The following is a 53,592-nucleotide window of genomic DNA, read 5'->3' as shown; positions in this document are numbered from 1 at the left end:
AGCGGGCCAAGTTTGCCCTGGCAAGCCGTGGTTCCCACGAGACTGGGCTAGCTCGTAGGCCAAACCAGCCTGACCTCTAGCCTGGGTTTGCTGACGTCAACGACAAAAAAAAAATCTAAAAAAATACTAGAATTTTCAGAATTTTTTTAAAATAAATACTTAGTCATATTCTTCACTTCCCACACCAAAACTCTATACAAATTCCTCTCATAATATCTGATGTGAATAGTGATTGTCATGGCAATGGGTGGAAACACCACAACCTTTTGCAATGGCTGCCACTATTCACATGAATAGTAACAACCCTTGCCTTGCCTTTGCCCTTTGCCATGGAAAATGGCTAGAAGTGCTCTAAAGAAGAAGAAAAAGTTGGGCTTGAAAAGAAAATCAAATAGCATGCATGGGTTAGAAAACAAAAGTAAGAAAAAGTAAGGAAGTTAAAACATCAAATACAGTAGTTTAGTTAGAAATTAGAAGTGAGAAGGTGTTATCTGTCATATTAAGTCCTGCAAATCAGATATAGCATATACAACATACAAATGTTTCATATCCGCCTGGGCACCTTTGGGGTGAGGGGTGAAGGAAAAGGACAGGTTTTTTGAGGGTGAAGGAAACAGACAGCTTTTATTTTTTTTCTTCTTTTTTTGTGAATAAAAAGGGATAACCCAGACAACAAAAGCTAGACAACACAAATCATCCGGGGCTTAGCAGCCCCCAACAAATCACCAATAAGACAGGAACTAATCCACTCTGAAGCATCATCAAAAAACCAAACCCTTAGATCCATATTTTGGCTCTAATTTGCCAAACAGTCTGCAGCAACATTCCTTTTCCTGTAAATGTGAGAAAGCTCAACAGTTTCAACCTTGCTCATCAAATGAACACATGTACCAATTACTCCAGCTAAAGGGTGAAAACAATTGTGAGCATGTTGTTTCACAAGGTGAACAAGAGTCATAGAATCCATTTCAATGGAGAGTCTAGGAACCCCTTTCTCGACGACAAGGTGCAAGCCAAAGAATAAAGAGATATTTAGTCATATACCTGTTCTTATAAAATAAAATAAAATAAAATAAACCCTACACCGTTTAATTTCTATAAACAAACTCAAAAAATGACAGTTGGCCTTATTATAAATGGGCTTTGGGTGTATTTCTAAAGTCCATTTTATATGAGGTTTTAAAAATAAAAAAATAATAATAATAATTTGAGCCTCTATATTTGGTATAATAGTGAATACCTCAAGAATAAACTCCAAAGCTCAGCATCCAGAATTTGACCCATCCCCAAGTTGACAGCAAATTACCCTATCCATTCTCCAAGAGAATTTCGGATGACTCCATCAGCACCAATACAACCAGTACTACCCTTGGGAGAACCGTCAACATTTAACTTTAACATACCATTCACAAGGGGCTCCCAAGCTAACATAACCTTCACTTGATCCCTTTGGGGGGTCTTAGTAGGATAAGCCTTGAGCCATTCTGAGACTGCAGCAGAAATAATCTTTTGAGATATTTAGTTAATTATCATTCTTAGTACCAGTGATATAGATAAACCATACACCATTTAATTTCTATAAACAAACCCAAAAATGACAGTTGGCCCTATTGAATTTAATTTTGATCATTAAATTACTTTGATGCCTTTTTGAATGTTTTGGGGTTGGGCATGTTTTAAGAAATCGATGTCTGTTTGAAGCCTCTTTGTTATGTTGTAAATGGGCTTTGGATGTGTTCCTAAAGTCCACTTTCCAAGGTTGAAAACTCTACTATTTCGCCACTTCCAGATATACCAGCAAATAAACACAAAAAACCACTTTTCAAGGTTGATTATCATAAACAAAAGGGGAACATAAATTACTTAAGAACCAAGCTCGGAAGTCAGATTGAAAAAACCTCTCAAATGGGAACATACCTCCCTCGCCATGATACAATCCCTCAAAATGTATAGTGAGTGGTGAAGGAAAATGGACAGCTTGACCACTGCGGTACAACCCCAATGACCATTTTTAAGTCTTAACTTAACTTGTGTTAACAAATCAAAAGTTGAACCCCCAACTTGACCACCTGATCTTTTAAGTCTTAACTTAACTTGAGTTAACTAATCAACAGTAATTGCCAAAAAAAACCATTCTAGCCAAAAAGTAGTTGCCAAATCATCTTTAGGGCTAAGTTGACATTGTTGTGCTGTGAAAATCATTTATGTTGAATTTGTTGTATAAGAAATCAACTGTTAAAGAAAGTAGTGTGGTGTTTGGTAAACTTTTTGTTAAAAGTGATGCTAGTACGATAATCAGTTTCTAAGTGTTTGGTAATTTTTTTTTATAAAAGTGTTGTCAGCTGTGTATAATAACTCAAAAGCTGAAATTATTATTTTAGATTGCAATACCTAAAATCTTAATGTTGTAACCAAGTGGAACTCATAAATAGAACAACAACTCAAAAAAATCTGAATGTTATGACCAATTGGAATTCACAAATGGATATAATAACTCAAAATCTTTCCATCAAATAGGGATTTTAGTAGAAATGTCACATGAACTTATTCATTAGTTTCAATTTATCACTTTAAAGAAAAATTTAAGCAAAATGTCACCTTAAGTTTTCAAAATCCATGATTTGTCACCTGACTTTAACATCATCCAATTTTCCATCCATTTTAAAGGGTATTTTAGTCTTTCCAGTATGTAAACCCTCTTTTTTATATAATTTAAATATAAAGCTATGTAAACCATCTTGTTTGGAAAGACCCTTCAAAATAGATGAAAAATTGGATGATGTTAAAGTAAGGTGACAAATCATGCATTTTGAAAACTTTTGGTGACATTTCGCTTAAATTTTTCTTTAAGATGATAAATTGAAACTGATGTATAAATTCAGGTGACATTTCTATAATTATCCCCATCAAGTATTCAGTGCTCTCATTGCCTCTTCGTTAATAATTTCGTTCGTATTGTTTAAATCCATAGCTAGCACAACACAACAACCAATTGCCAATTAACTTCCAATTCACTTTGACACCTTATTATCACTTTCTAGATGCGTTATGTGGGCTCATAGTCATACTGCCTTGTTTTTGTTTTTGTCAATTAATATAGCATTTCATTGAAACCCAGAAAAAAAATATACAAAATACACCAGAGATCCACCCCCCCCAAAAAAAAAGGGGGGGGACACAATTAATATAGCATATATGCAGTCCTTTCCATATATTTTAAAGTAAATTTGGAAGTTAAAAAATTCTTGAGTGATGATTTTTTCAATTATCCCCTTTCCCCCTCAACATCACTTTTTTAGTATTATAATCAATTCACAGCATTCTATTGAAACCCAGAAAGAGAGTAAAGAAAATACACCAGTGATCCAACAAAACCAATAAATTCATAGCAACCCACCCTGAAGGTGATGTTGAGTAAAACCTTATTTGAGAATACAACCTAGAAACGAAGAGAGAAAATGAAAAAAAGATGAGAAACAAACCTTAGATCTAGGTAGCAGGAATTGTGGAGACAAATTAAAGAATAAATGTGTGAAGAGAAGACGACAAAAAATAAAAATTTAAGATGAAGAAGAAGAAGAACTGAGTACTAATCGTGAGGGAAGATGAGGGGTTCAACAAAAGTGGAGGACAATAGATGTCATTTGTAAAAGCCTAGAGGATAATTTGGGCAGTTAAGAAAAATTCATTAAAGAGCACGGGTTCCCCAATCCACTTTACGCATAACCGGAAGGGGAATGAAAGCACCCTCCTGGTAGCTTTGTCAAATCACTGTGGCTGAAATCAATAATTCTTAAAATATCATTTTTTCATTTACCAAACAAGTATGTGGAAGAAAACTTTTCAAAAAAAAGTGATTTTTGCTCCAAATAAGTAATGTCAAATGGGCACTTCATATTTACTCGAATTAAAAAAAAAAACCTATGTGGATGAGAATAAGAGTGTTAACATGAGTTAGTAGACCAAACAGTCTTAACCTCGAGTTAAGTAGGTCATATGAACTCTATATTATGTCCTCTCATGGATGGAATTAGTGAAAGCAAGCCAAATTCAATATGGCAGTCTCACTGCTCTCTCCCTGAGGAAATTCAATATCAGTACCCTTAATCTGCCCTGATCTTTTCCATTGAGCTCTCAAGCTAGCTAGATCAAGGTCACCGTCGTCAGTTTAACCTACATCCACAGCTAGCGCATGTAGAAAAAAATGCGCAATACTTGCACTATTTCTTCTTTTTATTATTACTGTCAGTTCCGAGTTTCTACATTTAGTTTGAAATTTTGTCAAAAAAGATTAGAAAATTAGGATCTCGAGCCTCTACATTTAGCTCTCATGCATTTACTCACATTTTGCACGATACCTAGACCATTTAAATAATCTAACCGTTTAAGTCATGACATATCACCAATGTAAGCGTTAGATTTTTTTTTTTAATTACAAAATTGTTTTAAATTAACAAATGTTTTATTGCTTAAATATAAAAAATAAAACATAAACTAAAAAACCACATGCTTCTCCACGAAAGTTGGGGGCCGCTGGGAAGAATTAGGGAGGGTAGGGAAAGTGGGTTGTTAAGAACACATACAAATTAAAAATAATCATCCACCAAAGTATGATTATAACCTAAAGTATTATATGAAAGATCAAAATGCATCGGCATATTATTCCAACAATCAACCTCTCCATTCACCGCCCTTCTTAGTCTACTCAATTGACGAAAAAAATATAACCTATGGTATTTTGATTTGTATTGACACCCTGCTTATATCATGGTTTGAGGGGGATAGATTTGTCGTTTCTCAGGGGTTAGGCTTGGCCAGAAAAACATACAGAGAAATGGCATCTTGTATTGGGTGGCATTGGCGTGGGTAGTGGTGGTGGGGAGGGGGAGTTGGTTTTCACTGAATTTTGTGATTTTATGTTCTTTTAATTTTAAATTGAACCTTAATTTTTTTAATTAATTTTTAAAAGTCTCACATGCCATGTGTCATGTCTTAAATAGTTAGAGTATATTGTGAAATACGGATAAATGCAAAAGAACTAAATGTAGAGACTCTAGATACCAAAAAAAACCTACTGAGAGAGATTTTTGTCTAGTTGGTAACTAAGTAAATTCAATAAGTAAGGAATTATAAAGAAAAAAAAGTTTGGCAAATAACATGACAACAGTAAGGAAAAGTAAGGAAGTTAAAACATCAAATGTTGAAGAATATAAAGTCTCACATCGGACACTTGATTAAATAAACTACAATTTATAATAAGTGGTTCTACTCCTAATAACACTAAGGCATTTTGTGATAAAACCTCACACATACTGGGCTTTATCTATCTATATATATAAAGCAAAAGGCAGAGAATGGTGAAACATTCAAAATACCAGAAAATGCCCTTGGTTAATACAAACATTAAGAATTCAAATTATTAATTAAATGAGGATAATATGGTAAATTCACACTTTTTCATATTTAAAAAAATTAAAAGAAAAGGAAAAGGCAGATAATGGATCTTATTTTTATGGAATATAACTATCCATTATCTTTTTTAATTTTAAAATAAATTTACTTATTTTTAAAAAAAAACTTCTCGCAAGCGCGGAAGCGCGTGCAGAGAGGCTAGTAGGTGATTAAGTTAGAGACAATATCGGTGCTGCTAAGAGTGGCCTTTGACCTGTCTATCTCAAATTTAACATTTTATGAGACAGGAGATTGGAGAAAGAATGAATTGACCCAATGAACAGGAGATTGGAGAAAGAATGAATCGACCCAATGAACAGGAGATTGGAGAAAGAATGAATCGACCCAATGAACAGGGAGAAAGAAAAAGCCAGAAAGAATGAACAGGAGATTGGAAAAAGAAAAAGCCAGAAAGAACTTAGGAAACCAAGCATGTTTCATATGAAACTCTATATATTGTGTACTCTCTCAACTCTCAACGAATTAGTGAAAGCAAAGCCAAATTCAATCTCGCAGTCTCACTACTCTCTCTGTAGGTCACCGTTGTCGGTTTCACCTACATCCACAGCTAGCGCGTGCAGAAAAAAATGAGGAATACTTGCACTGCTTCTTATCAGTCCCTAAAGGCCTCTTTCCATTTACTGCTCCAGAAAATAATATTCATTGTGAGCCGTCTTGATAATCTCGATGACCCAGAAGCTCCAGCTCCAGCAGCAAAACCACAACCATCTGCAACAACAACAGCAGCAGCAGCTAGGAACTTGGATTGGGCAAAGATTGTTGTGGTGTATTGCTTGTCAACAGGAGTTGCCATGGCTCTCATACACACCCAAGTTGACCCCAGCAAGCTCCCTCTAAGCTTTTTCTTTCTCGGACTGGCAGTCCTACTCGCCTTTGCGTGTATCATGGTAAGCAAATTTGTTCAGCACTCCAACTGTCCAAGAATAACAGTTCATCTCTTCCATTTCTTTGGGGTCTTTTTCGCAGTCACCGCCTTCTTCATTTCCATTACAATCCCTTTTCCTCTCTGGTTTAAATGTACTGCATCTGTCATCTATGTGGCCTCAGGCCTTGTAGTCATATTTTGCAATCACTTCTATAATTAATATTAATGTTGAGAGAGAGAGAGAGAGAGAGAGAGAGAAGAAGAGATATATTAGACTGCACTACTGTAATAACTTCACAGTGCCCTTTATGTTTGTAAAAGTTGAGTAGTAGCTTGATATATCTGCATGAAATTCCACAACGATTTGTCTTCCTGTTTGTATGATTTCCTATTAATAAATATTATTTTGTATAATTTCTTGATTAATATTTGCCATGCAACGAATTCCACATCATACATAGTGTAAAAAGTGAATAAAAATGGGGAAATGGAAAACTCTGGATTAAAAATTTAGGACATGGGTGTCTAAAGTATATCCTTGAGTGCAAATATAATTTCGTACAGTTTTATCCCTTGTGGTTTTGGTCCTCTACCGGCACACTAATGGTTGCAATCTATTTTGACCCAGTTGAAATTGTCAAAATATGACTTGCCCAAACCCAATGTTCCTTTCTCAGAAGGCAAATAAAAAGCCCAAGGTCTGTGTCTCACATAAAAATTTTTTTTAAAAAAAAAAGAAAGCCCAGGGCCAATTCTTTTAAGAGACTCTAAAATTCGTATAATAATTTTGAGTGAAACACATGGGATTGGAATATGCCTTATTTTCCGACGGATCGGATCAGAATCAGGGAGTCAAATTCCAATAATAAAAAAATGATTTAACGTCACTCCTACTTTTCTGTATACTCAATCTTGAATTCCATGCTGTGGAATGTTTTCGTCTTCTTTGTTTTTGCATAAGTCGGTAAAAGAAAACAACATTTTGTGTTTTTCTAATTTCAAATAAATGAATGTATTACAGAAAAATAAAAATATGTATTTTGAGTGTTCCAGACATTTTTAAACAGCTGCTGCACAAAGACACGAAAGACGATGCAGATAATAAGTTGGTTTTTGTCTGTCCATCCAGCTGAGTTTAGTTGAACGGCGGCCCATCTAGTTAGCTTTCTGTTTCTTGCACCAAGACAAAGCCGTGTGGGTTTTCATAGTAAATTATCCAAAAAAGCTCCCTGGGCTAGTTTCGCCCATGTGTGGCGGGCGTGCATTGAAAGAGGTTTGGACAAGGGTGGAACAAAGAATTTTTTGACAGGTGGTTAGTTAAAATTTTTAACTTCGAATTTAATGATTTTTTTTTTATATGTATTGCTTTTATAGCTTTTTTAAACAACTTTAATTCATAGTTTTATTGACTAATTTTCAATAAACTTATATATAAAATAAATACATATTAAATATAACCAAAAATTACATACTATCAAAATGAATATATATTCAATGACAAAATTGAAATTGTGTATTTTATGTTAATATATTTGGACAACGTATGTTTCCTTCCACAAAAAAAAATATATATAAAACAAGGCAAAAGATTTTCTATAAAAGAAAAGAAAATGAAGGAATGGATTGCATTTCCCATAGAGATAGACAGAGACAGAGAAAAGAAACGCAAGTAAAAAAAAACCAAATAACTAATGTATGATTTAGTCTTGAGTAAACTCTGATAATTCAGTCACATCCTCAGTTTGAAACAAGGCAGTTTACGTTAAATAAAATATTTATACAAGTCAAAGTTTGAAGTTGCCCGTCCCCTGAGCAATATTGTAAAAACCCACCTAATATTCCCCCTCCCCCTCCCAGCGTTTGACAAAAAAAGAGTTTGAAGTTGGCATCCGATCGACATAAAAAAGTGAAGCCATGTTATATTATAGGGCTATATTATGTACACCAATACCCTTTTAGGCTTTTACGGCAACCTACCGAAGTTACAAAAAGTGGTGATTATCTTGATATTATATACACACCAATACCCATTTCTGCATAATCAATCTCCAACTAAAGTTTTTGTGCGCTTGATCATATTCACTTTTGTACCTTTTCTACATCATGTGTTCTTATAGAGATAGGAGGAGTAGACTTTCTGAAACCCTCCTCTCTGAATTTCCAAACACTGTGTATGTCAAGTAAATTACCAAGAAGTTCCTAATTTTCAGAAACCTCCAACATATATATATATATATATATATACCTGCACTGCACTAACGGTTCTCTCAAAATCTACCTCAGTATCTGTCTCTCTATCTCTATATACATCTGTCTCTCTCTCTCTCTCTCTCTCTCTCTGAGTACGCTTAATAAAATGAAGCATGTTATTATTAATACTGTTTATGATCACTACTTAAAGCCTCTTCTCATTGCAATTACTACAAAGATCCTACAACTAGTCAAATCTCTTATAATTAGTCCGCTTGATCATGATGATTATGATCCTAATCTTGATGATCCCGAAGCCGCACTACAAGTAGCAGAAGCAGCAGCAGCTTATTCTTATAGAGATAGGAGGAGGAGGAGGAACAACAAGAACAAGTTAGATTGGGCAAAGATAATTGTGGTGTTTTGCTTCACAGCTGCAATTGGACTTGCCCTTCTGCCCCTCCAACTTCACGACTCTCATGAGCTCCCTCTGAACTTCTACTTTCTTGGACTCACAGTCTTACTTGCCTTCACTTGTATCTTGGTCAGCAAATTTGTTCACTTCAACTACTGTCCTGCAGGCATATCAATCTCCTACCTCTTCCACAATTTGGGCCTCTTTTTCGGATTCACTGCCTTCCTCATATCCATCACCATCCCTTTTCCTCTCTGGTTCAAATGCACTGCCTATTCCATCTATGTAGCCGCCTGCTTCTTCATAATTCTTTGTAATCTTCGCTTCAATAAATATTACAAACCTCATAATTTGAAGCACCCAAATCCACAAAATTTTGAAAACAACGTCGTCGTCAATGATCCTGCAGTACTGGAATCATCCTCGTCATCAAGCTAGGGACATTTTCCAAATATTAATAGTACTAGTACTTCTGATGATCAGGAATGCATCAATGCTGTCTGCAACTTTTAATTATTTAGTAATTATTGTTTCTCGTTTAATTTTTGGATTTTTGCACTACTTACCAGGCAGGAACAATTTCCTCTAGAGGCTTTAAGCTTTAGAGTTGGCCCAATAACCTTTCTTCTTGGGCTCCGAAGACGATATCAAGTGCAGCGGTGAGGGGGCTTGCAAAGACGATAAAAAAATTTATTCATAAAAATAAGTTGTACTTACATAATCAAATATTTATTAAATAACAAACAGTTACAATTTTCTATTATATATTATTTCAATTATTAAAACAATACAATAAGGTTAAATGGAATACATACGAAGAACAATAATGTTAAATGGAATACATAGGAGTAGAATGTACTTGACTTTATTCGAAGTCATCTTGAATGAAATTGATACGTATTCAATATTAAAGGTAGATTAATAATTTTTATTATTATTTATTTACAGTTGGAGGATAAATTAATTAAAAGAAAGTATGGAGAGGAAGCTCAAGGGTAAAGCCCAAAGCACCCTAGTTCAATTTATACTATGTAATTTATATTTATACAAGTGATGTTGAGGAAAATCGAATTTAAAACTTTCGGTGCAGGAGTAAATACTCTTAAGCACTTGAGAAACAAATTCTTTACACACTTGAGAGATACAAGCCTCTTGCACACCGGGTACTTTTAAGTCACACACTTTATCACATATGCATTGTATATTCATCATGATGCTTTTAATTTATTTTTAGACATATCCACACGCTTATTGATTCATTGAATCACAAATAAAAAAGAAAATAAAGTTAAAATGAAACCCGAAATCACCAAAAAGTCCTCCACGCAACCAAACATACCCAAAAGTCCCAACGTTCGGAACGTCACGTCAAAATTCAAATCCTCTTACGAAAATTTCCGCTTTCCCGCCCACGCCTCGCACTCCAAAATTTGCGCTTCAAAATTTCGCGGCCCACAATATAAATCCTAATCACTTACTCCCTAAACAAACCCTATTGCCCTCTTTCTCTCTCCACCAAACTATTTGTCTCCCTTCCATTTATATCTTCCTCGGCCATTCAATCTCTCTCTCCGCCGTACCGACAATGGCCGGCAAGCGCAAGAGCAAGTCTTCGCCCTCTGAAGCTCCTCCATCCAATTCCGCTTCAGCCAATAAGCTGAAGCGTACTGAGGAGCCGATAGCTAAAAAAGAGGTCGCAGAGAGTATGGAAAAAACTGCTTCTCCGCCGAGGAAGCTCAAGGGTAAAGCGGTCGCCGTCAAAGATGGAGAGGAGCCTGAAGCCAAGTTTCTTGGCAAACCGGTGAAAGATACAGAGGCTCGAAAGAGGTGGCCAAAACGGTACCTGGGAAAGGTGAAAGATTTTCTTACTAGTTTTTGGATTCTTGAGAGGTTTTATTATTTTTCTTGAAAATGACAAACATATTAGTTCAAATAATGTAAGTTTCTAGGAAACTGTGTTATAAGTCTTTGTAAGTTTAAACGTTAGTATAAGTTTACTTAAATTGATTAGTAATTTTTGTTAAAACTTCAATAAGAACAATATATTTAGGCTTAGTTCAGTAAAGACAGACAATTTGTGGTAAGTGACTCATGAGATGGTCGTAGTAAGAAATCGAATGCTCCAAGAAATGCCTTTTCTGAAACATTTCTGTACTCCAGAGCAACAATACGTTAGCTTGATTGATACCTATTGTTTGCCCATTTTCTGAACCCTTAGGCTGTATTTGGAGGAAAGGAGGAAAGGATTCCAAATCTATGGCTCATTAGAGTTTTGTAGAAACAAAAGCTGTTACAATCATTAATAGGAAGATCAGCTCCGAGACATTGAACAAATTCCCTGCATTTTTGGATTGAAGGTAGTCTGGATTGAAGAAATTAAAGGGGAAGGTTTAGGAGAGAGATCAAAGGTGTTTTCTTTATTTGCATTTTTGTGACTTATTGAATTTTAATTGGTATGTGTTTTTTTTCCACTGGGACGAATCGATTATTGCCGAAAAGCTCGAACAGTGGGTTTTATGTTTTTAATTAAGTGTTCGGCTGTCAGAAAATCAGTTTTAGCTCTATTTGGAGCTTGGCAGTGCTTCTAGTTGCAGATGCATGAATCATTGGGATTACTAATTTAATATTTTCGTTTTTAAGTGTGATGAACAAAATTGTTATTGGACACTTTTTAGGTTATGGGGTACTCAGTGCTTCAATGTGAATATGTATGATGCACTAGAGTTCGGTAAATTAGAATACCTTATAGGTGTTACCAAAGTATTATTAGGCCTGCTGGAGCTGACCTAGCCAAGTCCTAAATTCACTTTTGCACCCACCCATGCCACTTGGGCTAATCCCAAGGGCATTTGGGTTTTATGCTGTTATTTACTTTTAACAGTGTTCTTGGTATTGTTGTAGATGAAGCAGGTGTCTGGGCCAAACAACTCAAACCAGTAAGTTTTTTATTCTATTTCAAGTTTGTGTCTTTTTGTACATCATTATTTTTTTCATTTTTCTCAAAGATATTTCTTTTCACTTTTAAAAGCCCCTTGTCAGTATTTCATTGCTACCTATATGCTTTTCATTTTGTATCTTTGGTATTTCATATTTTGATATCTTTGAAACAGAGATGAAGATGCAATTCAGGCTCGTGGCCATTACATAAAGGCAGAGGTTGATGGACGAAACATATTTGATCTGTATGATGATGCTCATGTACAAGTGAGTTTGCATTATTATTATTATTATTTGCTTGTATTTGTACTTTTGTGAAATATTCCTGCCTCTGTTTTTCATTAATAATATGGACACATTCACTTTGTTGATTGTGCTCCATATTGTTGATTGTATAATCAAAGTAACAATTAGTTATCCATTTGGTTATTGTCATGACTGTTTTCTGTTTATCGGAAATATCATGTTTGGGTACTCGTTTGAAAACAATAAGATGACTGATGACAAAGGCTCAGATTTGGTTCTTTTTGTGCACTGATATGCTTGAACCTTTTTTTTTTTTTTTTGGGGTGCTTGCCTGTGTTTTCACCTAAGAAACTCAAAGTTTTTGTCAGGATGCCATTTGTTTGATGGGTGCGATTATTGCATGGCTAGGTAGCAATACCAACCTTTTACAAATTAATTCCAACAGTGCAAATGGTATATATATGTATGTGTGTGTGATAAGATTCATATGCACTATGATTGAAATTGACAAATTGTTAGATTTTGTACTAAGCTGCATTGTTCGAGAGTGAACTAGAAACATTTCCTGGGAAATTGGGCCTTAAATGCTTTTGTATACATGCCTATTCATGAATTGACGACTTTTTGTATTCATTTTTATGTTTAGGCAGGGGATGGAAACGAACCCTACGTTTGTAAGATCGTGGAAATGTTTGAGGCGATTGATGGGACATTATATTTTACTGCACAATGGTACTATAGATCACCAGACACTGTAAGATATTCCAAAAGAATCCTCTTCATGATTCTCTTTTCAAATACTTAAGAGTTTTTTATTTCTTTATGTTGAACAATAAGAAGCTATTTATTGCGTGCTAAATTATAACATTAATTTTTTTTTTTTTGGGCTTTCTTGTAGGTCATAAAAGAGTGTGCTACAATTGATAAGAGGCGTGTATTTTTATCAGAGATTCAAGATGTCAACCCTCTCGATTGTCTTGTTGAAAAACTTAATATTGTTAGATTGTCTTTAAATGTATGGTTTAAGTTTCCACAATCATCCATTTTTTGTTGTTGTTCATATTAGTCCAATAAGAATTAATCACTTTATTTTCCCAGGTTGATCAAAATGAAAAGAGCAAATTAATTTCGACATGCAAGTACTTTTGTGACACAACATATTTGTTACCTTATTCAACTTTCATGAACTTGCCAGAAGGTTATCATCCTCCTTTTGTTTGATGTCGATGAATTGGTCTCTATTTCATTTGCAAGGCATATCTGTGTTCACATGTTGTTTTCTGTTAAAATTTCAGAAAATATACAGACGGGAAGTGATGACTCAACAATTTCTAGTGAGGCTGATGTGGACCGAGCTTGTGAGGTTAACTCCGAAGGTGCTGATGTGGACAAAGCTTGTCAGGTTAATTCCAAAGTTGCCCAACTCTGCCCTGTTAGAGAGTGTGGCAAACCAGAAGTCACATTGCTTGACCTATATTCTGGTTGTGGAGCAATGTCAACTGGGTTGTGCCTTGGTGCACAATTGTCTAATGTAAATCTGGTTACAGTAAGTCCAATTTCCTTGATTAATGTCTTCTAAAATTTTCAACATTAGTTCACCAATAATCATGGAGATTCGATAGCTGAATATAACTCAACTTGTTAGATGAGGTTGACAAAGTTTAAGTTGCCACATTATTAGCAAATGAGAATCTACAAAATGTATGCAAAATATTAATTCCATCCATCCATTTATAATTTCTCGTTAATATCTTTAATTTCTTGTTTAAATCTTTTAGAGATGGGCTGTTGACGTAAATGAGTATGCTTGCCAAAGTCTCAAGCTTAACCACCCAGAGACAGAGGTATGTGTTTGTAGCTTACTTTTTCCCTCCTTTTGATGTGGTGCTTTGCACGCTTAACTTGTCTAATTCACATACCATAACAGGTTAGAAATGAATCCGCCGAAGATTTTCTCTCATTGCTGAAGGAGTGGAGAAAACTTTGCTTTTATTTTAACTTGGTTGAGACCAAGGACTCAGAGAATGATCAGTTTGACTCAGAGAATGATCAGTTTGACTTTTTTGAAACGGAAGACGAAGAGGAGGAAGAAGAAGATGGTGATAGTGGAAATGATGAGAATGATAGTGATGATCCTGAATTTGAAGTTGATTACGTACTAGAAGTATGTTATGGTGACCCCAACAAGACAAACAAGAGAGGATTGTACTTTAAGGTATGGAAATAATTTGTAGTCTTATGTTATTTTGTTTTTTTGCCATAGGAGCAGTTGTTTATAAGTGATTGAAGCTTTTCAGTTATGGTTTAATCCTCAAGTTCATAGTCTCTGCTTGGCCTTTATACAAACACGAGGCGTAAAGTGTGGGTTCAATTCTCTCTCTCTCTCTCTCTCTCATGAAAAAAAACTTATTGACACTGAAACGGCACGGGTTTCATTGTATGATATGGAAAATGGAAAGATAATCTAAAAGTACAAGCTGTTCACTGATAACAAAGATGCTCGAAATTTTCCATCGTAAGTATGTTAGAAGGTCTTCATTAATGGATATATCTTAAATGGGAATACAAAACTGTGTTTCATATGTTGCTACTGTGTGTACCCTTTAACAATGCAATCTCTGCTTCCGTGTGCCTTTCAGATTTATAAGAAAATTGCAGATAACCAAGCAATTAGTTTTTCACTAGATAATATTATTTGCTTTCTGATGTATTACACAGATCCGTTGGAAGGGGTATGGGGATGACGAAGACACCTGGGAGCCAATTGATGGACTGGGGTATGCAACTATCTTGAATTATGTTTGTGAGCATGTATGTGATACCTTCTGGCATGTTTAGCTGTGTCCTAAAGCATTGCAATGCATATCTTTCTGTCAAGCAGGCATTGTAGGAAGGCTATAGGAGACTTTGTTTCTCAACGTTATGCATCAAAAGCATTTCCTTTACCCGTAAGTTTTTAATTTTCCCCTAACCTTAAATTTAGAATTTGCAGAATTTAAATATAAATTATTGTCATTGACGCTTCATTTAATATTGTTCTGGACATTCTTCATGTAGGGTGATGTTGATGTGGTGTGTGGGGGGCCCCCTTGCCAAGGAATTAGTGGTTTCAACAGATTTAGGAACACACAACAACCGTTAGAAGATGAGAAAAATAAACAATTGATTGTTTTCATGGATTTCGTACAGTACCTTAACCCAAAATTCGTTTTGATGGAAAATGTGGTTGATATTGTAAAATTTTCTGAGGGACTCCTTGGACGTTATGCCTTGGGACGTCTTGTTGGTATGAACTATCAAGCTAGGATGGGAATGATGGCAGCAGGTGCATATGGGCTTCCCCAGTTTCGTATGCGTATGTTTATGTGGGGGGCCCGTCCTACTGAGGTATATTAGTTGAAGTATTAACTTTTACTAATAATGTGCTGGTTTTATCTCATGGCCTAATGAATTGCTTGATTTTTGCAGAGGTTGCCTCAGTACCCACTTCCTACACATGATGTTGTTGTAAGGGGTGTTATTCCCACGCAATTTGAGGTATGATAAGTGCTTAAGTTCTATGTTGTTTATAGTCGTTTTGTATTAAACAATGTGTAATAAATGCAGGGGAACACTGTTGCTTATGATGAAGGTGGCCCGGTTCAATTAGAAAGAAAGCTTTTGTTGGAGGATGCAATATCTGACCTTCCTGCTGTAAAGTCTTCTAATTGTTACTGTTGGGTGTGGTTTACTTTGTTTTTCTACCTTTCTCAATGTATATTTATCTACCCTGTTTGTATGTAGGTTGAGAATAGTGAAAACCGGGATGAGATGCCATATGCAGGGCCCCCCCAGACAGAATTTCAGAGGTTTATCAGACTAAGCAAAGAATGTAAGATGCTGCATCGGTTTTGAACATTTGATATGTCATTGATTTGAAACACACTTGTTGAGTTCAACTTCATGTACCTACTTCCCTGTTGTTTTCTTGCTTTGGTCGCATGATGTGTAGCTTATTGGAGTTATGACAATATGGGCCTCTGTGTTTTGTTTTCCTTTGGGTTTGCTGGCCTGTTCGAAGGATGCTGGACACTTTGATATTGTAACAATGTGAAAATGGAATGAGCTAATTGATATTGTATTGTTACTTTGATATTGAGTAATACAGAAACTGAACTCAGCCGATTACATCTGCGTGATTAAATACTGTATATAGAAGTTAATTAAATCAGGAAAATAAACAACTCAATATGTCTCATTCAGTTAAATATAAGCCTTGCATGTTTCAGCCATTGCTAAAATGGTTAATGGTCACACATATGCTTGTAATGAAGTAGCAGTAGATTCTTAAAAATATATTTGGTAAGAGTTATGCGTTTGTTGGGAAAACTATAATTTCTGTTTGATTGTTGCTCTTGATACAGATTTGCTGGGGTCTTCAAAGGATGAATCATTACACAAGACGCTTTACGATCACCGTCCCCTAGAGTTGAATGCAGATGATTATGCACGTGTTTGTGAAATCCCGAAGAGAAAGGTTCCTTTCTTTACAATTAAATGCATGTTGGCATGTATTCCTTTGTCATTGATAAAATCCTGCAATCTTGATGTCAGCTTATAAGTTTAATATTTTATGAACTAGGGTGCAAACTTCAGAGATCTACCCGGTGTTCGTGTGCGTGTTGATAACAAGGTTGAGTGGGATCCTGATGTAGAAAGAGTGTATTTGAAGTCCGGGAAACCTTTGGTAAAAACACATCTTTCTCCGCTGGTTCTTTTGTTTTCCTGCAACTTTACTATGTGAATCTCACTCATGACATTGTACTGATAGGTCCCTGATTACGCTATGAGTTTTGTGAAGGGGTCTTCATCAAAGTAAGTTTTAGTACCTATTTTTTTGGGTTTGGGTTGCATGGTTCAATCACTCAACATAAATTTTGAAATCTTCTATTGCAACTCTGTCAAATTATGCAGACCTTTTGCCCGTTTATGGTGGGATGAAACTGTACCAACAGTTGTTACTAGAGCTGAGCCCCATAACCAGGTATATGCATACTTACATACAAAAAGATAAATGTTTTCAGACAAAAATCAGAAAAGACAACGAGTTAAACACATTTTCCTTTACTTTTTTACAGGCAATTTTGCATCCTGTTCAAGACAGGGTATTGTCAATTCGTGAAAATGCAAGACTTCAAGGTTTCCCAGATTACTACAAACTTTGTGGCCCTGTCAAGGAGAGGTACCCTATATTTTTATACTTCAGTTCTGTCATCTCTTGTTATATCAAAATCTACAGGTGGTCTTATCTCTTCATGGTTGCATTGTTTCAGATACATTCAAGTTGGCAATGCCGTTGCCGTTCCAGTTGCACGTGCATTGGGCTATGCGCTAGGTCTTGCTTTGAAAGGTTCTGCTGGTGTTGACCCCGTGTTTCCATTGCCGGAAAAATTCCCCAATATTCAGTGTCAGATTCATTCTGCATCATCCGAAGATGATGCTTGATTATTGTTGTAATAACTTGATTTGTTAAAGATTTGATGAGGGTGGATTATTATTTGTTCCATAATGGGGAACATTATTATGTCAAATGAATTTCAAGTGTTCGTCATTGTTATGCTAAAAAAAATTGTAAAAGTACCCAAAGCATATATTGATTGTGCACCATTATAATGAAACTCAAGCTCAATGCATCAATTCCTCTGGTTGTACTTTTGGTTGCCGTTTGTTAATTCATCAATTTTCCTTTTTTCTTTTTCGTGTCGAAATCAATCAGTATAAGAACAAAAACAATATGAACATAGAGTTTTGCTTTACATACATATTTAATAATGCCACCCAACGAAGATTCAAAATCAACATGTATTTTAAAAATAAAAAAAAAAACTCTGGGTTTTGCCCAACAAAAATTAAATGGCAATTAACACTGGAATTAAGAAGAGCTTTTTCACCCAGAGATTTTACATTAAAAAGAAGAAAAAAAAACTTAACATCATTCAACATTCATCATTCATTCTCCATGAAAGTACAATTTCATTCTACATAAGAGTAGAGTAACAACAACAGCTCAACTCATTTTGGGTTGAGGATTTTTTGATCTGTTAATAGGAAATGGAGGCAACCGAAGCACAGCTTCCTCTGTCTCAATCGGATCAGACCTCAGTATCTACCAACAACAAAAAGCAAAAAAAAAGTCCAATTAATAAAAACCAAACCCAGAAAAGAATAACCTTTATGTTTGTATTGTGTGGAGAGAGAGAGAGAGAGAGAACTGACTGGGTCTTGAAGCACAGGTTTGGTGTCGTCTTTGGCTGGTACGAAAGGAGGCTTTGTGAGCTTGGCAGCATTATTATTGTTGCTGGGTTTCATGGAGGAGATTTCAGAGTCCGAGTCTTTCATCGTCTCCTTTTTCTCTCTCTCTCGCTTTCGAATTTCACTTGTGTCTATGCGTTTACTCTCTTTTTTCTTCTTACCTCAACTGCGAAGGTAGAAGAATTGGAAAAAAAACAATGGGCTTTTTAGATTTTTCGGGGTCAAATAATGGGCTTTTCAGATAGAGGGCCCAAATGTAGCTCGCTTTTTATTATTATTTATTTATTTCCTCAAAGCAAAAAGAGAATTGCAACGATGATCCTTCGATTTCCGAATATCAAAATTGAGTTTGAAGGGAAGATTACATTGATTAAAAAAATAAATACCTTAAAATAAAGCTAGTTAAATAAAAATAAATGAAAAATCGGTAAGGACATTCTTGACAAACATGTTCTCCTTTTCTTGCTTTCCTTTTTGAAGTCCATTTGCCCTGCTGCTTTCGGAAATTCCCATAGTCTCGCAAATCCTGCACCGGAGAAGCAATGGAACGGAATCTTAAAGAGTTTCAAGTCTTGGTCTTAGGGTCAAATAAGAATTAAAATAAGAAAGAATTATTTCTTCAAGGATATACATATAAAACAATGACAAAATTGATCCATATATATATATATATACCTTGTCGCTTAGAGAGGGTGTGATTTTAGCCAGTGCTTGCTTAAAGTGAGTTTCTTTGATTATGCATGGAGATGAACCCCAACTCGCAAGTGACGTTAGTTTCTCTTCAACAGCAGCCATAGCAGCTTCATGCATCTTGCATCAGCAGATTGATGAACAGATATGTCAGAGAATCCCAATCACAAACCTATATCCTTCCAATTCTTCTCAATAATCAATTGCTATATAATAAAAAGCATAACATATGTATTCAAGTATAGCCCTAACAGTGCAGCAAGATCAGCTCTAGTAAATTTTTCACAAGCGGTTCTTTGTCCATGTTGGAATAAAAAAATCACAAAAATCACAAAATATTGGAACGTGGGGGGAAGTTTGGAAAAAGGTGGGGGGAAGTTTGGAAAAAGGTGGGGGTCTAAACCAATGAAAACGTTCAAGAGAGTTTAGTGGCTCCTATTTTTGGGGGAGCTGGTTATCCAGTTTTTAGTATAAATATTTTGCATTAAAGGGGGAGAGAAAAAAAAAAGGAGAAGACGACAGAAGAAGAAAACGGTTGCAGGAGGAAAATTGCAGGAGCACAAATACAAGAGAAGACATTTTCACAGGTATTTTGGATCCTGTCAATTAATTCTTGTTGGGTGGCAACCCTCAAATCATTTTTCTCGGATGATAAATCCATAATGGGTGGCAACCCTTAAATCATGAACAACAAATCCATGAAAGGATTCCTGTTTAATAAAGCTCTGCCGAGCAAAAGGAAATCCTTTGAAATGGAGATGGTGTTTGGAGGGTTATTTCCAAAAATGTACACACACAAAAAAAAAGCGTGAATTACCTCTTGGGCTCTCTCACCGCTCCTCTCCCTCTCTGCTTAAGAAGGCCTTTATTTTTCTCTCTGAGCAAACTACATCAAAAAAAATGTAAAGGATGTTAGTCATGAAGAAAAGAATAGGCAGAGAAAAAAATGGAGATCTGTAAAAAAAAAGGGAGAGAAAATAGAGGCCATGTTTTTCTGTCACAGCCTCTCTCAAGAGCACAAATCCAATTTGGGTACAAAACCCACAAACATAATCATGGAGGGATTTAACCTCACAGCAAATAAAAATCAGCTGTGTGCACAAAAAAAAGAGGAACAAAGCTTGAAAAGGGAGGCCACGTTTATGCAGCCTATTCTTTGAATTCTTCATCTGGGGATTGTTTGCGAACAATCAAAACCACGGAAGGAAGAAGGAAGGATGGAGGTCTTTAAAAGAAAAAGGATAGCCACGTTCCTGTTGACAACTTATGGATGCGCAGCAAACCAAAAGCAAAGAAGAAAAAAAAAACAAAAAAAGGAAGCAGCAGCCAAGAAGAAACAGAAGAAGAAAAGCCAACAAGCAAAAAAAAAAAGGGGAAAAGGGAAGTGGCTGACGCCACTTTCTTGAAATTGGAAGAAAAAGTAAAACAAATGGGACAAAAGACTTGGTGTTGCAGAGAAAGATAAGAAGAAAAGTCAACAAGTAACAAAAGAAAAGAAAAGAGAAGTGGCTGTACACCACTTTGTTTAATTTGCACATGGATGAAGCCTTGAGGTCAGGCTGACAGGAAAGAAAAGATGTCAGTTTAGGTGAAGGGATAAACTGTGACCAACAAAGAAGAGTCGTACCTTGTGGAGGTTTTCTTGTGAAAAAGTCTGACAGTGAGGCAGTAAATAGTTAATGGCATGAAGTTTGAGCCAGAGTCAGTCTGGCACTCTAAATAGAGCAGAAGTGTCTTGGCAGTAGCGTAACTCTTCTCCAAGTCAGAAATTACAAGTCCTTTACAGTCTCTATCTCTGAAGTCCTAGTTCAATTGTGATTGGTTTTTTGATAAACCAAATGAGCACAAACCAACAGATAAAAAATATATATGTGTTAAAGGGCTCATAGTCAAATTACTAAGTTATATACCCTTTAATTCTTAAAGGCCCAACATATTTAGTGGGTGGCCAAATAATTACCCATTAAATTTATAAAGGTCTAGATTTCTTATTTCCTATCATATGGTTAATGGATTAATTCAACAATCCTCATAGCCATATTTGGGCCCAAATGCAATTGTCAATTGTAGAAAATTAGTGGGTTCATTAAAATGGCTCATTATTTTTCTTGGACATTGACAATAAGAAAAATGGTACAAAACCATCTAATTTTTCTCATAGGTCATCTACCCATGCAAATTTCAATGAGATTAAATCCAAATCTCTCAAATACAAATTCTCAATTAGCGGGCCACACTTACCCATTAATTTTCAATTTTTCTCATAGGTCATCTACTTATGAAAATCTTCAAATCGTCTCAAAGACACCAACTCTAAATTATTGGGCCACACTTACCCATTAATTTCTAAATTTTGGAACTACGTCGGTTTGATCCCCGTTAAGGGTACGTAGGCAGTCTAACATCTCAATAGGCGCAACCGCAACCAATTTGAATCACTGGTTACATCAACCAAATTCCCCCAAAATCAAATATCTACCTTTACACAAATCAAATTCGAACTACGTTGGTTTGATCCCTTTAAAAGGGTACGTAGGCAATCTAGAGATTCAATCTTGATGCAACCATCCCAAACATATTTCCATATCGAATCCCTGGTTTATTCAGCTAAATTCACTCAAACTCCTCAATTAAACCCATTCAAATTCTTCGTTTTGTGATGAGTCATTTATTCATCATGAATCTTTGAACTACGAGTGGCTTGATTCCTGCAAAGGATACGTAGGCATCCTGAGGTTGGACTTGGGAGTAGCTGCAAAATCAAAACACACACGTTCTGTTTCTTTATGTTGGAATCAAAGGTTTTTCCCTTGAAGCAAGGGATTGTAATTAAGAGACTTGCGTCTCGAATGGGTCGAACCTAAAATAATAAAACCCCATTATTTAATTAGTGGTGGTGAAATTATATTAGGAAGATCACCATTTTCCTTCAACAGTCCAATCTCACTTAGATTAACACTGGAATCCATAGGCTTGTTGCTTGCAAGAGCTTTTAAGATGAAGCCACGCTCATCTTTATTGGACAGGGGAACATACATATGCTTACCAAATCTTCCGGGTCGTAAGACGGCAGGGTCCATTAGATCCGGTCTGCCAAACACGTCAATTTGTAGGAAATGTATAATCATAATCATCATTAAAACCGAAGAAGAATGAACAATGAGGTTTACCTATTAGTGGCACCAATTACAATTACACCCTTCCGCTTCTCTCCACTGTTCAACTCTACAAGTAACTGCAATTGTAAGCAGTACTCAGTTGATTTTATACATGGATGAATAACATATGAGTGAGTGTGTGCATTGTAGATGGATGAACTTCGAACCGGTCAAAGCCTGCCTTTTTCCAGATTGGTTTACCTGGTTCAATAGAATCTCAACACTCTCTACTCCTTGTTCCCCTCGGTCACCTGCCAATTAATTCACAGAGAGAAACTTGAAAAGAGATGATTTTGTAGGGCACTTCGTCGACAAAACTATCTACCATGTCCAACAGGTTAATGTATTGAGAACGGATGCAGCATAATCATGATATTATTATTAATATTTGCAAAACAAATTATGGAAATCTATAAAGGGGATAGCAGGAAGAACAACTGTGGAGAAGATAGAACCACAAACCTCATCAAAGAAAAGTATGCATGGTGTGCACGCCCTTGCACGACTAAACAATGTCCGAACTGCCTTCTCACTTTCTCCCCACTTTTTATTCAGAAGTTCGCGGCCCTAACCATTTACCAAAGGCCATGCGAAATCAAACAGATTTTGTCAAATTATGCAAATACATACGTTGATTGAAATGTTTATTTTCCACTGGGCAAAACAAAATAACACAAACCTTAATGTGAATGAAGTTAGCTCCTGCCTCATTAGCAACAGCCTTCGCGATCAATGTTTTACCGCACCCTGGAGGCCCATAGAGCAGAAAACCTGTCTCTAGCTTCATTGAGGACTTGTAATTAATCTTGGATTGTTTTTGTTTTCTTTTCTTTTTCGCCAAGTTAGGATGGGGAGAGGGTTTTTAAACGTGGTTGCGTGACTTTGGTTTTTAGAATAATTTTCAACCTATTTTCTAAATTAAGTAGGGGGGAGAGTTTTTAAACGCTTGTCATACGAAATAAGGAAAACAAAAAAATAAAAGACAAGAGAGAGGAGAAAAACAAATAATTAATAAGCCTGAATAGTGAATAAATTGCTGGACCTACAATTACTTTACAGCAAAAGTTTATGTATGGGGCCACGTCAATTATAGTTCCTTTGATGTCATCTCCAAGGGTCCAATTTTCACACTGACAAACCAACAACTATATTATTTTAGCCAAATTCAATAGATACAATAATCTAAAGGCCAAGAAAAATTCAAATTTTTCTATATATACCCAGCTTTTTGTTCATAAAATCACAATTCTTCTTCATTCACAATTCTTTTTTACTCTCAAACATTGGTTTTTATTTATAGAAATTTAGTTATATACCCAATCTTAGACTAGTCTTATAAAGAAACCCTATACTATTTAAAAACTATAAACTCACCCAAAAAAAAACCCAAAAATTGACAGCTTTCAATTGTTTCAATTTAATAGCTGTTTTTTAGTTTATTTGTGTGTGTTAAATACCTATATTGCCCTTGTATATATTATGGATTTGAGAGAGAAAAATCAGATCTGCCCAGATCTGCATAGATCTACCAAAAAATCAAATATGCCAAAAAAACCAAATCAGATCTGCCCCGTAACAAGGTGTTCAGAGGAAGCCAGGTTGCTTGTGATTTTCCTGCTTGCAAGGGGCTTGAGACCTTAGTTCGTCATTTCTCCAGCTGTAAAACATGGGTTCCTGGTGGATGTGCTCACTGCAAGCGCATGTGGCAGCTTCTTGAATTGAATTCTCATATTTGCGATGAGCCTGATTCATGCAAGGTCTCTTTGTGTAGGTAAGCATGAGAAATCTGGTGGGACTTTGGTGTTGCTGCCAGTAATATGGATGCCATGTGCCACTATGATTGAAATGATTTTTGCATATTACTCTCCGTGGTTTCAAGCATTTCAACGAAAAAAAATGGAACAACAGACCCGTGACAAAAGAGCTTTCTCTGGTGTTGGAGCAAGAGGAGCTTCCAAGCTCAATCTCAGGCCCAACTATATTCTTCATATTTAATCTACAATTTTCAATATTTCACCTTCGATTTCTTGTTCTAAAATTGTGCTTCTATTGATTTTTTTTTCTTCGGATTGTTCAAGAACTCGAACAAACCTTGATCAAATGCTCTTAGCTCTACTCCTCATCTTCAAGCTCTACTCCTCTTCACCACGTCGTCGTCATCGTTGTCGTCATCATTGTCATCGTCGTTGTTTGGTTTGGACTTGAGATTTTTGATCTTTTGCTTCAATTATGTGTTTCTCTTCGGATTTTAGTTGATTTTCGAAATGTATTTTAAGATTTGATTATCGATTTATCTTTTATTACTATTTCAGTTATGGATCTTATTTTTGTTTAACAATGTACTTCTATGACAAAGTATTAACAATGTACTTCTATTACAGAGTAGTATTAACTACGTACTTCTATGACATAATAGTATTAACAATTTGGGCTCAACTTGTTTTGAGTTGGTCTGGTTTGTTCTTTCTTCATAGTTTCTTTGTTGGACATGTATTAGAAATAGCAACCTGACAAGCATTAATCAACATGATAGTAAACTAGCAGTGTTATTACCCTAGACTAGAACATTACGGGGGTAGACATGTATTAGAAATAGAATGTCATATGAAACTAGCAGTGTTATTACCCTAGACTGGAACATTACAGGGGTAGACATGCATTAGAAATAAGATGTCATATGAAACTAGCAGTGTTATTACCCTAGACTAGAATATTACAGGGGGTAGACATGCATTAGAAATAGGATTTCATATGAAACTAGCAGTGTTATTACCATAGACTGGAACATTACAACCATTAATCAACATGACAGTAAACTAGCAATGTTATTACCCTACACTGGAACATTACAAAGGTATACATGCATTAGAAATAGGATGTCATAGGAAACTAGAAGTGTTATTACCCTAGACTGGAACATTACAGGGGTAAACATGCATTAGAAATAGGATGTCATAGGAAAATAGCAGTGTTATTACCCTAGACTGGAACATTGCAACCATTAATCAACATGACAGTAAAGGTGTGGAATATTACAGTCATTAATCAACATGGCACATTAATGAAGCTATGGTTTTCAAGACGTTTTGTTTGTAATGAATTGTTTGGGTTTTTTTATAAAATTGGGCTGGGTTTGTTTTGGGTGCTATTTAAATTTTTTGTGTTGGACTTCTTTTTTAAATTGATCAATGGCAATCATGTAATTTATAGAAACTTAAACACCAATTTCTATGTAGTAAATGAGTTTTGGGTGTGTTTCTAAAGTGCATTCTATGTAGGGTTTTTTTTATAATTTCAGTCCATATTTTGGGTATATTAGTGAAGCTCCTTTTATTTATTTATTGTGCTTTCTTATCTTTTGTGATCAACAAAATGAGTGGAATTATATCTTCTCCAAATTTAAATATTTTTATGTCTATTTGTTTGAAAAAATAAAATAAACCTAACACACACAAAATTTCTTTTATAAAGTTAACACAAAAACAAATTAAGACAATAAAATCAAATACACATCTTTAGATTTACATCTTCCTCATTGGAGAAAAAAAATTACATTTACAACTCCTGGAGATATAAAGGAAATTTAAATTGGCTACACTCCCCCCCAACTCCCAACTAAGAAGCCCTCTAAAGTAGCCAAAAAGGAATGATAGGGCTCAAGTCTCTTTTGAGGCTTTTTTTAGTAGTGGGATTGTAAGCCTCTTGGCGACCCTCATGACCCCTAAACGACATATAATAACAACATCTACAATGGACTCCCTAAATCACATCTTTAGACAAATTTTAGGGAGGAATTGAAAAAATACAACTCCAACCATGCTCCCCACCTCCTAAAATAGGGAGACCTCTAGGAGCTTCTAAATATGAGGAGAGAGAAATGACTCATAGTGGCTCCCTATAATTTAATGCTGCTTTATTTAATGAGTATTTCAAACCTTAAATTAATGCTAACTATTTTTTATATTATTTTTTAAATAGAGATGGACCAATTGAAAAAGAGTTATAACATTTATGACTCTCTACACTAGGAGAAATTATACTGTGATACGGTATTACCACGTGGCAGTGCCATGTGGTAGTACGGACTAATAAAATTATGACATCTGGCATTACTGTTGTTAGAGAGAGAGAGGAGTTTCATTAGAACACTGTTAACGCCGTTTACTCTATTCCTCTCTTTTTTATTTTATTTTTATATTTCTTTCAAAGTAAATAACCCTAACACGTGAATTGTCATTGGAGTCTGCACCAACATTCATAAAATACTTCTGCAGCCAAGAAAAGGAGCCGCCCCAAAAAAATAAAGGACTAGACTCTGCCAAAAATGGATAATGGTAAATCAAATCAATCAAACAATCCTTTACTTTATACAGCTTTTTTTTCCCCCTTATTTCTGCATGTTGTTTCCGATTGCAGGCTATAATTTTTTTTCTCAATTTATGTAGATTGTTCTTTTTAGTATTCCGATAAAGTGAAACTAGATTCACACATAGTTAGTTGCACATATATAGTTTAATTACTTTTTGCATAGCTATTTCGTTAACTTGGCTGTTTGCATGATTTTTTTTTTTTTTAAACAAAAAAAGTAGCACGCAGATGTACTTGTCAATAAGTATTTTATCAACAATTATACTCTTAATTTTTGTTTGTTTTGTTTTTAAAATGATGTTGTGGCGTGTGCAAGCAGTTATTGATATTGAAAGTGAAGAAGAAAATCCAATGATTGTCAATCGTACGGAAAATTTTGAAGAGGATTTGCTTGGAAAAGTTGTGTCCACTGAAGAGGAAGCTTATAATCTCTACAACAGTTATGCTACGAGAACTGGATTTAGTGTTCGGAGGGGACAAAAGAGATATAATACAAAAAAAGTTTTGAGGCAATTTAGTTATTTTTGTTCAAAAGAAGGTTTTCGACTAGATAGTGACCCTTCAGAAGTGAGCATGGCTAACAAATTAGAGACGAGAACAGGTTGCGAAGCTAGAATTCGATTTGCCTTCCAGAATGACAATGGTATGTGGAAAGTTTCTCATTTTGTTTACGAACATAACCATGAACTTGCTATGCCAGAAGAGAGGCAATTTTTGAGATCAAATAGAAAAGTGTCAGAAGCGCATTTGGGTGTCATTAAAACCATGGTGGATGCAGGAATAAGGACCACAAATACATACTCTTATTTATCAGAAGAAGTTGGTGGGTCTCAAAATGTTGGTTTTACAAAAAGAGATTGCTACAATGTTGTCAATAAGGAGAAAATGGTCATGATTGAAGCAGGTGATGCTCAAAGCTTGATAAACCTTTTCAAGCGCAAACAAGCTGAAGATCCTATGTTCTTTTACACAGTGCAAGTGGATCAAGAAAACCGAATGACAAACTTCTTTTGGAGAGATGGAAGGTCACGAATTGACTATGATTGTTTTGGGGATGTGGTAGTATTTGATACTACATATCGAACTAATAGGTATAACATGATATGTGCTCCTTTTGTTGGCGTCAACCACCATTGGAAAAACGTACTATTCGGTTGTGCTTTTTTATTGGATGAGAAAATTGATTCATTTATTTGGTTATTTGAGACATTTTTAGAATCAATGGGAGGTCGAAAACCGAAGACTATTTTTACTGATCAATGTCAGGCAATGGCAAATGGCATTGAAAAAGTTTTTCCTGGGGTATGTCATCATTTATGCTCGTGGCATATATCTCAAAATGCTGCAAGAAATTTGGGAAGTTATTATGGGAATCCTGAGTTTAAGCATATGTTCAACAAGTGTCTTCAAGGATATTGTGAGACAGAATTGGAATTTCAGTCTACTTGGGATGACTTATTGGCAAAATTCAACCTTACAGGCAACCTGTGGTTGAAGACATTGTATGGTCTTCGTGCGAAATGGTGTCCAGTATTTAGCCAACATATTTTCACTGCTAAGATAAAATCTTCACAAAGAAGTGAGAGCACAAATAATGTTTTTCATCAGATGTCTACTAAGACAATGAGTCTTACTCAATTTGTGCATCACTATGATAAACAAGCAGAAAAAATGCGTTCAAGTGAATTAGAAGAATCTTTTCGTTGCAATCAAGGACTCTCTTCTAGAATTGCCAAAAGCAGTGGCCTTATGAATCATGCTGCTACTATCTACACAAGAAAAATATTCAAATTATTTGAAAAGGAGTTTGTAGATAGTCTGGGAGTGATGATGCATGAAGTTGGAAGTGATGGTACAATACACTCATTTGAACTGAATGAAGAAGGTCATAAAAGAGTTTACATTGTCCAACTAAATTCATTGAATTGCAGTATTTCATGTAGCTGCAAAATGTTCGAGTCTATGGGTTTATTGTGTCGTCACACTCTAAGGGTACTAAATGTGAAATGTTGGAGTCAAATACCAAAACAATATATATTGAAGCGATGGACAAAAGATGCAAATAAAGGATTGGAGGCAAGTGAGCATGGTGAATTATTACAAACAAAGGGTAAATCATCGGTCACATTGCGACGAAATACTTTGATGCGAACAGCTTATGATGTATTGACTAAGGCATCAGAGACAGAAAATACTACTAGAATTGCTCTGCAAAAATTGAGAGAGATAGCAGGATTGATTGAAAAAGAAATGATAAAGTCAAAGGGAGAAGTTAATGCAAAAATTCATGATAGTCTTGATGATTGTAATGCAACCACATTTGATGAGACGCCAGTACGAAATCCCTCTTGTGTAAGGCCAAAAGGCATAAGCAATGCCAGATTGAAAAGTGTTATGGAGAAACGAAGAAGAAAGACATCAAAAGATATTGTTTCATCTAGTAAGAAAGTTTCATATTTTGCTTATTAATACTCACTAGTATTCATATTTTTATTTGATTTATATAAAATCCCACTAGTCTCTTCTTATTAATACTCCACAATGTTGCTTATTATTATTTTTTTTGTTTTTTTTGCAGGAAAAACCAAGCAACCAAGCAGTATAGGCCCTTCATATAACTCATCCCATGCACCACTCAGTTCAAATTTTCTTCATCCAGATGGTGTACCCATGAGTACAAATATTAACAATCATGTATGTTTTAAGATTCTTGAAATTATCTTATTATTTACAGTAAATTCGACTAATCATATATATGTTATGTTACCACTGTTATATAGGTCTATCCAGCTATAAGCTTGTTAACTACCAACGGTCATGCATATTTGCCTCCATCTAACCAAGTAATCCAATTTGTTAGTTTAAACATCAAGTTTTGTGTTTTCATTTATGAACCTAGAAAATTTAATGGTGAAATATATATATTTTTTCTTTTAGGATTACAATTCTACAGGGACATTATATCAATCCAATTTTTCTTTCACAAGTATGCTACAAAGTAGTGATTTGATGACACAGCTGAATAAGGTAATGATTCAATCGTGATTATATATCTATAGCTTATGCCTTATGCCTACTTAGGAGTATTTGGTTGATGAAGCTATATGTAATGCAGGATTCACATTCTTATGGTTATGAGCAGCAACATAATCTACATAAGTAATGCCTCCTCATATTTTATAAGGTATTGCGTAAGAACAAATAGTTATAATTATTATTTACTCAATATAAGTAATGCCTCCTTATATTTTAAGTTATCTAATTCGTTGACTCAACTTTGTGTATAATTTTGGGTGCAGGTGCAAGAGCTGTTTATGCTTGGAAATCTAGACTCATTTTGATTTAAACTCGAATATACTCTATTGGTGTTTTTTCTATTGTACAACTTGCAATGAACTATTATGATCATATTTTTGTTCTACAATCACTGGAAGCAGAATTTTTTTTTCTTCTTATTTTTACTAGTCTTTACAAAATTTCTCATTTAGATTTTAGTAGAGTATGGGTCTAAACCATATAAATTGAAAAGCGTACCCAAAAAAATACCCATCAAGCTTTGGTATGCCAAAAGAATGTGGTAATGATATGCTGGGCAACTTTCACCAATGAGATGAAATGGTATAACATTGAAAAAAGAAAATAGATGGGCAATCAATTACAAATTTAGTGAAGTGTTTACACAAACCCAATAACTTTTTGAAATGAATGAAATTTTCGTCCGTACAAGGTACAAACAGATGACAAGAAGTCCCAATTAAGTTCGTCTTCTAATCTCATACACGTGAAAAACACTCTCACCCAAGAGATATACCTTCCCTTGAACCTTTGATGAACCCAGCTAACTTCCACCTGAAACATCCTCCTCAAGTTCGTGGGACTGCTTGCTTGCGTCTCACAAGCAGTCCACTCCCTCACATTTCTCTTCTCTCTGCCGTGCTCTCTCTCTTTCTCTCTTTGGTGCGACACAAGCACACACACGTGCACACAGTGCACATCGAAAACACAAGGCAGCTGAAAGCACAAGCCATCCATAAAGCTAATTGATATTGTCAATCACAACAGCAACTAGAGAAGAATTATTGCTACCAATCAACACCAGCTACACCTTTTCACTCCACTAACGAGGGATATCCAACAGTTTGCACCCTAAAAACATTAGAGAAACAAGCTCAATTAAGCAGTAATATGCTCGAATTGTTTGTAAGGTACAACAAAATAGCAACAGAACAGAGAAAGGGTTGCTCTTGCTACCCAAATTGTTTGTGTTTGAATAAACAGAGCAATTACTCAAATCATATGAAAGAAAAAAAAAATCTGTTAGGACATATAGAATTAACCAAATCGTTCCATTAACAACATACCCAAACCAAATTAACTCACTCATCACCTTGGAAACTGAGAAATAAAATCATGTATCAGTTGCAATAAGGAAATGCAAGAAAAATAAAACCCCAATAGTGCCAGATCATTTTTCAATCTGCAGGTTATGCTATGAAAAACAAATCTAAATTAAACTCCTTCCATCTCACAAATCAAGACATTCCAAATAAAAATTGAAACAAAACCAAAACCCCAAAAGTGAAGCAAACCATGCCAAACATATAAAACAAAAAATTGCAGTAAGATTCTAATTCGAAAAAAATTTGAAGAAACTTAAACCAAAAGACTACAAGAAATAAATGAATACAGAGAGTCTAGTTGGAAATCTGGTGAGAAAATCTTATGAAATGGAAGGTAGCCTTACTTTCAAACTTGGAGAAGAGGAGTTGGAGCGTGGGATGAGATCTCCCATAATTCTTCGTCCAAAACAAAATCGAGGAACTAACGAGCCCCAAAAAAAAAGGAAACAGAGTGCAAAAAATTGGAAAAAAAGAAGAAAAGATCTGCAAAAATGGGGAAACAAAATCAGCAGAGATCCTAAGAAAAAGAGATCCATAGTTTTCTGGCTGAAAAAGGTATTCTTTTTTTCAGAAGTATTTTATGAATGTTGGTGCAGACTCCAATGACAATTCACGGGTTACTTTGCTTTGAAAGAAACAGAAAAAAAAATTAAAAAAAGAGGAAGAGAGTAAACGGCGTTAACAGTCGTTCTCATGAAACTCTTCTCTCTCTCTCTAACAACAGTAATGCCAGATGTCATAATTTTATTAGTCCGTACTACCACATGGCACTGCCACGTGGTAGTACCGTATCACAGTATAATTTCTCCTAAAGTAGAGAGCATGCTTGGAGTTTAAATTTATAGAGAGCTCCTAAAATAACTTTTATATGTTTTTAGCTAAAATTTAACTAAAAAATGGAGAGCATGATTGTGGATGCTCTAAGAAAGGTGGATGGTGAGTAATAAGAAAAGTACACATAATAAATAATCTGGCGCTGCGCAGTGACCAAAAACAAAATAATCAAGAAAAAGAGACAATATTCTGGCGCTGAGCATTTACCTAAACCCTAAACCCAAAAAAAAAAAAAACACAGAAAGAAGAAAGAAAATAGAGAGACGCGTGCTGGTGCGAAGAAAGTGTCAAAAAATCTATATGACGTAATTGAAGCCAAGCCAAGCCAAGTCGACAAATCCATTGCCCACATGATTATTGGCCAATGGAAACACGAGAATAGATATGTGTTCCGGATGCTCATCAGCATTGACTAAAAGCAAGAATGAAACAAACTACATGGCGTCATTGGTGAGTGTGTACTTTAGCCCCCAAGAACCAAACAAAATAGAGGGAGATCAAACAAAATAGAACCAAACAAAGAGGGAGATTAGGCCCCAAGAACCAAAGGGACACGTATTATACTCAAGCCTACAATATACCCCAGCTATATAAAGTCCTTCCCTCTCTGTACCTACAATATCCCACAGCCATTGCAGAAAAATGAGAAATACTTCCACTCATTCTTCTTCTTCTTATTATGAGTCCCTAAAGGTATTCCTCCAGAAAATAATACTCATTATTAGCCGCAGTTTTGATCATCACCATGATGATGTTTTTGATGACCCAGAAAGTACTTCAGCTGCCCCCGAAGCCGAACCACAACCATCTGTACCAGCACCAGCACCAGCAGCTAGGCCTAAGCCAACTAAGTACCAAAACTTAGATTGGGAAAAGATTATTGTGGTGTATTGCTTGTCAACAGCCGTTGCCATGGCTCTCACACCCGTCCAAGTTCACTCCAACCAGCTCCCTTTAACCTTTCGATTTCTCGGACTCACCGTCCTGTTTTCCTTTGCTTGCATCATGGTAAGCAAATTTATTCACAACAACAACTGTCCAAGAATAACAGTCGATCTCTTCCATTCTTTTGGGGTCTTTTTTGGAATCACGGCCTTCCTCATTTGCATTGCAATCCCATTCCCTCTCTGGTTCAAATGTACTGCCTCTGTCATCTATGTGGTCTCAGGCCTTGTAATCATGTTTTGTAACTACTTTCTATAATTAATTATATGTTGTAAATGCATGAGTTGGTGAATGACCACCATACCTCTTAATATTCCACCGTTGGATTTTATGTAACCTATGCACTAAGTATTTGTAATTAGTACTTGTAACCTATAGGTATATTGTAAATGATGGTATTCAATCTTCTATCTTGTAAGCCTATAAATAGGTGGTTCTACCAAAGATTAAGTGAGGAATAAACATGGTGAAGCTTTATCTTTAGCATATCACTTCTCTCTACATTTTCTCCCTCTAGTTTTATAACACGTTATCAGCACTACAGCTCTTGGTATGTTTTCTTTCTCTGAATTTTCATTCTTCTTATATGAACTAGAGTCATCACATGGTATAGAGTTTCTTTGTACTCACCATCAGACTTCATCATGCTCGTTTAAGAAAAAAAATTCTTATTCTTATTACACATGAATATAATGTCATTTTTTTTTATTTCTTTGTTTATTTAATTTTAAATATGATCTTAATTATTATGATGAGTTTGAATTATACAAAAGATCATGGCCCGAAGTTCCTCGATCCTCATCATATAACTAAATTAGGACATAGAATCCTTTTGATTGAATCAGAACCTAAAGTTCTTTGATTCCAAATAATTGAGGGCGTGAATATTGACAGCCACTTTACTCATTTATACCACTTTACTCATTTTATTTTATTTTATTTATGTCGGGTTATTAGTTAATTTCGTTTTACAATGGTAATGTTTTGTATTACCGCCCAAATATTGACAGCCAGAGGTGTCTATTGGAGAAACTTCTGACTTTCTTTTGTGGGTAGAAAGTTTACGATGTCATGAACCAAAAGTTCATGAGGCCCCAATATTACACAACTATTAAAGTAGTTGAAGTTTATGATGTCATGAACCAAAAGTTCATGAGGCCCCAATATTACACAACTATTAAATTAGTTGAAGATTATGATATCATGAACCAGAAGTTCATTGACCGAATAACTTTTATGTTGTGGCATGACTATCTTGGCAATCCATGTTCCACAATTATACATAAGATTTTTATAAATTTGTAAAGACATCGTTTAAAGACGCAAAATATTGTCTTGTCCAACAAATATCATTACACAGAATGCTTATAAATAAAAGTTGTCATAAGATCATCTCAGTCAAAAATTGACTTTGAGCCATCTTTCCTGAAATAATTCAAGGGGATATTTGTGAGCCTATACAACATCTAATTATGGATCACTTCACCAGTTTTACTGAATGTGCCTACTAAAATGGTCACATATTTGATAACGACTGTGAGTTTATTTTCCTAAATTTTGAGATAATTTTCCCGCCGTTAGGGGGAGAAATGGCAGTTCCTGAAGAACATCGTGAAATAGTGTTGAATCAATCCACTTTTGTCTCATCAAGAAAATGCATATATAAGTTGTACATATGCTAACGTGGATTAATATTCTCGTATCACAATCCATTAACATGGTGACTATATATATAAGGCATGCCTGAAGCATGACAAAAATATAGGTTCTAAAAACTTAACTCCCTAGAAGTGGAGATTATTTGAAAAATTCAAGCCCTATAAAAAAATAACGCTCTATAGGAGGTTATGATCCACATATTCTAAATAATTCATTGTAAAAGAGGTGTTTGTCCCATAAGTGACAACATAAGCCCCTGAAGAGGCATTGGTACCCTAAAGTAATGAGATGCTTATAAATTATGCATGCGCATGCACATGAGAATTGTGGGATCACAAATCGATAATACATTTGGTTTATTAGTAGCTACTACAATCATCAAGGGCTATGATTATATTAAATCACGTTTCATGAATGTCAACAAGTTAAGTGATTGGCCAAAAATGGAAATAGGCAATTCCATTTATCACTAAATAAGAAGGGTTGGATATTGAACCTATAACTCAAACACCAAATTACAAATGTTAAGTATGAAGGTTAGGAATTGGTGTTTGTGAAGTGAAATAAGATCACTAATAAAAGGACAAGGTTTCCTGGGAGAGACATGTCCTGTAAGCACGATCATTAATTCGTAAATGCATCCATATTTCTATAAGTGCAGTTGTTACTTTAACGCGAAACTTATAGCATGTGTTAAATGCATATTTATTAAGACTATATGGTACATGGAAATCCTCAAAGCTCATGAAATATTTGAGATATATCAGATGAAGCAACCTCTTAAAGGATATAAAGTACCACAATATTCTTGATTAAAAGTTAACACTAAGAGTTTGAGTATTTTGAATTCAAATTTGATATTGTTGTAACATATTCTAACTACTAAATTAGTTGTTGATACTCCTAAAGATTTCAATCATTTGAAAAGTGAAAAGCAGGTTGAATAGTGTGATAGATGATCATGTATGAAGACAATGTTGCTTGTATTGCTCAAATCAGAGAAGGAGAGATATTAATCAGGGGGAGATATCAATTAAGGGGAGCATCCCAATTCTACTACATACAGGACATATGCGCGTTGTACTCTTTTTTCCTTCGACTAGGTTTTTGTCCCACTGGATTTTTCCTAGTAAGGTTTTAACGAGGCAATATAAGTGCATCTAACACCATATCAATGATCAAGAAGAAGTTTCACTCTTTTCCCCTTCGCTTTGGTTTTGTCCCACTGGGTTTTCCAAGCAAGGTTTTTAATGAGGAAACAATGTCATTGTATGGTGGACATCCAAGGGGGAGTGTTGTAAATGCATGAGTTGGTGAATGACCACCATACCTCTTAATATTCCACCGTTGGATTTTATGTAACCTATGCACTAAGTATTTGTAATTAGTACTTGTAACCTATAGGTATATTGTAAATGATGGTATTCAATCTTCTATCTTGTAAGCCTATAAATAGGTGGTTCTACCAAAGATTAAGTGAGGAATAAACATGGTGAAACTTTATCTTTAGCATATCACTTCTCTCTACATTTTCTCCCTCTAGTTTTATAACATTATAGGTATTGTTGTCTTTATTATTACCGGCTAGCCTCTATGCTAATTGGGAATTTTTTTTTAAAATTTTTTTTTGCTTTTCTTTTTTGAATTAAGAAAGATAAAATGGGTATTTGTGTCCCATTATCTGATTTTGTTTGTAATTTTAATTTTTTTAAATATAAAAAAGTATAAATTTACCATATTGTCCTCACTTAATTAATAATTTGAATTCTTAATATAACCACGAAATTTTTAGGGAGATTCACTATTATATCCAATATAGGGGCCCAAATGATAAAATAACCTTATATGAAATAGACTTTAGAAACACACCCAAAGCCCATTTACAATATAACAAAGAGGTTTTTAACTTCTTATAAATTACAAAACTGCCATCGATTTCTTAAAACAAGTCCAACCTCAAAACCTCATAAAAAAAACTCAAAACACTTAATGGGGCATTAAAGTAATTTAATAATTAAAATTAAATTCAATAGGGCCAACTGTCATTTTTTGAATTTTTTTGTGGTTTATTTAAAGAAATTAAATGATGTAGGATTTATCTATGTCATTAATGCTAAGAATAAATATATAGCTAAACAGAGAGCTTCCATTGAGGGACACTCCTTGTAGGCCCCACTCTGGATTGTATTTCACTAATACAAACCGTCTATTTTGTAGATACTCATTCAAAGATCATCTCTACAAAAAATCACTTGAATCCGATATCATTTGACCACTCAATTAAGTTATTGAAATTTTAGCATTTTCTTGAAGCACCGTGTTCATTGATTTTGTAAGACACAATTGGATGTCGAAACGGTTTTCGATTTGTCTAATTTTTTGTAAGGATGATCTATGAATGAAGACCTAAAAAATAGATAGTTTGGATCATTGAGAAAAAAATTGTAGGGTACCCTAAAGGGCGTCCCTCAAATAAAATTATTTGAGAGATCCCTCAATAGAAGGGGACTGTATAACTAAATATCTCAAAATTTTATAATACTTTGAATAGTTAACCATTCTGTGCTTGTTGCTTAAATATATAGATTCATAGCCAGCAAGAAAATAACCCAACAAAAAAGAAAATTGCACTAGTGCAGCAGCTCTGCTTGATTTTGGCGTCAGCAGGCCCCATTTTAGCCCATTTGAATTGTCAAAATGCTACTTGCCAAAAGCAAAAGGTTACTCTCCCAGAGAAGGGTCCAATTTTTAAGAGTTGAATGACACATGGGAAGAAGAGGGAAGGAAGAGCAGAGCTCTCTAACTCTAAGTCAAGGGCGCTGATGATAAATTAAGGATAATTGACCCAAAAAAAAAAAGCATCAAAATTTCACGTTTTCTTTTGACACTTTGATATATGATTATAACTATAGATTTTGACACTTTATGCCTTCTTTTTATCTTTGATAATTTAGAGTCCCAATCAAATCACACAATTTCTCTAATTAATTGCTATGCTCTATGGACAGCTTCCATGCCACACACACTGGTAGCTTGTGTTTCATCTTTTTGGTGCTATGAACACCTCTCCATATTTCTGCTATTACTATTCTCTATGGACAATATAACATCTTGGTTTCCTTTTTGAAGCCCCCTCCAAATACCCTTTGCCCTGCTTCCCGAAATAAGAGTCGGTAGTCTTAGGGCCAAATAAGAATTAAAATAATGTCGGTGAGTCCTCACTTAGAATTTTGGTTCCTTACTATGTTAAGATTTTGGATATATTTATGTGTTAGTGAACACGGAGAAAGTCAAGAATTAGAATAATTTCAATACTCATGCATTAGTAAGTACACGAGAAGCATGAATTGGAATTCCAATACTGATAAGTAACATGCCATTAATTCATAATTAAAATTTTGAATTAGTAGTAAAAGATGTATTACTTATAGTTGTGAATATATCCATACTTTTTTTTCTTTCCTGAAAGCAAATAGAGAATTACAACGATGATCATTTGGGATATGCTTTTGGGATCCCTACATTCCGAATATCAAAATTGACTTTACAAGAACATCCATAACCACATTTGCTTCCGGAAATATACTTGTGTACACAAGAACCTAATATCGTTAAGCCAAACATGATTTTATTCAGGATTGACCAATATAATTAAAAAGAAGTCGACCCAAACATGATCCATGAACGGGGTATTAACTATTAACCATTCACTCAAATTTTCAATCAATCTTGAAGTATGAACCCAAAAAAACACAGAAAGAAAACATGCAATCATGCATCCGGTTCAAGACTGTAAAAACTTGATCGTGAAAAGTGAAAAAAGAAGGCGAAGATGTTACCAGATGCTTAGAGACGTCACCAAGCAGGATCTTGAAAAACGATTCTTTCTTTACTGAACGCTTCATAAGTTTCCTTGCCATTTGAACCAAGTCTTCAGTCTTCAAAGAAACCTCTTCAAAGATCAAAGCTTTTTAGGAGTGGATTTTCTGTGTAGCTACTTTTGGGGGTAAATTTTATCCGGTCTGCCAAACACACATCAACATGTAGGAAAATTCAGAGATGCAGAAATGCATAATCATCATCATAATCATCATCATCATGGTCATGAAAACTGAAGAAGAATATGGACAAGGAGTTTTACCTATTAGTGGCACCAATGACAATTACACCCTTCCGCTGGTCTCCACCGACCAACTGTACAAGTAACTGCAATTTTAAGCAGTAGTCAGTTGATTTTCTCCCCAGATGAGTGATTGTGTGCGCGAATGTTTGTAGAATGGATGAACTTGAACGGTCGAAAACCTGCGTTTTCAGATTATTTTACCTGGTTCAATAGCAGCTCAACACTCTGCCCTCCTTCTTGTCCTCGCTTTGTTGTCAAAGCATCCACCTGCATGCCAAGAATTCACAGAGAAAACCTTTAAACGAGCTATGTATGATTTGTAGGACACTTTTTCCACAAAACAACTCGCCATGCCCAACAACAGACAGCTTTATGTATTAAGAAAGGGTGCAGATCCAATGATGGAAATCTATAAGGTGGATAGCAGGAAGAACAACTGTGGAGAAGATAGAACCACAAACCTCATCAAAGAAAAGTATGCATGGTGTGCACGCCCTTGCACGGCTGAACAATGTTCGAACTGCCTTCTCACTTTCTCCCCACTTTTTATTCAGAAGTTCAGGGCCCTAACCAATTACCAAAGGCCATGCGAAATCAAACAGATTTTGTCAAATTATTTAAGAACATACGTTGATTGAAATGTTTATTTTCCAGGGGACAAAACAAAAATAACACAAACCTTAATGTGAATGAAGTTAGCTCCTACCTCATTAGCAACAGCCTCGGCGATCAATGTTTTACCGCACCCTGGAGGACCATAGAGCAGAAAACCTGTCTCTAGCTTCATTTCAAATTCCTGAAAACACAAACCATTCCAAGGCACAAATCAGCTTTCTTCCACAAACACACACACACACACACACACACATAGGGGAAAAACATAAAAAGTAAAGTGCAGATACTGGTTACCTCATTAGATCTCAGGATACTTAATACGATTGACTATATGAAGATCAAGTTCGTGCCTCAAAGCATCATCACCAACACCTGCCCATTTCACATCAGGAATTGCAGAGAATCCTTGTCTTTTTAACGAAGGCGGATCCTCTTGAACTGCTTTCTGCAGAAGAATGCAACATAATAACACTCATCATCTTGACAGATTTTATAAACAAGGCTGTTTTGCCAATTTGCTCATGAACTTTAGAGTCGCTATCAATATTTGGTCAATTGAAATAGTTCAAGTCCCAAATTTTCCAAAAAATTAGTTTAGGGACAAATTGACAGTGACCCTAAAGTTCAGAGAACAAATCGACAGATTCCTCTATAAACAAAGCAGACTAACTGCACTATATACATACACATACAATGACATTGATAAACTACGGACATAACTCAAATATTAGGATACTTACGCAGGAGTGAGTAAAAACATGCACATGCAAGTGAAAACATGCATTTTGAAAGGGAGCAAAAGTAAGAAAATAACTAATTCCAAATAACCTGAAAATCAGCCGTGAGCTTTTCTTTTTCTTTTTCTTTTTCTTTTTCCAAAGAAGCATCTATGTCATGGTCATTTTCATTTCTAGATAAAGGCTTCATGAAGGATGCCAAACGATTATGAAAAAATAGGGGTGAGGACGAATGGATCGATCTTGTCCCTGAACTGCAGACCGCACCGTTGAAGAAACACCGTGTGGTTCAGTTCACTGTTGGCCTTAAACCCGCGGAGAAACCGAACTGACCCCATCCGCGCTGGGCCAGAGAAAGAGAAAGAGGAAGAGAAAGAGGAAGTCTCATAACAGATGCAAGTCAAGTCAAGAGAAAGAGGCATAATTCAAGCTGTACACTCTAAACAAAATCCCAGAATTGGAAACAACTGTCTATCGAATCCCAGCAATACTGTCTGTCTTCCACTTTGGTTTTGATTTTGATTTTGTTTTGAGAAAGTCCGAGTCTGAGACCTCCCATCCTCTTCGTCTCTCCCCCTTGCTCTGTTCAAGCTCACACTCTGTTTCCTAACCGCCAATTAAATTTAAGAATTGATTCCTTTATATAGTTTTAGGGTCATAGCCAAAGTCAGTGCTTTCATTTGTATTCATTCAAGAAGTATAACGTGGCTATACGCTTTAAATAAAAAAATATATTTAAAGCGTATAGCCGAACGGCTATACTTCTTAAATAATTAACAAGTATAGCCGGACGGCTATACTTCCTGAATACATAATAATATTTAAAGGGTCTAGCCAGGCGGCTATACTTCTGGAATGAAAATTAATATTTCACTAGTCTAGCCGTTCGGCTATACTTCTGAAATAGATAATAATATTTAAATCGTATAGCCGAACCGTGTTTAATGAAAAATATATTTAAAGTTTATAGCCGATCGGCTATACAACTAAAATAAAAAATTAATATTCGACCAGTATAGCCGCACGGCTATACTAATAATATTTAAAGAATATAGCCGCGCGGCTATACGTTTTAATAATATTTTATATATTTCCTTCTCTTTCCACCGCCACCTCCAGAGCTGATCAGCTCCGAATAATCGAGCTCTCCTCTGTCAGACTGTCACTGCTCAACAGCCCCAATTCCTTTGGTAACTACTAATTGCAATCAATATAATTCCATTAGCAAATGCCATGACTTTGAGCTTAGAGCCTCTAGACCCTTGATTAATTGTATACTTGCACACCAGCACCAAGGAAAGAGATGGCCTTATTTTTGAACAAACTAGCTTCTCTGGTGCCCGGTGCCCATGCTGTTGACGTTGACCTCCCTCTTGAGATTTTGCTCAAGGATGAGCACAAGCTTGAACAGGTTGCTTTGGGTAGAGAGTTCCATATAAGTCTGGGAAGAACAGTACCAATCCGAGTGCACCAGATTGACTCCCTGGTCACAATGCTTCGCCAGAGGCTTTAGATTCAGAGGCGGTATGGTTACTTACATTATGTTGCGTGCATGAATTTTAGTTTTTTCATTGAACATAATGCTGATTTGCCGTAAACCATTTCCCATTTTTTGGTTTCTAACACATTTTGTTATTGTAAAACAGGTATTGGATTGATTTTAGCAAGTGGGAGGATTTTGTTATCCATACTTTATATTCTAGTTATTTTATATTCTTGTGTACGCCTTAATATGACTTTAAATTTTCCCTTATATCACTTATAGTTGTTAATATATTTATGTGTTAGTAAATATGGGGAAAGTCAAGAATTAGAATCATTCCAACTCATGCGTCAGTAAACACTGGAGAAGCATGAATTGGAATCATGTCAAAACTGATAAATAAACACGCCATAATTCATAATTAAAATTTTGAATTAGTAATAAAAGATGTATTACTCTCAGTTGTAAATATATCATTTTTTTTTTCTTTCCTAAAAGCAAAAAGAGAATTACAACGATGATCGTTAGGATCCCTACATTCCGAATATAAAAATTGACTTTACAAGAACATCCATAACCATATTTGCTTCCCGGAAAACATGCTGGAATTGTTGGACCTATACTTGTGTACCCAAGAACTTAATATCATTAAGCCGAGAAAATAAGCACCAAGAAGGTCTTTTGCCATTTTGAAGTAGCCGAAGAATTATCTCTGAATGGAATATATAAATGAAGTAAAAGATGCATTAAATCATAATTTTCGGATTTACAATATATATTTCAAAAAGCAAAATGGGTAATAAACATGAGATTTTAAAACTAGTGGGTCTAGAACAACAAAAGAAAAGACATGATTTAAATCTAACAAAAGGCAAACTTTTTGGCCTTGAATCCATTAGGCCCTGTTTTCGCCAAATATCTGATAGTCTTGCAAATCCTGCACCGGAGAAGCAATGGAAAATGTAAACTTACAAAGTTGGTAGCTTAAGGGCCAAAGAAGAACTAAAAAAGAAACACAGGGCGAAGGGGAATCACACAGTGACAAAATTGATTCATATATACCTCGTCTGTTAGGGATGGTGTGATTTTAGCCAGTGCTTTCTCAAAATGAGTTTCTTTGATTGTGCAGGGAGATGAATCCGAACTCGCGATTGATGTCACTTTCTCTTCAACAGGAGCCATGGTAGCTTCATGCATCTAGCATGAACAGATTGATGAATTCATATGTTAGTTCTCCTTTTCTTCTGTATGATCAGTTACTATAGAATGAAAGGGTTAACAAAAATAGCCATACCAGTGCAGCAAGATCAGCTCCAGTAAAATTTTCGCACGCGTTTCTCTGTCCAATCTCGCTCAGATCTACACGGGAATCTATAGGCTTGTTCCTTGCAAGAGCTTTTAAGATGAAACCACGCTCATCTTTACTGGGCAGGGGAACATAAATATGCTTACCAAATCTTCCGGGTCGCAAAACAGCAGGGTCCATTGCATCCGGTCTGCCAAACACACAACAACATGTAGGAAAATTCAGAGATGCAGAAATGCATAATCATCATCATCGTGGTCATGAAAACTGAAGAAGAATATGGACAAGGAGTTTTACCTATTAGTGGCACCAATGACAATTACACCCTTCCGCTGGTCTCCACCGTCCAACTCTATAAGTAACTGCAATTTTAAGCAGTAGTCAGTTGATTTTCTCCATAGATGAACAATAGATGAGTGATTGTGTGCGCGAATGTATACAGAATGGATGAACTTGAACGGTTGAAAACCTGTGTTTTCAGATTATTTTACCTGGTTCAATAGCAGCTCAACATTCTGCCCTCCTTCTTGTCCTCGCTTTGTTGTCAAAGCATCCACCTGCATGCCCAGAATTCACAGAGAAAACCTTTAAAAGAGCTATATATGATTTGTAGGACACTTTTTCCACGAAACAACTCGCCATGCCCAACAACAGACAGCTTTATGTATTAAGAAAGGGTGCAGATCCAATGACGGAAATCTATAAGGTGGATAGCAGGAAGAACAACTGTGGAGAAGATAGAACCACAAACCTCATCAAAGAAAAGTATGCATGGTGTGCATGCCCTTGCACGGCTGAACAATGTTCGAACTGCCTTCTCACTTTCTCCAACCCATTTATTTAGAAGTTCAGGGCCCTAACCAGTTAACAAAGGCGGTGAGAAACGAAACGGGTTCTCTCAAATTATGCAAAAACATACGTTGAAATGTTTACGTTCCAGGGACCAAAATAAAAATAACACACACCTTAACTTGAATGAAGTTAGCTCCTGCCTCATTTGCAACAGCCTTGGCTATCAGTGTTTTACCGCATCCTGGAGGCCCATAGAGCAGAAAACCCGTCTCTAGATTCATTCCGAATTCCTGAAAGCACAAACACAGAGACAGGAGAAGATAAGAGAGGCAGAGTGAGAGATGAAAAACAAAACACTAAAAAAAAAAAAAAAAAAGTGCAGATAGATACTGATTACCTTATAGATGTCAGGATACTTCATACGATTAACTATATGAAGGTTAAATTCGTGCCTTAAAGTATCTAGACCGCCAACATCTTCCCATTTCACATTAGGGAATGCAGAGAATCCTTCTCTTCTTAAGGAAGGCTGAACCTCTTGAATTGCTTTCTGCAGAATACCACATAATTAACACTCATTACCTTTACAAACATTTTAACCTTTTTTGTGTGTGGAAAATTTGGGGCTTGAGATAATTAAATTAGTTCAGAAAACAAATTGGCAAATTCATCTATAAACAGCATACTAAAAGCAACATGCATAAATAAATTTCAGATAACCTCAAAATCAGCCATAGTGATCAGGGACGGACCCAGGAATTTTGTGTCGTGGGGTCATAGTGTAAAAGTTCAATTTTTTTTTTTAAAGATTAAAATAACATTGAAAATAAAACTAGAGTACATTCATTCATAATTCATGTAAAAAAACAACATTACAAATTATAATTGGCCACGACGAGGTTTCATATTTTGAAAACGTAGCATTATAGCTTCATTTTCAATACAATCAAAAACATCCTTCTCAACATAAACAAGCAAGCTATCACTCAACCATTGATCTCCCATTTTGTTTCGAAGTGGACCTTTGATAATATTCATGACGGAGAATGCCCTCTCGACTGAAGCAGTAGCAACCGGTAAAACTAGAGCCAATGTAATAAGCAAATACACATAATTGAATGCTCGATGCATCCTTGTCTCCACCATTTTTTTTGCAAGATCACCAATCCCGTGCAAGTCAGAGAAATCACTACTCGAACTCACATAATGAATATAAAGCTTAAGTTGATCATCAAGTGCCAAAAGATCCCTATCCGAAAAGTCTTGAGGATAAAATTGAGCAAGACGAAGTAACTTTTGTTTATCAAAAGCTACAAATGAATCATTTGGACTCAAACATGCCAAACAAATAAGCAACTCAGTATTTACCTCATTAAAACGATCATCTAACTCCGTAAGTTGCTCGTCAATGACATAAATAAAGAGCTCCACACGATAATGATGACGATTTGTCTTTATTGGAGCATTACGCCTTGACCTCCCTGGAAGTACGAAGGCCTCATCTATGGTAGGAACATCAATATGATGTTTGTCACAAAATGAAGACACCTCTTCAACCAATGCATCAAACCCATTATTCCTCATCCAATGTAGTTTTTCCTTGCATGATTTCACCAAAGCCATTGCATTCACAATTTCTTGATCTTTCTTTTGCAATGCTTGTGACACATCATTTGTGAGTCTCAATATAGCCTTCATTAAGAATAGGTGAAACACAAACTGAAAAGTAAGCATTTCCCTTTGAATCTTATTTGCTTCACGGGCACTATCATTGGGATTATCATCAATAATCATTTGAAGCACATGAATCACAGATGAAAACATAGAAATGATGCTAATAATGGTACCGTAGTGTGAGCTCCATCGTGTGTTACCGGCACGTTTGAGACTTGTTTCTTGATGCAAACCTCGCCCCGTTATAAGACAATCATTTTCAAAAGCTATCACAAGTTCTTCTTGGAGTTGTGCTCTAAGTGCATCACGCCGCTTACACGATGCTCCAACATGGTTAACCACACTATTAGTGGTTGTGAAGAAAGAGGCAATATCAATATTCTTCTTTGCTACGGCAACAAGTGCTAGTTGAAGTTGATGAGCAAAGCAATGAACATAGTAGGCACAAGGTTGTTCTCTCAAAATCTTTGTTTTAAGGCCATTCAACTCACCTCTCATATTGCTAGCTCCATCATAACCTTGTCCTCGTAACTTGAAAAAGCTCAAACCATTGGAAGAAAAGAATATGTCAATGGCATCCTTTTAGTGTACTTGAAGTGGTGTCGGTACATGTTGAACCCCCACAAACCTCTCAATTACATGCCCTTTGTCATCCACATAACGCAACACCATAGCCATTTGCTCTTTCACAGAAATATCACGTGCTTCATCCACCAATATAGAAAGAATCTATCTTTTAAACCACTCATGATGACATCAAGTGTTTCCCCAGAACATGCATTCACAATATCTTTTTGAATCGTTGGAGCTACTAACTTGAGATTCCCCGGAGCATTTTTCAACACAACTTCTTTAACTTTCTCATCATTGTCTGCAAGGAATTGCAATAACTCCAAGTAATTTCCCCTATTGCTTGAAGTGGCACTTTCATCATTTCCACGAAAAGAAAGACCTTGTCTCAATAGAAACTTAGTGCACTTGATCGATGCAATTAAGCATCTTCGATATGCCATACGAGCTTGTTCAGAGTGTTTGCTCACAGCCGTTTCAATATGTGTATTTTGATTCATCAAATTTGTAGCGGCTTCTCTAGCTTTATTATGAACACTACCAACCGGTCCAACATGCACCTTCATTCTTTTTCTCCCTTTCTTCCAATTCTTAAACCCTGCTCCAGTGAAGGCTTCACTACCCACTTGTTCAAAATTGAATTTAAAGAGATAGCAATAAAGACAAAATGCAGCATCTTTAGATACACTATACTCCAACCAATCAAATTCATCAAACCATTGGGGAATGAAGCGTCGATTAAGTCCTGAGATATTACTTTGTGGGAAAGAATGACCTCTAGGTTGACAAGGTCCTTTTTGTAGATATGCTCTTCGAACCTCATCTCTAATATTAGCATCATACTCAATCATACGAATTCTTAGTCCCGGGTCTGCCTGAAGATTAGCCAAAACCTCATCTAACTCACTTTGTCTTGAACTTGAAGTTCTTGAACTTCCCACACTATCCGAACTACCCAATGATGACTTTCTCTTAAAAAATCTTTCCATAATTCTACATAAATTAATCAAAATAATAACTAAAATCAATTCAAGAGAACACCAAATTTATACCAATTAACCACAAAAAATTCATAAATGAAACATTCAATAAATCAAAACAACACCAAATTTATACCAATTAACCACAAAAAATTCATAAATGAAACATCCAATAAATCTAAACAACACCAAATTTATACCAATTAACCACAACAAATTCATAAATGAAACATCCAATAAATCTAAACAACACCAAATTTATACCAATTAACCACAAAAAATTCATAAATGAAACATCCAATAAATCTAAACAATATAATACAATCATAAGTTCAATTTCAATTTAAGTAATTTAGGTTTAGAGTTAGAATTTACCTTGAATTGTGAGGTGGTGGAAGTGGAGGCAAGCTTTTGGAAGTGGCGGAGCTGCTGGCAGCGGCGACAATGGAGGATTTGGGGCTTCAAGGCTTGGTGGGAAAGAGGGTTAAAGGTTTGTGGGGGGTGGAGATTGGGGATTTAGGTTTTAGGGTTTAGAAAATAGGTGTTTTGGAATGAAAATTCGGGAGGAAGAAGAAGGGAAACTGATCTGTGTTTTTTTTTTTTTATAACACCTGGACCAAAACGACGTCGTTTTGGCCAGGTCTTTTAAAAAAAAATTCGCTGGTCCAAAACGACGCCGTTTTGGCCAGCGAGTTTTAAAAAAAAATTCGTGCGTCTGGTCCAAAACGACGCCGTTTTGGCCAGTATGTTTTTAAAAAAAAATTAGAAGCTGGGCCAAAACGACGCCGTTTTGGCCAGCTTCTTTCAAACAGAACAGAGCCCTGTTCATCTTCTTCTTCCTCTTGTCTGCAAATCCCCTCTCTCATGGGGTCATACCCCATTTCAAAGCCACCTTCTACCTTGCTTCCATGGAGTCCATGGGGTCGTTTGACCCCATTGACCCCACTGTGGGTCCGTCTCTGATAGTGATGGCGAGCTTTTCTTTTTCTTTCTCCACCCAATCTTCATTGTAATTCGCCTCGTTCATAGAAGCAATTGACATATTAGGATACCTTTCTGCTAGTATCCTTTTCCTGGCAATATCACAAGCTCTGTCAGCCACAGCTCTCAAATCAGCTCCAACATACCCTGCCGTAGACCGCGCTATTTTAACAAGATTAAGAGGACCTTCAAGGCCTAAATTGCTCGTAACCACCTTAAGAATCTCAACCCTGTCACTTTCATCCGGAACATTGAAAGAAATCTCAAGATCAAATCGCCCGAGCCTCCTCAGAGCGGGGTCAAGAGCATCAGGTCTATTGGTTGCTGCTATTACAAGAACATTGTGCGATCTCTGTTCGTCCATGCAAGTCAGCAGTTGTGCCAATGCCGTAACATAACGTGAGTCCTCTCTTTTTGAAGCAATAGAATCAATTTCGTCGATGAACATAATTGAAGGCGACGTTTCATACGCTTCGGAAAAAAGCCTTCGTATATTCCTTTCAGATTCACCTAGTGCGTGCGAAACATAAACGAGGTAATGAAGAATGCATCATAAAGACTATTGTGAACAATTGCATTAAGCATTGAGGAGGCTTGTAAGTTGTATGCATGCAAATTTTAATGGATACAAAGATTAAAAGATGAATGCGTTCGTACGTACCATAGTAACTATTGATGAGGCTTGGGGCAGAAACGTTATGAAAGGAAAAGCCGGTTTCATTGGCAATGGCGTGAGCCAGTTGGGTCTTCCCACAGCCTGGTGGTCCATGCAAGAGAATTCCAGATATGGGGTTGCCTCCGAGCGACTTTGCCAGCTTCGGAAACCGAAGCCTGCAAATCACGTCTTCCAGCTGCTCTAGCACCTTCTTCATTCCACCTAGGTCCTTAAATCTCGGGCCTTTCACATCCCTTTTGGCCTCGTTACACTTGGCCTCTTTCGAGTCAGAGTCAGAGTCTCTGTCGAAGTCGAAGTCAGAGTCAGAGTTAGAGTCAGGGTTGGAGGGTGAGGCAGGGTCGGAGGGAGAGGGAGAGGTAGAGACAGAGACAGAGATAGAGACAGAGGAGGAGGCGGAGGCAAGGGCGGAGGCAGAATCAGAATAATCTCTGTTATGGTTAGCGAAAGGCTTTATCAAGGACTCCGAACGAATACGAAAAAGTTGTGGTGAGCACGACACAGAATGGATGGATTTCATCCCTGAACTGCAGATTGCACCGTTCAAGAAATACGGTTTGGTTTGGTTCAGTGTTGGCCTCAAACCAGCGGAGAAACCAAACCAAACCCATCCGGGTTTGGCAAGAGAAAGAGAAGGAGAGAGTGTCATAACAGATGCAAGTCCAGGCAATTACACTTTAAATATCAAAATCCCAGAATTTGAAACAACTTTCAATCAAATCCCAGCATTCGGTAACTTGCTCTGTTCAAGCTCATACTCTGTTTTCGAACCACCATTTAAATGTCAGGAGGCCCCTTATATAGTCTAGAGTTATAGCCAAAGTCGGTGCTTTCTGTTGGCGAGTCCTTACTTAGTTAGGATTTTGGTTTCTTATTTCATTAGAATTTTGGTTACTTACCAATTATTATTTAGTCCTATTGTAGTAGAGATTTACTTTCTATTGTAAATTAAATATATTTTTGTATTTTATTTAGGGTTAACATATCTTTATACTTGTATAAATACCTATATATTAGAGAAGAATAATAATATAAGTGAATATGAGCATAATTGAATATTTTACGCAACTTTGTTTGACATGATATAAGAGCCTAGTTCCTAACCTGTGATAACCTCTGACAAATTGAGAGTCGTTGGCATTCCTCATTCCTAATCCATCATGGGTCTTCACCTTGCTGTAAATCCCCGTTTCTTCTTTCCTTAATAATCAACATATATTTCTTCTGCCTTAGCCATAACCGCACCTTTCTGCAATTTTACCCTTGTCTCTATCCTTGCGGTGTTTGTTTGAGTCATTACCTTTCTTTTTCTCTACCTATGCCTGATGCTGCCTTTTTTCTCTTACTTTTCATATCTTTATGAGTTTGCTTTCTACTAAAATCATATTGAGTCCATGTTAGTTTCAGTCTCTTGCGCTCACAGTCGAGCCTCTCTTTTAAATGTATACCATATAGGCAACACGCCCCTTGGTCATTGATGGCCTGATCTATTTCCTCTGTGAGCCTCGTCACTGTTCACCTAGCCATCTCAAACCTCCGCAAGCCTCGTCACCGCTTGCCGAGCCTTCTCCTAGCTGGCCTTTGTCTCTATGTTTATTTGGGTGTTACTTTCTCCAAATCTCGACTCTCATACATTATCGGATTTGAGGGGGAGTGACACTGCTGCTCATCTATTCCATTGCAATTCACCTACCTATCTAGCTGATTGTCCGTGCCTGTTTCTCAAGTACCATTGATCATATGGTTCTATCGACCCATTCTCTTCAATGGGAGAGGGAGAGAGAGAGTGAAGAAAAGTTGTCTCTGTTGTTGCTGCTGCCACAGTTGTTTGCCCTGCCTTGTCTTGCTGGTGCCAGTGCCTTATATTGCTCTTGCTGGTGCCAGTGCATTGTGTTGCTCTTGCTGCTGTCAGTTTTGTTGTCTCTTGCTAGGGACATTATTGTTGTTGCTTTTATCGTGTTCGTGCCTTTGCTGGTGTGTTTTTGTTGTGGTCGATGTTGCCACCGTTGATGTTGCCTTTGCTTGCTTCACTTTCCGTTGATGTGGTCATTGTCGTTGTTGTTGCTGTGGCTTTGTCCTTTGCCTTACTTATGCCTTACCTACTGCCGTTCTTACATGGTTTTTGTGTTTTGCCTTACCTATTGCCGTGCTCACAGGGTTTCTGTGTTCTGCCTTACCTATTATCGTGCTCACAAGGTTTCTGTGTTTTGCCTTACCTACTGTCGTGCTCACAGGATTTCTGTGTTCTGCCTTACATAATGACGTGCTCACAGGGTTTTTGTGTTCTGCCTTATCAACTGCCGTGCTCACAGAGTTTCTGTGTTCTGCCTTACCTAATGTCGTGCTCACAGGGTTTCTGTGTTCTGCCTTATCAACTGCCGTTCTCACAGGGTTTCTGTGTTCTGCCTTATCTATTGCCGTGCTCTCATGATTTTTATGTTCTGCCTTACCTATTGCCGTGCTCACAGGGTTTTTGTGTTCTGCTATGTGCCCTATTTTTAGGGGTGGTTGACGAAAAGACCTTCTCTACAATTGGTGCTTCTCAAGTATGGTGTTCTGTGACTCGCTTGTTAAGTTGGGCGTGCGAAATATCTTTGCCCAACTTGAGGGGGAGTGTTGGCGAATCCTTACTTAGTTAGGATTTTGGTTCCTTATTTCATTAGAATTTTGGTTACTTACCAATTATTATTTAGTCCTATTGTAGTAGAGATTTACTTCCTATTGTAATTTATATATATTTCCTATTTTATTTAGGGTTAACATATCTTTGTACTTGTATAAATACCTCTATATTGGAGAAGAATAATAATATGAGCATAATTGAATATTTTACGCTACTTTGTTTGACACTTTCATACCTTTTTTTAATGCCTATTTGGAAAAGGAAAACTAGAAAAAAGAATAAGGTGTTATAAATCCATACGTTATGGGTTTATAGGTTATGGATATCCACAATAAATAGCCACTATTAACCTGTCATAATACCCATCATTATATACTTGTAACCTACCAATTATGGTTGGTAAGTGATTTAGGCCTTTGTACCCCTATAAATAGTGGATCCAAATATGAATGAAAGACAAGTTGATTTGAGCAAATTATACAGTCTCTTTCTTCCTCTTATTTCTCCTTAATTTTACAACACGTTATCAGCACGAAAGCTCTTGGCATGGAAAACAATCATGGATGTTCTCGTTTTGGGAGAAATGACGAAGATATTTGTCTTGCGGATAGTGCAACTACGCACACAATTCTTCGAGATAAAAAATATTTTGATAATTTACATTTATCAAAAGCAAAGGTAACTACCATACTAGGTTCTGCAAACCTAATTGACGGCTCTGGAAGAGCTCAAATTTTGTTACCCAATGGGACTCAATTCACCATTGATAATGCTTTGTACTCTTTGAGATCGAGAAGAAATTTACTTAGTTTTAAAGACATTCGAATGAACGGATACCATATTGAAACTAGAAAGGATCACAATGTGGAGTATCTTTGCATTACCACCAATATTAACAGCCAGAGGCGTATATTGGAAACACTTCCTGCTTTCTCTTCTGGGTTGTATTATACAATCATCAAAGCAGTTGAAGTCCATGCTATCATGAACCAGAAATTCATTGACCCAAAGACTTTCATGCTTTGGCACGATCGTCTTGGGCATCCTGGATCCACAATGATGCGTAGGATTATTTCAAATTCAAATGGACATCCTTTAAAGCCTCACCATAGTACTTTGTCCATTGATCAGTCTTGCAAAGCTTGCTCCCAAGGGAAATTGATCATCAGACCATCTCCGTCAAAACTTGGCTTTGAATGTCCATCTTTCTTACAGAGAATTCAAGGGGATATTTGTGGGCCAATTCACCCATCTTGTGGACCATTTCGTTATTTTATGGTTTTAATCGATGCATCTACAAGATGGTCACACGTTTGCCTATTGTCAACTCGCAATGTTGCTTTTGCTGGGCTCCTTGCTCAGATAATTAAATTACGAGCACAATTCCCTGATTATCCAATAAAGTCAATTCGACTTGATAACGCTGGTGAGTTTACCTCCCAAACTTTTGATGCCTATTGCATGTCACTTGGGATTGATGTTGAGCACCCAGTTCCCCACGTCCATACTCAAAATGGATTAGCAGAAGCTTTTATCAAGCGTCTCCAGTTCATTGCTAGCACTTTGCTATTGAAGACAAAGTTGCCAACTTCTGCTTGGGGATATGCAATTTTACATGCAGCAACTTTAGTCCGCTTGAGGCCCGTTGCCCAACACCAATTCTCCCCTTTACAACTTGTCTTTGGGAGACAACCCAATATATCACATCTAAGGGTTTTTGGTTGTGCAGTTTATGTACCAATTGCACCCCCACAACGCACTAAAATGGGTCCTCAACGTCGATTGGGAATATACATGGGTTTTGATTCACCAACTATCATTTGCTATCTCGAACCTATGACAGGAGATACTTTTATAGCACGCTTCGCGGATTGTCACTATGATGAGACATTCTTCCCATCGTTAGAGGGAGAAAAGACCGTTCCTGAAGAACGGCATGAATTAGGTTGGAACATATCCATTATGTCTCATCTTGACCCTCGTACAACTCAAAGTGAAAATGAAGTACGAAAGATTGTCCACCTTCAGCAAATTGCTAATCAAATGCCAGATACATTCACTGACACAGGAAAAGTGACAAAATCATATATACCTGCAGCAAATACACCAGCAAGGATTGATATCCCAATCGGATTAACCAATGTTGCAGCAAATGAATCATCCACTGCACGCCTGAAGCGAGGCAGACCCGTTGGTTCAAAGGACTCAGCTCCTAGAAAGCGAAAATTGAAAGCATATTCCAACCCCAATGAAAATGCTCATGAAGATATTATTGGGAAAAAGATTGACATTGAACCTACAATTCATCCAGAGAGTGAAAGTGTCATTGAAAAGACACAAGCCATTGAAGAGGAAAAGATACCTAATACAGAAATTTCTGTAAATTTCGTATGCAATGATGAATTGTGGGACCGTAGTGAAATGGTTATCGATGATATTTTTTCTTTCGCAGTAGCTGCTGAAATTATAAAAGATCCTGAAGATATTGAACCACGATCTGTTGATGAATGCAAAGAGAGGCCTGATTGGCCAAAGTGGAAAGACGCAATCCAAGTTGAGTTAAAT

The 53,592-nt window shown here is 36.2% G+C and overlaps 3 protein-coding genes and 2 long non-coding RNA genes across 5 annotated transcripts; 2 read left to right on the top strand and 3 right to left on the bottom strand.

The window, feature by feature from the left end:
- LOC18773528 (DNA (cytosine-5)-methyltransferase CMT3) lies at positions 10,167-17,801 on the top strand. The gene is made up of 21 exons (XM_020565570.1): positions 10,167-10,794; positions 11,844-11,878; positions 12,053-12,146; positions 12,772-12,879; positions 13,024-13,140; positions 13,224-13,323; positions 13,421-13,671; positions 13,904-13,969; positions 14,053-14,340; positions 14,844-14,902; positions 15,007-15,073; positions 15,183-15,512; positions 15,594-15,662; positions 15,732-15,818; positions 15,909-15,996; positions 16,529-16,641; positions 16,747-16,851; positions 16,936-16,979; positions 17,079-17,148; positions 17,243-17,346; positions 17,438-17,801. Exons 1-21 carry the CDS (start codon positions 10,528-10,530, stop codon positions 17,607-17,609), a joined length of 2,634 nt encoding a protein of 877 aa, XP_020421159.1. The 5' UTR covers positions 10,167-10,527; the 3' UTR covers positions 17,610-17,801.
- LOC18774958 lies at positions 17,998-18,583 on the bottom strand. Its single transcript, XM_020565572.1, has 2 exons — positions 18,381-18,583; positions 17,998-18,270 (listed from the first exon to the last, which is right to left on the bottom strand). Exons 1-2 carry the CDS (start codon positions 18,501-18,503, stop codon positions 18,172-18,174), a joined length of 222 nt encoding a protein of 73 aa, XP_020421161.1. The 5' UTR covers positions 18,504-18,583; the 3' UTR covers positions 17,998-18,171.
- Positions 18,659-20,552, bottom strand: LOC109949567. The gene is made up of 3 exons (XR_002272020.1): positions 19,924-20,552; positions 19,092-19,278; positions 18,659-18,942 (listed from the first exon to the last, which is right to left on the bottom strand). It is a non-coding gene; the product is annotated as an uncharacterized LOC109949567 (long non-coding RNA).
- LOC18774630 (protein FAR1-RELATED SEQUENCE 5) lies at positions 27,206-29,101 on the top strand. Its single transcript, XM_020567333.1, has one exon. It carries the CDS (start codon positions 27,206-27,208, stop codon positions 29,099-29,101), a length of 1,896 nt encoding a protein of 631 aa, XP_020422922.1.
- Positions 30,239-31,697, bottom strand: LOC109949568. Its single transcript, XR_002272021.1, has 2 exons — positions 31,377-31,697; positions 30,239-30,778 (listed from the first exon to the last, which is right to left on the bottom strand). It is a non-coding gene; the product is annotated as an uncharacterized LOC109949568 (long non-coding RNA).

Source organism: Prunus persica, chromosome G6 (assembly GCF_000346465.2).
Source record: "Prunus persica cultivar Lovell chromosome G6, Prunus_persica_NCBIv2, whole genome shotgun sequence".
In the NCBI taxonomy this organism is placed as follows: domain Eukaryota; kingdom Viridiplantae; phylum Streptophyta; class Magnoliopsida; order Rosales; family Rosaceae; genus Prunus; species Prunus persica.
Note: the sequence above shows the minus strand (reverse complement) of the source record. Positions and strands in the feature narration are given on the sequence as shown.

Bases quoted from the DNA above. Each gene is read 5' to 3' on its own strand.
- LOC18773528 (XM_020565570.1), top strand. From the start codon at position 10,528: ATGGCCGGCAAGCGCAAGAGCAAGTCTTCGCCCTCTGAAGCTCCTCCA. The intron at 13,141-13,223 runs GTATGGTTTAAG...TTATTTTCCCAG, and splicing joins TTGTTAGATTGTCTTTAAAT to GTTGATCAAAATGAAAAGAG. The intron at 13,672-13,903 runs GTAAGTCCAATT...TAAATCTTTTAG, and splicing joins CTAATGTAAATCTGGTTACA to AGATGGGCTGTTGACGTAAA.
- LOC18774958 (XM_020565572.1), bottom strand. From the start codon at position 18,503: ATGAAAGACTCGGACTCTGAAATCTCCTCCATGAAACCCAGCAACAAT. The intron at 18,271-18,380 runs GTCAGTTCTCTC...TGTTGTTGGTAG, and splicing joins AACCTGTGCTTCAAGACCCA to ATACTGAGGTCTGATCCGAT.
- LOC18774630 (XM_020567333.1), top strand. From the start codon at position 27,206: ATGGCTAACAAATTAGAGACGAGAACAGGTTGCGAAGCTAGAATTCGA.